The sequence below is a fragment of the Pinus tabuliformis genome, chromosome 2_2 (genome assembly GCF_031772625.1).
Source record: "Pinus tabuliformis cultivar Carrire ecotype Pingquan chromosome 2_2, CPIR1, whole genome shotgun sequence".
Classification (NCBI taxonomy): domain Eukaryota; kingdom Viridiplantae; phylum Streptophyta; class Pinopsida; order Pinales; family Pinaceae; genus Pinus; species Pinus tabuliformis.
Window position 1 is genome coordinate 764,735,653 of NC_142300.1, and position 72,089 is coordinate 764,807,741.

The 72,089-nt window shown below is 38.1% G+C and overlaps 1 protein-coding gene and 1 pseudogene across 1 annotated transcript; one reads left to right on the plus strand and one right to left on the minus strand.

Moving 5' to 3' along the window:
* The first annotated feature begins 21,548 nt into the window (after positions 1-21,548).
* LOC149194934 (cinnamoyl-CoA reductase-like SNL6) lies at positions 21,549-24,159 on the plus strand. The gene is made up of 6 exons (XM_089407848.1): positions 21,549-21,699; positions 21,971-22,122; positions 22,217-22,408; positions 23,370-23,523; positions 23,668-23,860; positions 24,057-24,159. The coding sequence occupies exons 1-6, from the start codon at positions 21,549-21,551 to the stop codon at positions 24,157-24,159; spliced, it is 945 nt and encodes a 314-aa protein (XP_089263974.1).
* Positions 24,160-27,963: 3,804 nt separating this feature from the next.
* LOC149194935 (putative pentatricopeptide repeat-containing protein At1g68930 pseudogene) lies at positions 27,964-29,199 on the minus strand (annotated as a pseudogene).
* Between the last annotated feature and the right edge of the window lie 42,890 nt (positions 29,200-72,089).

Consider the following 72,089-nt stretch of genomic DNA (forward strand, 5'->3'; position numbering starts at 1 on the left):
ACATTCTAGGGAATTTCTTAACTGGGTTGCCAATGATGGTTGAACTACTTTCCATGGTTCCTATGGTATTTTGAAGATGGCATCTTTTACGGCTTGCAGTGCGTCGTTAACAGTATCCGACCATTGGTTTTCAAATGCGAATGTGAACAAAAATCCCTCGCGCAAGACATCCCATTCGTCCGTACCATGTCGGAGTTCCGTCTCAGTATACCAATTCATGGGTATGACATCAAGGATATGGTAGAATAAGTGTACCCATTTAGGCTGAGGTTCTTCTCCATAGGCCTTGGTCCATTTCGCAAGGTGCGTGTGCAGGTCATCACGTCCATCGTATTTATCTGCTATCCATAGTTGTGGTTTCCCAAATCGTAGGCGCATCATCCTCCTACAGCCGGACCAGTTTTAAAAATTTCCTTGATGTGTTCCCCATCAGTGTGCAGGTGTCGTGTGCAGTGCCCACTTCAATGCATCGATCTGTTGTTGTTCCGGTACTACGCTTTCGAACCTACTCAAGAATTCATCCACCACTTCCAATCCATCATATGTTGGCAGATTTTTGGCCTGGGTTGTTATGCAATGCAGTGATCTAATCATCATGTTGCAATTCAGCATTATCACTTCGTTCAACCAATTGTGCCAGCATTCATCTTCTTCATTTGAATCCGAGGTGTAGGAACTTGCATGCTCCCACGAGATCCTTCCATCTGCAGTAAGATTCACCCAATCGTGATCTCGTGCAGTTATCTTGTAGAAACAATCTAGCTCATCGTTGCTTCCAGGATCGTGCACAGGTTCGGTGTAGCACGCTCCTTCGGCTGGGTCTAGTGGAACTTCTACGCGTAGGGACTTTTTCTCAAATATCATCTTCCACTTCTTCAGGTTGATGACTCCATTCATATCAATGGCCCAATCTATTTCTAGCAAGGCGGGATAAGGATTGTTTTCATCCATAATCTTTATTACTTCAAAGTCTGTCTGTGTGCTCGCGCCTTTGATATCAACTGTTACCCCTTGCAACCTCCCCATGGGCAAAATATTATGTTGGTTCACCATTCGTAATTGAATAGGAGACCACTGTAATGCAGTCCTTCCCATGCATTCCCATGTTTGCTTTGGTAACACATTCGTATCTGAACCCAAGTCTAGGATTACCTAATCCATTTCGTAATCAACAATCTACGTTGTGAATCTCATGTCCCTCTCAGTGTGCAATGCATGCTTTCCCAGTTTCCAAACTACGCACGGTTCTCCTTACCCTGCACACCTAGTGATCAACTCCTGTAGTCCCTTAACTACCTTATTGTCGAGCAGAAGCTTCATGCATGTCTCTAAAAAGGTAGTAAGCATAGAAGGATCCATTCCTAGCTTTGGTTGATCCTTATTACTTGAAGTGGAGGCCTCCGTGAAGCTCTTCATAGCTTCCATGAACGTCTCCTTTACGCGTTCCAAATCAAACTCAGGTTCCTTTGTAGGAGCCTTACGAACCCCAGTATATTCATCATGCTGCTTCCCCTTAAACTCCCCTGTGGTCGCACCACTTATGAGTACCATGTTCACATTTGGGTCTTCTTCACGCAACTAAGACCTCATCATTTGGATATTCTGAGTTGGAGGAGGCTGGAGTACCCCTTTCTTTCGCATCTGTGCGATCAACATAGGACAATCTACAATTTCATGATCAAACTGAGCACAATACGAACAAGGTATTCTCATTGGGTCGGTACAATTGCGAGTGTAGTGCCTTGGTCCTCTGTAATTGTAACAAATTAATTGTCTGCGGACCCTTCCTGGCCCCATTCTTCCTCATCCTTGACCTCGCCCCTAAAATCTAGCCATGCTATCCCTACCGCTAGGTCGAGGGCTCGCGTTTCTGTCTGTATTTGATAGGCTGTGGTCCGATCCATCATCAACTCGTAGTTGCGACAAGTATGTTTGTCGTGGCCTACTGACCTAGAAAAATTACAAAACAACTAATGGGGAGTCTGTGTATACTTCTACAACAAATGACAATTATCTGTCATGTGCTTTCCTCCTATCTGAAAGATCGCGCACCATAGCGTGGGTGTCACACTCAGCCCTGCCTGTGCCTCTAGTCTCAGTGGCATTAGCCCCCCTCTTTCTAAGTAGTTTGCAAATACTAGACAGTGGTCCTTGTCATGGCCCTCGCCCTTGCATTTTATGCACCATAATTCCTCACGCGCTTCTAGCTGTGGTGCCCTATCCTGCTTCAAGCTCTGCATTTCCAAGTAGAGATTCTGTAGTTGTGCATGGATTTGTTGAACTCCCAGCTCCAGATCTTGTATCAGTTTCTCATGCAACCTCATCGCCTCCAACGCTTTGGCCTAGGTAGAAAGTTTCTGTTGTGACAGCGTCGTTCTCAGGTGCAGCATCAGAGATGCTATAAACCAGGCGCAATGTTGTGCATTCGTGGGCATCATATTAGCCTTGTGGATTATACTCTTCAGTTGCTGATCCAGATCCCAAGGGGTCTCGCCTGGAAGCATCGCGATCTCTTTAAATCCAATGATTGGTTGTGTCTCTAATTTTGGTCGGTTAAATTCTTTGTTCAATGCATTCTAAATCTCTGCTATTCCTGCATTTGGGTGATCATTAGAGTTCTTGATATACCAATGTAGCCTTCTTAATGTTGTCATCTGTGACCCCTTGCACTTCCCACACTGCTCTTACCACAAACCAGAATTGGTCTAGATCCTCATTCCCTACTCCTCTGAATACGAGTAGCTTGGTCACGCTCGCCATGTTGAACTGTGGGTATGGTGGAGGTGGAGTGGGTGGAGATGGAGGTTAAGGAGGTGAAGCTGGTGGTGGCGTGGGTGGAGGTGGTAACTGCGGAATGCACTGCCTTATCAAATTGACTGCACTTCTTGAAGAGACCTGAGCGAGTTCTTCCTTGCTCTCTCGCGAAGGTGAAATTAAGGGACTCTTTCCTAATTCCCTGCTACCTTTGTATATCTTTCAGCTCTGCGTCATTCCAAACATTAATGTATTTGCATAACCCGGTTTTCACATAACAATATCTTAATCCATGTATTTAACAGATTTAATGCACTTACCTCATGGTTCCTTGAGAAAATGTCGTTCTGCTTCTTTGTAGCTCACAGTTGTGTCTACCGCAAACTCATTGATAAATTCCCCTATTATCCGGTCGAGCCAGTGGTCCACAGCTCGCGTGATCTTATCTTCTGATGCCTCTAGTGTGCGCACTAATTTCGGACTCCACACTATCGGTTGGTCGAGCTTACACCTTCCCTAGCTGTCGGCTAACCTCATAATCCACTCATACAGTTCAGAAGGAAAGGATGCAAAGAAGATCTCCTGGATTTCTGTATACACGTAGTGATCTAGCTACCTTTTCTTAGATACCTACGAAGTTCTGTTTTCTTGTGTTACAAACTCGTGAATCTTCTTGTCCAAGCAATCTTCAATTTCCTTCCTTGTTTGGTTCCAGTGGCATGACATAAAAAATTCCTTAGGCAGATCTCGGTCCCGGCAATGGAACCATTTGGCTATGTGTTATAGACATATTTGGGTACATCAACGCCAAACTTATATGTCGATGTATTAGGGTTCATTTTACCCCTAAAAGAGTCGTTTCATACCCTAAAACGAACATAGTCATCTGAATAAATCATTCCCCAAAAGTTCCATCTGAGAAACCATCCAGAAATTGCCTAAATTGAACCTACTGACTGCTCCACTGGCAAGGTGCGATGCATACTGACTGCTCCACTGCCAGGGTGCGATGCATACTGACTGCTCCACTACTAGGGTGCGATTCATACTGTTTAGGCCTTCTATAGGGTGCGATGGGCGAGGATGCACAAATGTCTGGGACAGTTTGCTAAGTGGATGCCCATGCAATCTTCTAGAAACTTCCCTGTGCCACTTGCCTCTCTGAATTTGCCCAAGGATGAATAAGGGATATTAAACCTTCAGTTATCCCTTCTCTTGTGGAACCAATTGTAACAAGTGGAATGACACTAATGAAACCCCATGGATGACTCACACCCTTGCACAAATCTATAAATGGATTCGTCATCTAAGAGATCTAGATGTTGAAATGTTGTGAATTGCAAGTAAGTGCTGATAGTTTGTAATTAAGGAAAGAACATTGTATTGTTGGAGTGATCTTTTTATTTCATGAGGTGAAGAAGGATTGAAGCCGGGAGGATGATGCTAGATCAAACTCTGGGTTGTAATTCTCCATTCTATTAATAAAGTTCTTCAAGTTTTCTTCCATATGATTATGCAATTGTGAATGTGATCATTTGTGAATGTTATCATTTGTTCATTATATATCTGATTCTGTAATGCTTATGTTGTAATAGATCACGATGCTTTGACGGTTCTTTGTTGCTGTACTTGTGCAAGTACTCTCCAAGCATGCTAAGTACAGGGAGGAGTTGCGGGTTCTGTCAAAGGGGAGAGAGATCAAGCAAGGGATCAAGCGGAAGTTCTAGGTTGGTTCCATTATCTTTCTCTTATCTATTACACATAGAAGAAATCGTTGAATTGCTTTAAACTATTGTTTCTAGGGTAGCCACAAAACCTAGAGGGCTAGCATTCTTTAGAAATACTAGTTTTCATACCCTAAAAGGAACATAGTCATCTGAATACATCATTCCACAAAAGTTCCATCTGAGAAACCATCTAGAAATTGCCTAAATTGAGCCATACTGACTACTCCACTGGCAAAGTGCGATGAATACTGATTGCTCCACTGCTAGGGTGTGATGGATACTGTTTATGCCTTCTATAGGTGTCACACGGAATCTGTCAAGGGTGCGGACACGACTGACCTTCCTAGAAGTCTAAGACATTCTAATGACAAACAAGACAAAATGGAGTGATCTTTCTCTAAATACACCTTTTACAACATGAAAACTACAAGTGTTTAGGCTTACCTTATTCCAAAACGCTGTTGTTGAAGTCCGTTCTTGACGATCCGGATGAGCTCCTCCTTCAAGTCAATTCCTGCAACCACAAACAATCAAACAATTACCAAGCACTTGCATTTCATATAATAAAACATATATTCAACATGCAGACCAAGGAACACATGAAATAACTCATTAACACAAGCTATTGAGAAAAATAAACCAGTTTGTATTAATAACGAAACAAAGAAACTCTTACAACCTGGCCTTGGTGTTGTGCAAGTTCCTCCCAGGGTCCATCAAGGGTTTTCCTCTACTTTGACAAAGCTCACCCTCTCCCAAGTAGAATCAAGTGAAGACAATCTCTCCTCACAAAGGCTCTAATGGAAGACCTAAATCCTGCAGCATTTACCCAAAGAAAATGTATAGCTCCAACCTCTCCTCCTTTTGGCTCAATGCCTTTATTTATAGTGCTGTAAAGAGGTTATTCAGGTCCACTATCAATGGGATCATCCCCCTCTATGGGTGGGATAGCTCCCTTATTGATGGGATAAGTTTCCCCTTAATAGAGATACATGAACCAACTGGAGGCGCATCCATTTCATCAAACCGACCTCTAGAATGTTCTAGAAGTAACCACAAGTAACTTTTTCAAGATAAAACTCGCGCATTTTGCCTTTTACAGAGGGACGCACCTGTCCCTTAACATACAGAGCGTCCATGGACGCAGATTTTGTGAACATAGTCAGCGTCCCCGCAGGTAAGGCTAGAGAGAACCTGCGACCCCAGAGATAAACATAGTTTTTACAAGACTTTCTCTCTTCTTTGAGTTTGAGATGGATAACAGAGGCATGAGACTTGCCTAAGAGGGTAGCATGACTGTTGATTTGAGCCATACTAACTGTAAGTAGTCAAGGTGACATTTTTTAGTGTAACAGATTGCCCCCTAAAGTGCGAAGCCTGGAATAGAATAGGGTTTTGTAATTCTAGGAAGGGTGAAGCGCTTTATCATTTCAAGGATTGCCTTGTGGATGGCCTGGTTGGAACCTGCAACTTTCATCTGCAAAATACTTGTCATCCATTTGACCATCCCTGAGTCAGTCCTTACAGCAACATTTCTTCAACTTGAACAATGATTTCGTGTTGCGGGCTTGCCTGCAACGGGTCGCTTTCTATCGACATCGACACATCATCTAGAAAGATGACTTAGGAATCGACAGTACCTTGAAGTCTGCATGCATCAATGGCAGGTTTCTCGCCTTTGACGTCAGTTTACATCATTGACTTTCGATCAGAGGATTCCGTGAAGTGTTCGACATCAAAACATCTATTCACATTTCACGGGTTGTGCTTGGTACTTTGAGAACCATTGACATTACTGGTGGTTTCTCTCACGCTTGTTAACAGTTTACATCATTGACTGGTAATCAAGTGGTTTCTACCATGTTTGACATCGAATCATTTAATCACATGGCTAGAATCGTACCAATTCGGGAAGTAGAAGTGAAGACCCTGGATCTAGTTTCTACCATCCAGGCTGCGAGGAGTTTTGTATTCATTGTCTATGTAGACTTATCATAAACAGATGGCTGCGTCCATACTGTATCTACAAAAGTCTATAAAAATGATGTGATCTTTCTCTAAATACACCTTTTACAACATGAAAACTACAAGTGTTTAGGCTTACCTTATTCCAAAACGCTGTTGTTGAAGTCCGTTCTTGACGATCCGGATGAGCTCCTCCTTCAAGTCAATTCCTGCAACCACAAACAATCAAACAATTACCAAGCACTTGCATTTCATATAATAAAACATATATTCAACATGCAGACCAAGGAACACATGAAATAACTCATTAACACAAGCTATTGAGAAAAATAAACCAGTTTGTATTAATAACGAAACAAAGAAACTCTTACAACCTGGCCTTGGTGTTGTGCAAGTTCCTCCCAGGGTCCATCAAGGGTTTTCCTCTACTTTGACAAAGCTCACCCTCTCCCAAGTAGAATCAAGTGAAGACAATCTCTCCTCACAAAGGCTCTAATGGAAGACCTAAATCCTGCAGCATTTACCCAAAGAAAATGTATAGCTCCAACCTCTCCTCCTTTTGGCTCAATGCCTTTATTTATAGTGCTGTAAAGAGGTTATTCAGGTCCACTATCAATGGGATCATCCCCCTCTATGGGTGGGATAGCTCCCTTATTGATGGGATAAGTTCCCCCTTAATAGAGATACATGAACCAACTGGAGGCGCATCCATTTCATCAAACCGACCTCTAGAATGTTCTAGAAGTAACCACAAGTAACTTTTTCAAGATAAAACTCGCGCATTTTGCCTTTTACAGAGGGACGCACCTGTCCCTTAACATACAGAGCGTCCATGGACGCAGATTTTGTGAACATAGTCAGCGTCCCCGCAGGTAAGGCTAGAGAGAACCTGCGACCCCAGAGATAAACATAGTTTTTACAAGACTTTCTCTCTTCTTTGAGTTTGAGATGGATAACAGAGGCATGAGACTTGCCTAAGAGGGTAGCATGACTGTTGATTTGAGCCATACTAACTGTAAGTAGTCAAGGTGACATTTTTTAGTGTAACAATAGGGTGTGATGGGCGAGGATGGACAAATGTCCAAGACAATTTGCTAAGTGGATGCTCATGCAATCTTCTAGAAACTTCTCCTGTGCCATTTGCCTCTCTGAATTCTCCCAGAGATGAATAAGGGATCTTAAACCTTTAGTTATCCCTTCTCTTGTGGAACCAATTGTAACAAGTGGAATTACACTAATCAAACCCCATGGATGACTCACACCCTTGCACACATCTATAAATGGATCCCTCATCTAAGAGATCTAGAGGCTGAAATGTTGTGAATTGCAAGTAAGTGTTGATAATTTGTAATTGAGGAAAGAGCATTGTATTGTTGGAGTGATCTTGCTATTTCATGAGGTGAAGAAGGATTTAATCTGGGAGGATGATGTTGGATCAGACAACTGGGTTGTAATTATCCCTTCTATTAATAAAGTCTTCAAGCTTTCTTCCATATGATTGTGCAATTGTGAATGTTATCATTTGTTCATTACATATCTGATTATGTAATGTTTATGTTGTAATAGATCATGATGTTTTGATGGTTCTTTTTTGTTGTACTTGTGCAGGTACTATCCAAGCATGTTAAGTACGGGGAGGAGTTGCGGGTTCTGTCAAAGGGGAGAGAGATCAAGAAAGGGATCAAGCGGAAGTTCCAAGTTGGTTCCATTATCCTTCTCTTATCTGTTACATATAGAAGAAATTGTTGAATTGCTTTAAATTGTTTCTAGGGTAGCTTCCAAACCTAGAGGGCTAGCATTCTTTAGGAATACTAGTTTTCCCAGAAACACTATGTGGGGCCTGACCCAAGTTCATTAGTGAGTTTAGCCAAGAAAATCCTGATACTACTGGCCCTTTCGGCAATAGTTCATGGAGCGCCAACTGAGGTCTCACCCGAAGTAGTATGGGAGGGTGTTGGAATAGGTTTTCGCACCTTAGGGATGTCTTGATGATGGTTTTGGAGGTTCGCGATCTTATCCTACGTGTCACGCTGGTCTGCACGGCTTTCTGTTCTCCGCAACCCATGTGCACCTTCACGAATACTGTATTATTCCGATCCGATCCTTACTGTGCTATTATATTAGTGCTTAAGTTAACTTGTGCAGACTCAATATTCTTATTACTTGTCTAACTTTCAGATTAGCGTGTGTACTTAAAATAATATAAATACATAAAGAATAAATAGAACATAGAAATACAAATCTACAAGCCAATGCACAATATTCTAAATCAATCTTATGTTTATTAATACTCAAGGTCAGTTACAGAGCCGACTCCATCCTGCGCACTCAGCTACAGGGATACATGCACTCAGCTACAGACCATCTACCTACTAGTATGACCCAATACACTTCAGATTCACTTCTATCTTCTAACCATGCCTTCACATCTATCTGATACTTAAAACTTGAAAACTCCCTTTACACTTAAAGCCTCGCTCTATTTATACAATCCGATGGTCCGCGGACCATGGGTAGGCCGACACACTTTACATTAAGTTATATTATCTTAGGGAGGACATCCCTAGACTCTTGCACTCTGCGCCTGCATTTCGCAGGGTCTTTACATTACACTTTGATCAAAATTCGGGCTTCAAGCCTCAAAAACATATTATGGGGGGGTTTGTTTCCCAACAGTTTTTTTGCACAATTTGATATGAAGGACCTAGGGGCTACAGATATATCTTAGAAATGGAGGAGATAAATGTTTTTTTTATTTGGTGGAGAAGTATGTTGGACAAGCAAGTGAAAAATTATGATTTCTCTGGTCCAATATAGAGGTAGAGTATATGGTAGCTACTCATCCATGTAAATAGGCCGTTTTTCTTATGAAAATATGTTCATAAGTATGGAAAAGACAAAGAGATATTGCATTCAATGTGGTAGTAACAACACAATTTTACTAGATATGAAACCAATATTCCATGTGAATGCTAAGGATATAGATATTTAGTACCATTTCATTAGGGACATGGTAGAGAATAGAAAGCTAATAGAATAGAAAATTGACAATTTGAAAAATGTTGTAGATGTATTAATAAAATTGGTGAGAATGGGAAAATTCAAGTAATGTTATGAGTCTATGGGCTTTACTATGGTTTCTCACAATTAGCCTATGATTTGGAGCATTCTCCCTTATACCTCTATAAGGTATATGAAAAGTGGGAGAAATTTGGGATATTTGTCTCATATGCCACTTGAAAAACTATATTGTAACAAGGAACAAATGCAAATCTCTAGCACATATGGAATTTTATCTAGAATAAATGACTAATTAGTTGTTAGTGGTTTCTAGTATGCGGAATTGGAAAATAGTAAATGGTATATCAGTTTTTTTTTTATATATATTTATTGACTGTGAGGGTTGGGAAAAATAGAGTATGTTTTTTAAATCATTGTTATCTTCCTCAATTTAATCAATATTTATGCTACTAATAAACACTATTGTTGAGAGCACAAAGGCTCTATGATGTATTGTAACAATTTCCTTGTTGATAATACATTGTGTGTTTGTGTGTGTGTGTTTTTTTTTAAATGGCCAATTAGTTGTTAGCAGTTTCTAGTATGTGGAATTGGAAAATACTAAATGGTATATGCGTTTTTGTTATATATATTTATTGTCTGCGAGGGTTGGGAAAAACAGAGTATGTTTTTAAATCATTGTTATCTTACTCAAATTTATCAATATTTATGCCACTACTAAACACTATTGTTGAGAGCACAAAGGCTCTAGGATGTATTGTAATAATTTCCTTGTTGATAATACATTGTGTGTGTGTGTTTTGTTTTAAATGAATGGAATTTTTTAGTTTTTTCTTTGTTTTTTTTATTATTACAATTGTGTTTATTTATTTGTTTTGAAATTTTTCTCTAATTGATTATCATGAGAAACATTTTTCACATATTTGTTTTCTTTCAAAAATGAAGTTTATGAAAATATATCCAAAAAGATCACCTACGCTTGTTAGGATATTCCGACACATAGGATATAGTTAAGTTCAACTTGGTCTAGCATAGAGTTAGGTTAGAGTTAGGTAAAGTGTGTTTCTTTACCGTTGTACATTTTGTAACTTACAATCCGACGGTCACGATATGTAGTGATCCGACGGTTCACTCTCACCTCGGTATTACCGACACTTGATCCGTGGCTTGACACCCGATTGGTCCATGAGTTCTATTTAAAGCGCATGGAGGGTCATTGTTCGGGTAATCCGTGCATGAGAGAAGCTTATGTAAATTTTCATTCTTTGATTAATAAATTGCCTGTAGTACCCACGTTGGGATAGGCCGTGGACTGTTTCCCTCCTTGCACTCTGAGGGTTTTAACCACGTCAAAAATACTGGTGTATTGATTTGAGATCTGGTTGTGAGCGGTGTCCTTTTGGTATTCTTTCTGTGGAACTTACCCTGTAAATTCCTACATGGTATCGGAGCTATTTGAGGGCCGCGTCCGTTGGTGATCCAAATCTGAAGCCGGTAGAACTGCATGCGGCTGTCGTTTCCTAGATCTGTTGTTTCTGACTGCTTTCGGGCCGAGAGGACTGCTCTGTTGCGTTCGGAGCATCTGTTCCAGTGAGGAACCCCTTTCGTTTCATGCGAAAAGGTTTCTGGTAGCCCTAGCTGCGTCATTTTTCAGATCGGGAGGTATAGAGTGTTTTTTTTGCAGTTTACTGTTAATTTCTCTCTGCTTATTTCGGTCTCAGTTTATTTAGCCTTTTTTTTAACCGGATCTATACCTTTCATTTCTGCGTATGCTCTTTGCCCTGCGACTCTGTGCGATCTGGGCAAATCAGAAACAGAAAGGAAGGATTTTTCTCATGCGTATGCTCTTTTCCCTGCACCTTAGTGTGATCTCGGAAAATTAGAAACATTGAGAAAAATATTTAGTTTTTCGACTAAAGCTAACCTTGAGATTTTTTTTTTAAATTTCTAGTTTTTTGGCTAAAGCTAACTTCGAGCCGCAAGGTTCGTTTTTCTTTGCATATTCGTGTTGGGTTTTGTGTTTTGTGTTTTGTAGGGAAAAAGAGCTTTCTCAAGGCAAGCACGCAAACCGAGGCCCCCCCCCCTCTCTCTCTCTCTCTCTCTCTCTCTCTCTCTCTCAATTTTTTTGTATAGATCAATTGGTTCAAAGCTATTTTTAGAGAGTAGAGGTCTTGGGTTCAAGTCTCCATTTTGTGGGGGCGGATTTTTTCATTCCCGCACATTCGCGCACTTTGCCGGCAACGTCAACAATTTTTTTTTCAAAAAGCCATAACTTCTTCATCCGGAAGCCTTTTTCAGAGCCGTTTTTTTTAAAACTGCCTATTTTTTCGAGATCTATCCGTTGGAACACTTACTTTCAGCATCTTCAGCTTCAGTTTTTTAAAAAAATGGAAAGTCCATGCCAAGTCATTCTTGACAGCACTAACTACTTCCAATGGGTAGAATACATGGAAGATTTACTTAGAAGTAAAGGTCTCTTCAGAATAGCCACAAACCAAGAGAAGAAACCAAAAGATGAAGACAAGGCGGCAAAATGGGAAAATAGACAAGATCAAGCACGTGGTTTGATAGGGATGTCTATTTCTCCTGATCTTAGATTCCACATTGCAGGACTTGAGACTCCTCATGAAGCATTAGAAAAACTTGCTAAAGTTTTTGGGATTAAAAATGAAATTAGAGCCCATCAACTTGAAAATGAGCTGCTTACTTTGGATCCTAATAATTTTTCTTGCATTGAAGATTTCTTGTCCAAATTCAAGACCCTTAGATATCTCTTGGAAGGTGTTAAAGTTAAGAAAGATGATGGTAACCTTATTTATTCCATCCTTACTAAGTTAGGACCAGCCTACTCTGTATTTGTTTCCACTTTCCATTCTACAAGGGAAGCTTTCATTTGTCAAGGACAAGACTACAAGGCCCCTTCCTTTGACTCCTTTTGTGATTCCTTAATAAGAGAACAAGAAAAACTCTTACACCTTGGTCTTCTTAATCTTGGAAACTCTTCCACGAAAGCGTTAGCCGCCCAGCAGCAACCAAATTCAAAGAATCCTAAGAAGTCATATCCTCAAAGAATGGTCCTAAACCATCTCAGCCTCAAAATGAAAGATCATTTCAGCAAAATGATAAGACCAATAAAAACAAATGGAAGAAGACTGATAGACATTGTAACTTTTGTAATCGAGATGGCCACTTAGAATCTAAATGCTTTAAGAAGATGGAAGCCTTGGAAGCCGCAATGAAGAAACATAACATCCATCTGGAGCCTACTTCAACTTCAACTTCCGGAACGGCACTTTCTGCATGTCATCGTCAATCATCTCAGTCTGGTTATGCATTAAATGTATCTTCTTCTTCTTCTCATTCTCATGAGTGGCTCATTGATTCTGGAGCCTCTTGTCACATGGCCAAAAACCAAGCCATGTTTTCTTCTTTAAATGATTGTAACACCAAAAATATATATATTGGTGATGATAGATCTCTTAATGTTGTAGGGACTGGAACTGTTCATCTAGACAATGGTCAGTTCAATGATGTATTATGTGTTCCAAACTTATCCTGCAACCTTCTATCTGTCTATCAGATAACTCATTCAGGTGAAGGTAAAATTGTTGAATTTTCACCTCATGATGTTGTAATCAAGGATCTAAAAATCCTAAACAGATTCTAGCTACTGGTCTTGCTGATGATTCCAAAAGGTTGTATAAGTTTCACAACTTTGGGTCATCCCATCTTCCCTCAGTATTTGTTGCTCATAATGATGAAGTGAGCAAACTTTGGCATGAGCGGTTTGGTCACTTAAACTATCGCTCCCTTCAGCATCTATGTAAAGAAAATATGGTGACAGGTCTTCCTATGGTATCTTGCAAAGATGGTGTTTGTTCCGGATGTGTACTCGGAAAACATCATCGGGACAGTTTTGACAAACGTGCCTCTTGGCACGCCTCAGCCCCTTTACAGCTTGTGCACAGTGATTTATGTGGTCCTCTTCCTGTTGCTTCATTCTCTGGCTGCAAGTACTTCTTAACTTTCATTGATGATTTCTCCAGACGCACTTGGGTATACTTCTTAAAACTCAAGAGCGAAGTATTTACACTTTTTTGGCCTTCAAAGCATTTGTTGAAAAACAATCTGGACATCAAATTCTTAAGCTAAGAACTGATAATGGTGGAGAATATGTTAAAAACACATTCATCAACTTTTGCACCGAAAATGGAATTCAAATGCAACATACTGTTCCATACACTCCACAACAAAATGGTGTAGCTGAAAGGAAAAATCGCACCTTAAAGGAAATGGCTAATTGTATGCTGCAATCTAAAGGACTCAGTCTTAGTTTTTGGGCCGAAGCAATTAATTGTGCAAATTATATAATCAATCGCACTCCTACTAAGGTTCTAGAGAATATCACTCCAGAAGAAGCTTGGAGTTCCATTAAACCAGATGTAAGTCACTTTCGTGTGTTTGGAAGTGAAGCATGGGCCCATATTCCAGATGAAAAGCATAAAGCTTTAGAACCTAAGAGTGAGAAATGTACTTTTGTTGGATATTCTGAAGATGTAAAAGGTTATAGACTTATTCCATTTAAGTCCAAAAATGTTATCATTAGAAGAGATGTAAAATTTGATGAAAATAAATCGGCCTGCGAGCCTAGTCCGGCGGATGTGCCACCTCTTCCTATCTCTTCTATCTTTGAAAACATTTCTTCTTCTGATGATGAAAGCGAGGATGATAATCCTCCCCCACCTTCTCAGGATCCTCAACTTCCAAGATGGGTCCGTGCTACTCGGGATGCAGCAGGTGATCTTGCCGGTGATCCTACAGATCAGCGACGTACACGTTCTCAGTTTGAAAGAGCCTCTTCTTTACTGGCTCAAGCTCCAGTAAATCATGATCCTGACACTTTTGCAGAAGCTTCAGGCCATCCACATTGGGAAGCAGCTATGAATGAAGAATATCATTCATTGATGACAAATGATACATGGGATCTTGTTCCTCTACCAAAGGGACGCAAACTTGTTAGATGCAAATGGGTTTACAGAACCAAGTATGGACCAGATGGGAAAGTTGATAAACATAAAGCTCGTCTAGTTGCTAAGGGCTTTTCACAGGTTGAAGGCATTGACTACACTGAAACCTTCTCTCCAGTTGCCAAAATGAACTCTATCCGCCTTGTTCTTTCCCTTGCTGCCTCTTTAAAATGGGAAGTCCATCAAATGGATGTTAAATCTGCCTTCTTGCATGGGGACTTGCAGGAAGAAATCTATATGGAACAACCCATTGGCTTCATACAAACAGACTCCAGCCTCGTTTGTCGACTTAAGAAATCCCTTTATGGCCTCAAGCAAGCTCCTCGGGCTTGGTATGCCAAAATGGATAGCTTTCTTTTAGAATCTGGCTTTTCTAGGTGTCATTCTGACAATACTGTCTACACCAAGAAAGTGGGCAACTCTCTTATCATCCTTGTTCTTTATGTTGATGATCTTATTCTTACTGGTAGTGATCCCAACCTTATAAACCATGTGAAGTCCAGCCTTAAAAAGAAATTTGAAATGACAGACTTAGGACACTTACACTATTTTCTCGGTCTTCAAGTCTTGCAATCCCAAGAGGGTATTTTCCTTTCCCAGTCCAAGTATGCTTGTGATATTCTTCGTCATTTTCACATGGAAGACTGTAAGCCAGCCCCTTCTCCCTTTCAGTCTGGAGTCAAACTTTCAGTCTCTTGTACTTCTCCTGAAGTTGATGCTACCTTATACCGTCAACTTGTCGGAAAACTCTTGTATTTAACCCATACTCGTCCTGATCTTTCCTTTGCTGTTGGCCTTGTTGCTCGTTTTATGCAAAACCCCCGTGAAAGTCATTGGAAAGCAGCTAAAAGAATACTTCGTTATGTTCGAGGTACAGTACAGTTTGGGATTCATTACAGTGCCAAAGCAGCTCCTCTGTTAGTTGGTTTCACTGATTCTGATTGGGCTGGTGACCTTGATGATCGGAAGTCTACTGCCGGTTATGTCTTCACTCTTGGTTCAGGACCTATTACATGGGCTTGTAAGAAACAGGCTGCCATTTCTCTTTCGTCAGCAGAAGCAGAGTATCGTGGTGCCGTGGAAGCTAGTAAGGAAGCCTTGTGGCTTCGTCAGATCCTATCAGAGTTTGGCTTTGAGCAGCAGCATCCAACCACACTTTGGTGTGATAATCAAAGTGCCATTCAGCTATGCAAAGATCCAGTCCAGCATCAGCGCAGCAAACACATTGAACTACACATGCACTTCATCAGAAAGCTCATTCATGACCATGTTCTTGAAGTGCAATATTGTCCAACAGATGATCAGGTTGCAGACATCTTCACAAAGGCTCTCACAGAGGCGAAGTTCACTAAACTTCGATATATGCTTGGAGTTCAGGAAGTTGTCACTAAGGGGGGATAGGCTCTAGTGCCTCCTTCCTTCTCCTATTGTGTCATATTTGTAAATCCTTCAATCCTATCCCAAGTTGTTCTTAAGGGGGGATGTTAGGATATTCCGACACATAGGATATAGTTAAGTTCAACTTGGTCTAGCATAGAGTTAGGTTAGAGTTAGGTAAAGTGTGTTTCTTTACCGTTGTACATTTTGTAACTTACAATCCGACGGTCACGATATGTAGTGATCCGACGGTTCACTCTCACCTCGGTATTACCGACACTTGATCCGTGGCTTGACACCCGATTGGTCCATGAGTTCTATTTAAAGCGCATGGAGGGTCATTGTTCGGGTAATCCGTGCATGAGAGAAGCTTATGTAAATTTTCATTCTTTGATTAATAAATTTCCTGTAGTACCCACGTTGGGACAGGCCGTGGACTGTTTCCCTCCTTGCACTCTGAGGGTTTTAACCACGTCAAAAATACTGGTGTATTGATTTGAGATCTGGTTGTGAGCGGTGTCCTTTTGGTATTCTTTCTGTGGAACTTACCCTGTAAATTCCTACAAATGTCATGTTTGAAAACATAGACTTGGAGGAACAGACTTCACACAAGCATCTTAGAGTCAATGATCTATAACATTGAGAAAATGATAAAGAAAGAGTGAAGATATGGACTTAAAATCTGAACTTTGGATAAGAAGAAACTCTTCTTTGACACTTTCATAGCTACAGGGAAAATTTTAGGGGCTAATATTAGTAAGTGGGTTAATTTTCCATGCATTTTTAAGGAAAAAAGTTCATGAATTTCCATTTTTTCTTAAAAATATTCACCCAAATTTTACAACATAAAAACATGTTACCTTAAAAAACATCAAAATTTTATAGAGACAATATAAAATTATTAGAAATTGAATATTTTTACGAAAGTACACCCAATTATTTTACAGTTTTCATATTAGAGAGTAGCAATATTTGCCAAGGTTTCTAAACATTAAGATAAATTTTTATCCTTAAAATTTTCCCCACATAGCTTCTATTATCTTACATGGTTGTGAAGTTTAGAGTTACAATATCTCTAGAGAATCATGGAGACAGATAGAGAAAATTCAAAGATGTTTTATGACTTATAATCTCAAAACTAAAAATAAGACCATCCTAATAGAAGTGAGTCATTCTACATTGAGAGCACGACGTAAGTACTTAATGTACAAGAGCAAGATAAGCAACACAAAAGAAAAGACACTTCCTAAGATTACTTCAAACTTGAGTCAAAGTAACTATGGATGTGGAGTTGGCATAAAGATCCCAAGTCTTGGTTAAATTATTAGGGAATAAAGGAAGGACTCATTGTACATAAAAAAAATAATATTAAAAATCTAGTAGATTAAAATGTAAAGAGAAATTGTGGTGTTGTAAAGAATTAAAGGTTAAAGGAGAATTAAGATGGAGGTGGTCAACACTACACTAGAAGATCAAAATTATCTCTCAATTTGCACTGAGTAAAAAAGAAAAGCAACATTGCTCAAATAAGAACTAACTCTCGTAGCTCTATAATAAAACAAAAAGAAATTTTGTCATTTTAATAGTAATAAAAACTTTTAAAACTAAAAAATAATAGTAATCATCTCCAAACACCTTCAAATTACAATTTCAAAAAATTACTTTGATATAAAATTTTGATATATTAATTGAAAAACTTTTCCAACCCAAATAGAATTAAGAAACAAATCAATTATTACCTACTATTTTAAACATCTAATGAATCAAATTTCATTTCATTTTAATTATATTCTTAGACTTTTCTAACGCAAATAGAATTAAAAACCAAATCAATTATTACCTACTAGTTTAAATATCTAATGAATCAAATTTCATTTCATTTTCGATTTATTTTTAGTATTATATTAAAAAATAAAATACTACCTAATATTATTTTAATTTTTCTTGGAAATTATTGTAAAGTTATTAGTAATACAACACCCATAGCTCAATGTGCACAAGCAAGGATAGAATCTGAGTAATCCACTACCCATGGTTCAGTTTGCCCGAGCAGAGATAGAATATGAATAAATCCACTATCCATGCTTCATCCTGCCCAAGTAAGAATGAAATTTGAGAGGTAATAAACTAGCATTTTCACCTTGTGTTGCAAAGGAAACGTCGTAAGGCATAGAGTGGGGAAGAATAGCATAGAGTGGGGAAGAATAGGGACATGTGAATGGACATTGTTGAAAGCAAGGGTGGATGATAATGAGTTACAATTGCAATAGTTAGTTATGTGTATTCTAAAAATGGATATTTTGTAAATAATAATAGTTTGTGGAAGAATAGAGAAATGTGAATGGAGATTGTTGAAAGAAAGGGTGGATGATAATGAGTTAGAGTTGAAAGTATTAGTTATGTGTATTTTGAATATGGATATTTTGTAAATAATAGTAGTGTGTGGAAAAATAGCAACATGTGAATGGACATTGTTGAAGGCTAGGGTGGATGATAATGAGTTATACTTGAAATGATTAGTTATGTGATACGACATTGTGAACAACATCATGGTATTCGTTCCATATTTGAAAATGCATGAAACATTGTTGGACCCATCATGATAATAATAAAAATTCCAGCATGATTTTGAAAAAATTTAGCTAAATTTTTTGAAATTGTGGATTATAGTTGTCACGTTTTATAATTTTGAGTGTCTTAATTTTGCACAGGAAATGATAGAAATTACCACATGATTTTGAAAAAATCCAGCTAATTTTTTTGAAAATGTCAATTACAACGGTCAAGCTTCAGTGTTTTGGGTACCCAGGAATTCATGACGGATGCTAAATCCATTTCCGCCATCCAAAAACAATTTAAACACTCCCACAGTCAAATTTCGAAATTTTCCATCCAGACAAAACGAATGCGTACACGCATAGAGGATTATTATGGAAGATTCCTTCTTCAGGGAATCGTAATATAAGCCATGAGGATATTAAATGTCCTTAAATACTAAAGCACAAAACTTGGGAGCTTCAAGACCCAGGAATGGAATTTGGTATTTGGTAACATTTTACAAGGGAAACAGGATTGAACATGAAAGTTTCAAACGAATGCGTACACGCATAGAGGATTATTATGGAAGATTCCTTCCTCCGGGAATGGTAACATAAGCCATGAGGATATTTAATGTCCTTAAAAACTACAGCACAGAACTTGGGAGCTTCAAGACCCAGGAATGGAATTTGGTAACATTTTTAAATGGACTTTCCAATACAAACTGACGGGAATCACCCACAAGCTTTCAAGTTCATGGCCCCTAAATTTTTGCATTCTTGATAATGTTTTCTCACTGTTTCAATGTCAATTTCATGATGCTTCCAAAAAAAATTATAAAACAATTTTAAAAGTTTTAATTTCTATCTATAAAATAGCTACTCCATCGTGAAGCACAAAGATTATTGCTACTCCATCACGAAGAGTAGAGAACTTGCGATCTTTGAGACGCAGGAATGGAATTTGGTAACATTTTAAATCGAGTTTCCAATACAAGCTTTCTCAATCTGACAGAATCACCTACAAGCTTTCAAGTTCGTGGGCCCTAAATTTTTGCATTCTTGATGATGTTTTCTCACTGTTTCAATTTCAATTTCTTGATGCTTCCAAAAAACTATAAAACAGTTTTAAAGTGTTAGTTTTTATTTATAAATTAGCTACTTCATCATGGAGAGTACACATTTGTTAGGTATTATTTGGCATTTCACATCATGTTGTATTATGAGTCATTGTGTAAGTAAAGCAACATTGTGAATCTCGTGTGAGGAGGACCAAGGTATATTTAGTAGTCACAATTGATTGAGGAATGAGGCACATTGAAGAGTCATAGATAAGAGAGATGCATTGAAGATCATTTTGGTAGTACATGATTAGAAACTGTGTGAGACATTTTGCCACCATTTTGTCATCTCAACATATTTGTTACTTTCTGAAACTAGCATTTCCCAGGTATGCTTGTCCACTAAAGTTTGTTATGTGTTTCACTGTAGTGTTGTAAGTTACACTGCATGGTTTCTTAAATTCTACTGTGGTTTTACTAATTCCCTATATGGTCTGCTAAAGCCAAAATATTATAGCTTATGACATGACGTGGGAAGTTTACTTTCCAAGCTTTAGATATAGAAAACAATAGCTGAGTTTTGTTACTTGTTAACTGTTGAATAGTTGGGTATACTAACATGTGAAGTTTACTTTCCACGCTTTAGTTATAGAAAACAGTAGCTGAGTTTTGTTACTTGTAACTTGTTGAATAGTTGAGTATACTAACATAGTAAAGTCTGATATACTATAGTATATACCATATTTCATTTCCAACGGATAGGAGGCATTTGATTGAAATAAAATTTAAATACTAAAATCTGAAGCATTCCTAGGAGACAAAATAGTTCAGAAATAGGCCACATTTTGATTGAAATAAATAGTAGAATATATGCATTTATAAGAAACATAACATTCCAATATTGGAATTATATTTTAGTAAGTTTTGAATTTAACCAAATATACATGGATTATATTCATCTATCATTAATGTATCTGAACATTGGTAAGTAATACCTTCAAACAACGTATGAATGTAATCTGAACATTGGTAAGTAATACCTTCAAACAGAGTATGAATGTAATCTGAACATTGGTAAGTAATACCTTCAAACATATTTTGAATTTAATCTGAACATTGGTAAGTAATACCTTCAAACATTTTATAAATTGAAATATGATATATATCAATGCACTACTCACTATAAGATGTATTGTGATTTAGAATATTTTTACATAACTATTTAATTTATAGCATTGCCACTCCCAACCTGACGTTTCTTGTAAATTTGGAAGGAACTTCACTGTTCTAAACCCTCATATCCACATTCCCAATGTTTCAGCATTCTAGATGCTTGTGCAATGTAGCTATTATTTTATAACAACAATATTTCAAAGTACCATTTGGCACTACCAAGAGTGTCTAAGAGTACAAAAATAAAAAGGCCATCACATTCCCCTTGCAAGAATGTCTAAGGAGTACAAAAATTAAAAAGCTATCACAGCCCATACAGTGCACAAAATATTAAGCAAACGTATGACAAATTTAGATGAATATATTACTGTAAGTGCTAGTATATGGTTGGGCACATCATCATTTAGAAAGAAAAAACAAACGACACAACAAAAAGAGTCAACATCCGTCTTAGTTCCCAAGGTTGAAGTTCAACAAATTAGATGGGAGTACTCTACCCAGGCGGAGGAATTGCCTGGTTTCCGTCGCCGCTCGGAAAAACCTCTGGCTTCGGCCGCCGACAATTCCTTCGCCCTTCGCAACCCTCCGCGGCCTCCGCCTAGCTCTGCGACCCTGCGCATTAATGTCGACGACTGATAGGTTCCTGACAGACATTCCGATTTCCATCATGTCTTGCTGCCGGGAAGTTAATTCACCATGGAATTTGAATTCGGAAATAACCCGCGGGCTACTCCCTCACCAATTCCTCCGCCTGGGTAGACTACTCCCTTCCATTCAACTTCACACAGAAGCCAATCCCATGAATCTAGTGAACGCTCCTGCCATGGTCGACCACGCATACTCTTTTACTTATGTCTCTCTCTTACAGGCCTGCATTCAAAAAAATGATTTGTGGAGAGAGAAGCCATGCTAGTGTTTACCTCTAGTCTGAACCCCTCTGAGGGTAATGACAAGGTCTTCTGTGTCATGGATGCGTCCAGTTATGTTGGCTTGTGGATTGTTCAGGGCCTTCTGCAACGAGGCTATTTAGTGCACGCCACTGTGCAGAGAGACGCTGGTATGTTTATTTATCGAAAAGAGAACAAGATTTAGTAGTTTCTTGATAAATTTCACGTTAAGATGAATCTATGAATTTAATATTTTAACCCAAGTTTGATGCATTACCTTCTTTTTCAAACCCCTAAGAATAAATATAGGAAAATTGCGCCATCCCATCCCTATTTTGAATTCCCAGTCACCTTGAAATTGAGATGAAGGTTTTCACATTTCTTTTTGATTGAACTTATAGTATGCTAGCATTCTTCATTAATGATTTTAAATGGTGGCAGGCGAAGTTGAGTCTCTCAGAAAATTGCATGGGGATCGATTGTATATCTTCTATGCAGACGTCTTGGATTATCACAACATTACTGATGCGCTCAAGGGCTATTCTGGTTTGTTCTATAGCTTTGAACACCCTCAGAGTGGTGCAAGTTATGATGTAAGTTAGTGAACCTTTGAATTAAATATGTGGGCATTTTGGTATATGTATTGGAATGGTTGAATATTGATAGGTGTGGACTTGTGTAATACAGGAAGTGATGGCAGAACTTGAAGTACAAGCAGCTCACAATGCACTGGAAGCATGTGCTCAGACCTTGACCATTGAGAAAGTTGTGTTCACTTCTTCTGTGGCTACAACAATTTGGAGAGAAGATGGAGACTACAAGGTTAATGCCCTTGATGAGAGGCATTGGAGTGATGAAAATCTTTGCATGAAATTGAAGGTCTGTATATATAATTTTTAAATGACAAAATGTTAAGTTTAGTATACAATCTAAGTAAAGTGGACTGATTTATCACCTTTTCCTTTTAACTTGTTAACGCTATCTAACTGAATGTTATGTTCGATAGCGTTGGTCTGATTAGTTGCTTAATCTAGTAAGTAACTTACAAGTTTGCATCTAAAGCTGCTTTGATCAGATTAGTTAATCTAATAAATAACTTCAACGTTTGCATCTATAGTTTTTCAAGGCCAGCTACAATAGTAGTTTTCCAAGGTGATGGAATCCATGACAGTAGTATATTTAATATGAGATAAACATGACATTTGTAACAATTGTATCTGGGTGGGGAAAAGCATAATTTCTCCTTCCAATCTAAAGAAATAAATCCAATTGACTCTTTCATATTTTAGTTTGTCCACCATTATTTTACTGAGCTATACAATGCATCTTGCTTCAACGTTCTCTCAGTCCATGAATCCATATCTAATTAGATTTTTGGTTTTTGAAATTGCTCAAATGATAATACATGCTACATATTCATATTGCTTCTTTCAATCCATGAATCCATATCCAATTAGCTTTTGGCTTTTTAAAATTTCGCAAATGATAATACATGCTACATATTGTAGATAACCCTCCAATAATCCATATCCAATTGATCTTTTTCCTCTTAAGATTGCTGAAGTGATACCACATCATAGACAACAGAGTGCATATATCTTCTCTATATGCAACAATCCACATCCAATTCATTTTTGTCTTTGAAGTTGCCCAGGTTATAAATTCATCAAATAATGAGAAAGTCTAGATATGTAACCTTTGTCTAAATCTTTGGTGCATACTGAATCAGGGCTAAAATGGCTTTGTGGAGTTCAAAGTTGTACAGTTTAATAACAGTATTCCGAACCTTGCAATGATCTGTGGTATTATGTTCTAATTACACAATATTTCTTGTTCACAGTTGTGGTACGCATTAGCCAAGACACTACCAGAGAAGGCTGCATGGGTGATGGCCATGGATAGGGGGTTGAATATGGTGACAATCAACTCATCTCTGATTGTGGGACCTGGTATCACATACAAAAGCTCAGGATCTACCATTGCATATCTTAAAGGTGAGGGTGAGAGATCTGCATATCAAATAGACTCTGCTCTAAAACATACAAATATGGTATAGTAATCCCTTGGAGAGGATCTAATCTATGGAAGTGAAAAATATTAGCTAGTTTATTTACAGTGGCTAGTCTTTGTGATTGCAGGGGCTGCACAAATGTACGAGAAGGGCACTTTAGCTAGTGTAGACATAAGGTTTCTAGTGGATGCACATATATGTGCTTATGAAGATCCATCTGCCTATGGGAGATATATATGTTTCAATCAAATAGTCAGTAATGCAGAAGATGCTGTCAATTTAGCACAGAGTTTGCAACACCTGATACCGTTCCCTGATAGGTACAGAGCAATTAATTATTCCTCAGATATTAAAATCAATGAAGATTATGTATCTTCAAGATTTAAATTGGGTTGCTTACCTAATGATATTTTATCTTAGCTATTATGTCACAATAATATTAATCATACATAGATACTATCCAAAGATAGTCATGAATTTATTATTTATTTGATTTTTTTCATAATTTGGTAACAGATTTGAAGACTCGACGGTTTGCCAACAGTGTCTGAGTAATAAGAAGTTGACTGGATTAATGGTTGGATATGGAAACCATTCGACCCTAAGTAGTGAACTGTAAGAGAAGGGGGGAGATTTTCCCCATGTTATAGCTTAACAACAGCCATCAATGAGAGGCAAAAGAAAACTTGGGGAGTTTACATGTTCAAACTATATCCATTTGTGTACATAATGTAATGTAATTTTCACTTCAAGGTTTGTTGGATGGTTTATAATAAGTCTATTTCCTTCACTACGAGCACCAGCCTTCATTTGATAGTTGGAAATAGCCTTAAGTCGATTTCCATAACGACCAGCATTGAAGTTTAAGGATGTGACTAAGGCTCTCTACCATATGCATTTTTTTTTTGGTTAATTTCTGAAGTAAAATCAAATTCATGATTTCTTGCAAGGAAAAGTGAAAGCAAGCTTTGTTGATGGGCCGTTTTGTGTGTGAATAAAAAGTGGATACCTCATGCTCTGGAATTGTTTTATTATTATGAAAGTTCCTCCTGTTTGTTTTACCATTATGGGAAGTTACACTTTTTAAGCATCAACTATGTTATGAATGGAATGGGAAGTTACACTTTTTCTGTTTTATGGACTATGTAATGTTCGCTTATATGTGGCAATTTTGTTACAGAAGGGCTATTTTTTTGTCTATCTCTATATTTTCTTATAAATTGAGAGCATCTTTATATATTGGGATGGTAAATTCTTCAATTACAAGATAAAAAATAGAATAATGCTCTGCCTTGGAAGATCGAACTTTTATTTTTTATTTTTTATTATTCAAAGTATGGAATGGATTCAGTTTTTGGAGCTAATGGAAGGTAAATTTCCATTTCTTTTTCTAATATATTTGGGTTTTGGTTCATTAATATATTTTATAACATGAAAGAAAAGCTTCTTAATTAAATAAAAAACGAACTATATATATCTTATGAATATTTTTTGTTGGGATTAAACAAACTCTACAAAATTTCTCACTTTTCTTTTATAATTTTAAGGTTATTAATTTTTATTTTATACTTGTCAATATTTAAATAATTTATTATTATTAAAAATATATTTTTAAATACATAAATAAATTCACTTTTTTAAAAACTAATTGAGTCTACTTGCTTTCTGTAAGTAGTTTTTACTTTCAAATATTTCTCCATAAATTTGAACTATATTAAATTTACATAAAGTAACTAATTCACATTTCACATCTCAACAATATAAGAAAATATTACTTTGTTAATTTTTTTTTATAGGATTGATTAATTTTTTCACATATATCTTGAAAATAAACTAAGGGAAAGATAAGCACTATTTTTTATTTTTTAGAAGGGTCCCCATTTATTTAGTTTTATTTCTAAAACTAAATAAAAAGGGGGGTTGTTACTAGCCACAACAGGGCCATAACTCTTACTTCTTCCCTTCATAAATTCGAATCATTACAATCAAGTGAAATATCAAGTGAAATCTCTTAATACTCGATGACTAATTTAATCTTTAACTCTTTCCTAACTTGACCATCGTGTGGACATCGTTAACCTTAATTACATGTGAAAACCCGTAAGACAAGATGTATTTCTTAGGATTCTAAATAGGGTGCAAGTGATGATGGTGAATGTGGTACAAGGGAAATGATGTTTCAAGAGCTAGAGATTATTTTTCTTTTTCTCTTTTTATATGCTTAGTTCTTTCTTTCCTTCACCTGGGTTTCATAGCAAGGCAACATGTCTCATGTGCATGATGTGACTTTAGTTGCTTATACCTCGAGCATTTTTTTAGCTCTTTGATTTTTATTTAGACATTCTTATACCTAATAATTTTCCTTTTTATTTTGAACCTTGCTACAATACATATGATAACTCAAGCATGGAAGGAGAAGTGATGATAATGCATGAAAATGTTGATGAAGTGATGGGGTGTGCAAAATGAGTAGGGAAAATGATGTAAAACACCTACCTTCATTTCTAGCAGTTCAACTTGATTCATAAGGTGATACAATATCTAGAGGTAAATTATGAACAAACCATGGTACAACATGGTAAAAGACAAGAATTTAAAGTTTTATGAGCCAGTATAGAATATACCAATGATTACCATATATCACAACCCACATCCAAAAAGCAACATCATCATGTGTGAGAGGACGAACATAGAGTGCATCATAGTTTGGTATAATCTCTCTCTCCCAAACACCTGAAATCACAAGGGTCAGCTAAGTATGCTAAAAAAATCTCTGGCAAATTTCCATGGAAATTCCATAGATCTCATTTATGGAATCGCTGGTTCTGATACAAAACACAAGTGAATTGATTCTCTAGCTACCCCGACAAGTCAAAGGATAACAGGAACAAAGCAATAAAGAAAAAAAGATGACTAGGAGAACTTGGGAGTCAGACATGGAAAAAAATATTAGCAGGACGATACTTGGGAGTCAGACATGGACAACAATATTAGTAGGATGATAAACATCATTAATGATATTTCAAGATTTTCCAATTATATTCAACAATGCAACCAATCATTGAATCTGGTTATTGCTGAAATGGCAATTTATTTGAAAGTTACATTTCATTCCTCACTCATCCAAATAGGGAGACTTCTAAGTCCACCAAACAAAATGTTAGAAAGACAGGACTATTGCGAAGATGTAATATCAAGGTCACTCCTTTTCTTGTCATTCTAATCTCATCAAAGACACTAACTTTCGAGGGCTCTCTAAACTGTTCAGAATAAACAATTTATTCTAGTATAATCAGCAATGTATTTGGTTTAGCTCGTAATGCTAAATGTATCATTGAGATGGATCTGAAACTCCCCAGCTTGCATGCTGGGCCAGTAAATGTATTCATGTAACTTTTCCACTTCCATGATTACCATGGATAATCTTTTAAAGACCAAGGGGAGAAAACGAGTGCTAGGAAACTTCTCCAAGGTTTAACATATGTTGATTGCAGGATTGATAAATTTCTTGTTGTAGTTACCCTAGAGGAGATTCAAAGCACACTCGTAGCAAGCACCATGTGATTAGATATTTTTGGATCTATATTTATTCCTTTGCCACGACAAGGAATAGACATTTTGTCCCTCATAAGTCGGCCACCTCAGAAGTTGCATGATACAGTTAGGGCATGTAATCTCAATGACAAGTCTGAGGAAAATTAAATAAAAGAATGGTATCTGAGCCTAGTAGCAATTTAACAAGGTATCCGTGACTCAACCTCTTGCAGAGTGAATGAGAAGGCTGTTGACTAAAGTTGAATTATTTGACAGTTATGATAACAATTTCATTGGTTTAATTAAAACACGTTGAGTGAAAATGCTTGCTCCTTGTCTTAAGAATGAAGCTTATCTTTATGTTTTGAAAAATGCAAGGTGGGTAGAGGGAATTCATATCTCTAGTTTTGCATACCACTTGGGCTTTTGATTGAGGGAAGTATGGAAGTCGTTTGCTATATAAATTAAAGTCTGCTCCTCATTTTTGCATACAGCCTTGAAAACTAGATCAGAAAATACCCTGTTCACTTCATCTCTGAAAACAATATCTATAACCTCTTTGGTCATGTATGTCACCTCTCACCCAGAAGGAAGGCATGCACCTGTTTGTTGACCTCAATCCAACTGCATCCAGGAGTTATTTTAAATCCTCTGACTTTCATTATTTTTCTAACCTTTTCAAAGTCACGCATCTACCAGCCATAGCATATATGTTTGAGAGAAGCACATAAGGTGCAACATCTCTCACATCCAACTCAAAAAGGTGTTTTGCCACGGATTCTCCTAACTCTATATTGTTATGTATTCTGCAGGCTCCAAGCAAATGCATCCAAACAGATGCATCAGGTTTGATTGGCATTTTATTGATAAATCCTTCTGCTTCATCTAGCTACCCAGCATGACTAATCAGGTCAACCATCCAGCAGCAGTGCTCCATCGCAGGTATGATGTGATAATAGCCCCTCATGCAATTGAAGTATTGAAGGCCCTCATAGACTAGGCCTACATGACAGCAGGCAGACAAAACACAAACCATTGTGATATGGTTTGGTTTTACATCACAAGCTTTCATTTTTTCAAAGAGTGTGATGGCCTCACTTACATAGCCATGCATGGCATATCCTGCAATCATGGTCGTCCAACAGACAACATCTCGATGTCGCATCATGTCAAACAGGTGGCATGCATTGTCTAAGCTACCACATTTTGCATACATGTCTAATAGGGCAGTGACCACAATGACATCCAGCTGAAAGCCATTTCTAATTATTTGTTCATGGATTTCTACACCTTGCTCCAAAGCTGCCCAGTTGCCACATGCAGAAAGAACACTGGCAAAGATTTTTGTAGTCGGCTTCACACCCGCCAGTTGCATATCTTTGAAAATCTTCAGGGATTTTTCTCCCGAACCATTCTGTGCATAACCTGCAATCATTACTGTCCAAGATACCTCATCTCGTAATGGAATTTTATCAAATAATCTGTGTCCCTCCTCTATACTCCCGCAACTTATATACATGTCTATCAGGGCACTCTCCACAAAGATATCAGACTGCAATCCACTACTAATTATTTCCTTGTGGATCTCCATACCATGATCCAATGCTGCCAACTTTTCACATGCTGAGAGAACACCAGCAAATGTTTTTGCTATCGCCTTCACATCAGCCCATTGCATTTGCTGGAAAAGCTTCAGGGATTCCTTGGCACGCCCATTCTGGGAATACCCTGCAATCATCACCATCCAGGATATGATGTCTCGGAGATTCATTTGGTCAAATACTTCACGTACCTTGTCCATTTTCCCACATTTTGTATACATGTCTAGTAGGGAATTGCCCACAGATACCTTAGACTAGAATCCCCTTCTATTTATTTCTTCATGTACCTCCATAACCTGTTCTAGAGCTCCCAAATTGGCACATGCTAGGAGAATACATTGGAATGTCTTCGAGTTTGGCTTCACACCTGCCAATTGCATTTCTCGGAAAAGCTTGAGGGCCTCCTCATCCCAACCGTTCCGCGTAACAATTGCAATCCTGACTGCCAACGACACGGTATCTTGTTTACGCATTTTGGCAAACAAATGGCGTGCATCTTCTACACTCCCACATCTTGCATACATATTTACAAAGGCACTTTCAGGTCGAAATCACTACTCATGAAAAGTACTCCTCGATCATAATAGTCGGGCGGTTCTTTCGAGCATTGTTTTATACCTTTTCAGGCTCGAGAGACACAACTTTACGAAAAAGGACACACTTGGAGTTTTATTTTTTGCTGTCTTTTCAAACTCTCTAAACATGAAAAGACGTCGAGTTCTTCCTCTGTCAGACTCGTTAAAACTTGATGACATTAGAGTCCGTCGAGATGACGCTTTACAAGCATATGCTATCCCCGTCAAGCTTGTTAATAAAAATAACTGGGGTACTCGCCAAAAATGGTGGGGGAAAATGGAACCATAATTATTGTTGTGTCAACAATATGTCGCTCTTGAACATGGCACTTGTCTGCTTTCATGTCTGGGGGGGACATATCATCTCATTTTTCACTTGCCTCCGTGGAATTGGGTGATCCTGTTTGACCTCTCATTTGCTCATTGCCTCGTCACCATGACCTTTGATCCATTGATGTCAAATACTGCCAAGTCCACTGTCGTGCCGCCGATATGTTCAAGAGAAGTTGACCTCTGCAGAATAACAACCTCCCTATGATAGCTCGCATAATTCTGATTCACCACAACATTCTTCCTCTGTCTCGTGTCAATGATGTGGGAAACACTATGGCCCAGCTTTGATCAAGGTCACTTCCTGTCGACTTCAGCTCATTATCCAGGAAGCTGATCTAGAGACTCCCTTTCGGTGCCTTGGAGCTTGCATGCCTCAATGGCAGGTTCTTCGTGTTCGACGTGAGGATTTCATCATTGGCCTCCGATTGAATGATTCTACTGGTGTTCGACGCCAGCTCACTGATTCGCACGCCGTATATTGTACCTATAGTACCTTGAGGGCCATTGTCATTATTGGTGGTACCTCTCACGTCTGTTAATAGTTTTCATTATTGACTGGTAATCAGACGATGTTCATGCATGTTCGACCTCAACTCATGTATTCGCATGCTTGAACTTGTACTTTTGTTCAGGTCGAGATGGAGCGCAACACCCTGGATTTTGTCTGCTGGAATCCAGGCTGTAATTTTGTGGATTATTGTGATTATTACATGACTCATTCACTGGATGGCTGCGACCATCCCTGAGTCTGTTCATCGATCCTCACTGGATGGCTGCGCCCATACCTTGGATCTAGATTATTATGTACTCTGTTATGGATGGCTGTGCCCATACCACATATATCATGTACTTGAGATATCAGTTGTACCTCTCTATGCAGATTCTCTGGCGGCAGCATTTTCAGTTGCATGTGTTCTTGTAAAGAATTTCACCCCTCCCTCTCTCGGGCCTCATGCTTTAGGGGGCATCTGTTACACAGTAATTTGTCACCATTTGTCACCGTCCCTGTTACCCCTCTCCCGCACTTTGGAGGACTCATTCCGGGACCTGTGAGAAGTGACATAACTTGAAAACACTTGCATTATGTTCCCCTAAGTATGGACTTCATATGCCCTAAAGACATCTCCTACAGAATATCCTTAAAAATTTCTCTTTTTCCATTAGCGTGGATCCACAGTGTATTACTCGCGCCAATGGGGGAAATCCTCCAAAGAGGGCGCGCCAGTTGGCGCTCTGTCTCAGAGCTATACCCGCGCCAACCGAGTTTGGGAAAGCTTTTTAACAAACGCACGCGCGAAAGTTTTTTCCTTTCGACTCATGAAGCTTTTTAAGGATAATGCCAATCCCATGGATGTCGTGATTAATCTTATCTCCCTTTCCTCTATCCATAATAGCTTTTTGAGGATAAACCCAATCCCATAGATGGTGTGATTGATCTTATCTCCTTCTCCTCCATCTATAAAAGCTTGTTCTGTTGCCTTTGACAAGCTAGTTCGAGCATAGGGAGAATTATACTTTCAGAAGTCTAAGAGATTGTTGTAAGAGTCTTCTTTGCATTCATAATCAAAGAGAGAGAGGCTTGTTCCCAATCCCGACAAGCTTTGCAAGGCATATGTAGCTGATCACCCAGCCAAAGGAGGATTTGACGTCAGAACTATGGTTGTATTCTTGTTTGTTGTTTATCAATAATAGATGACTATCATTATGGTTCCACTATCGTTGTTCATTGTAATGATGTTTGAGTTATATCTTTTCTTACCGATATATAATTGCATCTATTGGATTTTATGCTTGTATCTGTGTTGTTCTTTGCATGTGCAGGTGTCCATTCACGGAGATCGTGGGGATCGTGACCGGCCGGAGCAAAGGAACGGGAGCGGCGACTCTTCTACAAATACTAGCGTTGGAATCCAAGTAGGTTCTCATCATTGACCTTTAATTTGCAATTAGGAACTTGCATGATAGCATTGTTTGATTGCTGCTAGACCCAGTCTGCGCTAGTAGGGATCGCCTTTGTCCACAGAGGATTTTTTAAGGAGATTGACATAGGAAAATGAACTATGCTCCGCCCGAACTTCATTAGAATGAACAGGAAGTCGGAGGATAGTTTTGATCTTGTGGCTACCTCGTTAAAAAATGAAACAAGGGTTATGAGGATAGTTCTTTTACTACGTCAACCTCATTAAAAATTGAAACAACTCCCTTTTTCAAATCGAGTCTTTTGATTAAGATTTAGTAAAATACAAGTCGAGTCTTTCCTAGATCTCGAGAGTGAACCTTCATTCCATCCACTTTGTTGAATGCAATGAAGCTTGGGGGGCATGTACCTCAATTTGCGTAATTATGTTGGGGGCATGCAAACTGATAACAAGCATTGTTTTTTGTTTCAAGCTTGTGTAAACATGAAATCGAATCTAAGCAGAGTTCTCCATGGTTCAAGCTTGTGTAAAAATGAACCCATACCCGATTTACATCTCGTGATTGCCTTTTATCTGCTAAATTCTGCTAGATGAGCCTTGGTTGCTTCATTCCATCGCCACCATCTCTTTGGCTGATCATATGCTCTCACTTGGTTGTTTATCCTTTCCTGAAGAACCGCAGCGATGAGTGGTTTTATTAGCCAGCCTCTTGACCATTACATGTTTTGAGCAGTTCCACCATTACCGGAACCAGTTGCTACCCTTCATACCACTCGTTCCTCTTGGACGAGTCTACTTTCAGCTCTTTTTTGACTCGTAAAATATGAAAAGATTTCCGAGTATTTTTTCCTTTCTGACTCATTAAAGAGAATAAAAATGGAGGTCTACTTTCAGCTCTTTTCCGACCGTTTAAAGACGAAAAGATTGTCGAGTTATTCCTCTTCACTCGCTAAACGTGAATAAGAGGTGGTCATCTTTAAACTCTTTTCTGACCGTGTAAAAAACGAAAAGATTTTCGGGCCCTTGTCGTTTCAGGCTCGTTAACGGTTACGAAACGACGTGATTTCGATTGCTTTTTTACTTTTTTCAGGTCGAAGTCACTAACTATGAAAAGTACTCCTCGATTGTAATGGTCAGGCGATTCTTTCGATCATTTTTTATACTTTTTCGAGCTCGAGAGACACAACTTTATGAAAAAGGACACCCTTGGAGTTTTCTTTTCTGTTGTCTTTTCAAACTCTCTAAACATGAAAAGATGCCGAGTTCTTCCTCTGTGAGACTCGTTAAAACCTGATGACATTGGATTCCGTCGAAATGATGCCTCACAAGCATATGCTATCCCCATCAAGCTTGTTAATAAAAATAACTGGGGTACTCGCCAGAAATGGTGGGGGAAAATGGAAACATAATTATTGTCATGTCGGCAGTATGTCGCTCTTGAACATGGCACTTTATTTGCATTCATGTCTGGGTGGGGACATATCATCTCGTTTTTCAATTGCCTCTGTGGGTTTGGGTGATCCTGTTTGACCTCTCATCTGCTCATTGCCTCGTCACCATGACATTTGATCCATTGTTGTCAAATACTGCCAAGTCCACTATCGTGCCGCCAATATGTTCAAGAGAAGTTGACCTCTGCAGAATAACAACCTCCCTCTGATAGCTCGCATAATTCTGATTCACCACAACATTCTTCCTCTGTCTCGTTTCGATGATGTGGGAAACACTATGGCCCACCTTTGATCAAGGTCACTTCCTGTCGACTTCAGCTCATTATCCAGGAAGCTGATTTAGAGACTCCCTTCCGGTGCCTTGGAGCCTGCATGCCTCAATGGCAGGTTCTTCATGTTCAACGTGAGGTTTTCATCATTGGCCTCTGATCGAATGATTCTACGGGTGTTCGACGCCAGCTCACTGATTCGCACGCCGTAGATTGTACCTATAGTACCTTGAGGGCCATTGTCATTATCGGTGGTACCTCTCGCGTCTGTTAATAGTTTTCATTATTGACTAGTAATCATACGATGTTCATGCATGTTCGAATTCAACTCATGTATTCACATGCTTGAATTTGTACTTTTGTTCGGGTCGAGATGGAGTGCAAGACCCTGGATTTTGTTTCCTGGAATCCAGGTTGCGATTTTGTGGATTATTGTGATTATTACATGACTCATTCACTGGATGGCTGCAACCATGCCTGAGTCTATTCATCGATCCTCACCAGATGGTTGTTCCCATACCTTGGATGTAGATTATTATGTACTCTATTATGGATGGCTGCGCCCATACCACATATATCATGTACTTGAGATATCAGTTGTACCTCTCTATGCAGATTCTCTGGCGGCAACATTTTCAGTTACATGTGTTCTTGTAAAGAATTTCACCCCTCTCTCTCAGGCCTCATGCTTTAGGGGGCATCTGTTACACAATAATTTGTCACCATTTGTCACCGTCCCTGTTACCCCTCTCCCGCACTTTGGAGGACTCATTTCGGGACCTGTGAGAAGTGACATAACTTGAAAACACTTGCATTATGTTCCCCTAAGTATGGACTTCATATGCCCTGAAGACATCTCCTGCAGAATATCCTTAAAAAGTTCCCTTTTTCCATTAGCGCGGATCCACAGTGTATTACTCGCGCCAATGGGGGAAATCCTCCAAAGAGGGCATGCCAGTTGGCGCTCTGTCTCAAAGCTATACTCGCGCCAATCGAGATTGGGAAAGTTTTTCAACAAATGCACGCGCGAAGGTTTTTTCCTTTCGACTCATGAAGCTTTTTAAGGATAATGCCAATCCCATGGATGTCGCGATTAATCTTATCTCCCTTTCCTCTATCCATGATAGCTTTTTGAGGATAAACCCAATCCCATAGATGGTGTGATTGATCTTATCTCCTTCTCCTCCATCTATAAAAGCTTGTTCTGTTGCCTTTGACAAGCTAGTTCGAGCATATGGAGAATTATACTTTCAGAAGTCTAAGAGATTGCCATAAGAGTCTTCTTTGCATTCATAATCAAAGAGAGAGAGGCTTGTTCCCAATCTTGACAAGCTTTGCAAGGCATATGTAGCTGATCACCCAACCAAAGGAGGATTTGACGTCAGAACTATGGTTGTATTCTTCTTTGTTGTTTATCAATAATAGATGACTATCATTATGGTTCCACTGTCATTGTTTCTTGTAATGATGTTTGAGTTATATCTTTTCTGACCGATATATAATTGCATCTATTGGATTTTATGCTTGTATTTGTGTTGTTCTTTGCATGTGCAGGTGTCCATTCATGGAGATCGTGGGGATCATGACCGGCCGGAGCAAAGGAATGGGAGCGGCGACTCTTCTACAAATACTAGTGTTGGAATCCAAGTAGGTTCTCATCATTGTCCTTTAATTTGCAATTAGGAACTTGCATGATAGCATTGTTTGATTGTTGCTAGACCTGGTCTGGGCTAGTAGGTATCGCCTCTGTCCGTAGAGGGGATTTACCTCGCCAACATACATCACTCTGCAATCCACTTCTTTTGATCTCTTCATGAATGTCCAGTCCTTCTCTAATGCCTGCAGAGTTGGCATAAGCAGGGAGTACGCTGGTGAATGTGAACTTATTGGGTTGGACGCCTTCTCGCCGCATGGGGAAGAACAACCCTAAAGCCTCGTGGGCTACCCTCTACCCGGCATAACCCGCGATCATCACAGTACATGAACATACATCACGTTTTGGTATTTGGTCAAAAGCTCTACGAGCATCCGCCAGGCTCCCACATCTGACATATACCATTTCAGTTTCATGAACCGTTTCAGTTTTGGATCAACGATCAAACTTTGTTCAATCGTCAAACACCACAAATCCACGGTGAATAAAAGGACACGGTGACAGTTGGGGCAATTCATTTCAAAGGGAAACGCCTTACGACATAACTCATTTACAATCTGAACCTCAACTCTCAAATGCAATTAAAAAACTCTTAGATACAATTAAAAAATTCCTTCAACAAGTTAAGGTGCACAAAATGCTCGCTAATTTATAACAGAAAGGGCTGTTGTGGATACTGGTTCAACTCAGCCAACTGAATTGACAGATAGGGCTGGCTCTGGACCTGGAGTTTCTAAATCTCCTCTTGCATCCTCTTACTACTGGCTGAAGTAGTGGTCCGGGCCCCCGGGGCTTGAGTTGTGAAATTCCTACCCTGGGCCCAAGAGACTTGCCTGCAGCCTCAAAGTTTTGTGCGGATCCCTAGAGTTCTTCAAATAGCTTGCAAGCCTGGTCAATAACGACACCCACACAACCCTATCATGCGTGCGCATAATCATCTTCCCCAGATGCGTGTGCCAACCCATCTAAAAGCATATCCATGACATCCAAATAAAATTGATACAAATGCCATAGTCTAACTAGCGGAAGGAATTGCATGGAACCTTATAGAATTTCTGGTCATATTTAGAGAAAATTCGGCAGAGATTTTTGTAAATCCAAGTTATAGTTGTTAAATTTCAAAATTTTAGGTGTCCTAGACTTTTTCGATGGTGCTGAATCCATTTCCACCATTAAAAATACAATTCAAACACTGCCTCTACAAGATTTTTTGAAATTTTTTTGCCCAGATTCCAGCCACTTTTGGCCGTCCAGGCAATTCCTCCACCACCTAGGTAAAGGACTCGGATACAAATTCGAAGATAAAAAACAAATGCCAAACACGTTGAAAGGTGTATAAAGGCCACGTAGTTGTAGTCGAATGATGCCGAGTTTGACAATGTTTAAAACCGTGGTAGTCTCACTCAATGCTTAGGCATCACAATAGGAGTTTGACCATGCTTAACTTTCCCTAGTTTTCATTCTCATTACTTTTAATTCGGTGGGAATTTATAAAAATTATAGGTTTGAGTTGTTTGAGTTGGTTAAATATATTTATGTTGTTAAAAGTTACGTTATATTATTTTTTTTTAAATATTCAATTCATATATATTTTAATTTAGGATTTATCACGTGTTAGGAGGGTCAAATCTCTTTTTGTTTTAAAAGAGATTTGCATTTCAAGATATTTGATCTTTCTAAAAGTTAAGATGAATCTAAGTTGTTTTTTTAGTTTATTTTTTATTTATTTCCATGAAATTTGATTGAGTCAAAATGTTGAACAAAACATTATGTTACAACATTTCTACAATATTGGGTTGGAGAGTGTTGGGTACAACAACATTTTTAAACATTCTTTCTAATAATTTGTTATTTATTTCTTTTAAATTATCAACCATATTTTTTTATTGATTTTATTCTAAATTTGCTAGAAATTTATTAAAATTATAAATTTTAGTTGTATAATTTATACAATCTAAGTATCTTAGAATTAAAGTATGAAATTTATTTATGCATTTAAAAAAGTATTTTAAAGAACTAAATATCAAAGATGAAGACTCAACACAAAACATTGAAGATTGTATTCCTAGACATTGAAATTTGGATACAAAATGAGCTAGAGATTCGACAGTGAGTATGTTAACTATCAACTAGTCTCGTCGAGTATTAATTATGAACCACCTAGAATTTGTACTACATCGGTTATTGAGTAGTTGTCATGATTAATATTTCAACACCTCCTCTTAATCATGACCTACACGTCAACTTGCATGTTGGTGTAAGTTTCAGCTAGACTTACAACATAATTTGTATTTTCTACAATACACAACTTACTTCTACAAATTTCAAATTTAGCCTTTCCAAGAGGCTTGGTGAATATGTCAGCCACATTTTTATCTATATTATAATATGTTAAGTCAATTTTTTTATTATACTTTTTCTCTTACAAAATGATGCTGCGTTTTTATATGCTTTGATCTTGGATGATATACAAGATTGTTTGCCAATTTGATAGTGTTTTGATTGTCTCATTTGAGAACTGTAGGTAATTGTTGTGTTTCTCCAACATCTTCAAGTATCCTTCTAAGTCATATTACATTACAAGTAGCACTGTTTAATGCCTTATACTCAGCTTCAGTGAATGACAAGGAAATAGTTGGTTGTTTCTTGTTGCTTCATGATATTGTTCATGAACCAATACTAAACACATATCCAGTAGTATATTTCTTGTCATGTGGATTTCCAACCCAGTCAGAATTGGAATAAATTTCCAACTCAACATCAAATTCATTAGTATACATTATACCAAAATTAAGTGTTCCTTTTAGAATATTGAAGCACATTCTTTGTTGCTTTCGAGTGACTTTCACAAGGCGTAGCCATGAATTGACCAAGTATGCTAACATAATATGATCTATATGGCCTGGTGGTGGTGAGATAGTTCGAAGTTCCCACAAGTTGATGCTACATGGTTCCATTCACCTCTTTAGTTCCATCATCATAGTACAACTTAACATTCCATTATAAGGGAGTAGATATTGCCTTGCATTCAATCATGTTGAACCTTTTGAGGATTTCCCTCGTATATTTTCTTTGTGTGATTAGTATCATACGAGATTCCCTCCAAACTTCAAAACCTAAAAAATAATGTAATTCACTAAGATCCTTCATTTAAAATACTTGTGACAACTGAATTTTAATTTATTCAATCAAATTGGGTGCATTTCTTGTTATGATAAGATCATCAACATATACATATATCAAAACAACATTCCCATCTTCAACTTTTTTGATGTACAAGTTAGGATCATTTTTGCTTCTCATAAAACTTTTCTAAGAGAAGAAAGAATCAATTTTCGCATACCAAGATCTTTGTGCTTGTTTCAAACCATATGAAGATTTCTTTAACTTGAAGACTAGATGCTCATGTCCATGTTTTACAAACCCTTCAAAAATTAACCAAATAAACTTCTTCTGTTAACTCACCATTCAAAAATTAAATTTTACATCCAACTGATGCATTTTCCAAATATGTTTTGTAGGTAATGCAATTATGATTCTAATTGTGTTTAACTTAGCTACAGGGGCAAAAGTATCTTCATAATCAATTCCCTCTTTTTGTAAATAAACTTTTGCAACCAATCTAGCATTAGACTTATCAATACTTCAATCAGAATTAAATTTGGATTTATACAACAATTTGCATCCTATGGGAACTTTATTTTAAGGCAATTATGTTAATTCACATGTGTCATTCTTCATTATAGAGTTATATTCATCATTCATTTCACCTTTCCATTCTTTATATTCTTTAGCTTCTTCATAGATCGAAGGTTATACAACATTCATTACAAGATACATTAATGCATAATATTTATACCTTATAGGTACCTGAATTTGATGTGATGACCTTCATGAAGTTTTACAGCTTTCATCTTTCTTTCTGGTTTGTGGAGTCCCTTCACCTCTTCTTTGAGTGTCATGACTACTTGATGCTTCTTTCTCTTGAACATATCTTTGTTTTTGTGCTTGTTCTTTTTCGTATTCAACACTCTATTTTGATATAATCATCAGTATCATACTATACACCAAGATTGTTCATTTTATCCCCTTCATTTTCATTCTCATGAAACACCACATCCTTACCTGCAAGCAATCTATGAGAACCGGGATAAAACAACTTGTATGCTTTTTGATGATCACAATAACCAACAAATATGCACTTGATTGACTTTGCATCAAGTTTTCTTTTTTGATATTTTGGAATATGAGAAAATGCCTTACAAGCAAAAACCCTTAAATGACTGACTTTTGGTTTATACCCATAAAATGCTTCAAAAGGTATTTCAAGCTCTAATATTTTGGTTGGACTCCTATTTTTCAAATAAAAAATACTGTTAATGGCTTCAACCAAAAATCATCGGAAACATTTTTACTTTGAAGCATATTGTGTGCACATTGTACTAACTTTTTCTTTTTCCTCTTAGCAACTCCATTTTACTGAGGTGTATTTGGAACTGTAAATCATTTTAAAATCCCATTTGTTTTACAATTTTGATTTAATTCTCTTGATTTATATTCTCTCTCTTGATTAGATCTGATAATTTTGATACACTTGTCAGTTTGTTTCTCCACCATATTTTTCAACTCTTTAAAGTATTCAAAAATATCACTCTTATTTCTTATGAAATATACCCATGTATGCATAGATCTATAATCAACAAAAATAAGAAAATATCATGCTCCACTAAGAGATCTAGTTTTCTTAGGTCCGTATACATAAGTATGGATTAATTCAAATATTTCCCTCTGTCTTTTCTCTTCATTTACATGAAATTCCTCCCTATGTTGCTTGCCAAGTACACATGCTTCACATTCAACATGATCATTCTCTATAACAGGAAGACCTTCAATCATTGTCTTTGTTAGGTCCCTATACTACTAGGGTAACCCCTTATTGTTATTAGTACAACCCCTTTATTATATTGTTATGTCCATGTAGTCCCCATATTGTTATTATTCTGCCCCATAGAAGCCCACTATTGTTATTATTGTGCCCTTAAATTATTATTTTTATGTCGGATCTCATTATATTATGACCCCTTAGACGCCCATATATATAAAGGAGGTCTTGTCATTTGTAGCATCTACGAATTGTTCATTTGTGTAATGTAAAGGAGGTTTCCCCCTCGAAGAAGCTTATTTCTAAAGTGTTCATCTATATTTTCTATCTTTTTGTAAGCTAGTTTCATAACATTTGCTATCAGAGCTTTGGATTCTAGGGTTTCACTACTCCGAACAGGTCATCGTGGAATTTTTGCTATAACTCTTTTTCTACAATGTTTCAGAAGCGAAAAAAAACCCCATTTGAGAATAAATCATGCCAAATCTCGGGTCAAAATTTCAGAGCTTGTCTCACTATATTTTAGAAGATATGATTTGAAGAATTAGGGTTTTTGCAAGCTCCAGAATTTCATTTAAAATAGGTCATCATGGAATTTTCACTACGAAGTTTCAGAAACTAAAAAAAAAAACCAGTTTGTGAAGAAGTCAGGATGAATCTTGGGTCCAAATTCAAATTTTGGCTCGCTATATTTTTGGACATATGATCTGAGGAAATTAGGGTTTGTGCAGACTCTCGAATTACATCCTAAGCAAGGACCTTGGGAAAATTGTCATAACTTTCTCTTTGAGCATCAAATTTAAATTTCGTAAGAAGTTACAGAAAGACAACAGACTGTAGTTTCCTGTATATAGTTTTCAGATTTGAAGGTCAAAACAGTGACACGTGACACTTCATACAAGTTCGCTCTTCTGAAAAGGTATATAATCAGGTCATCTTGGGAGATTGTGCATAACTCTTTCTTGGAGAATCCAATTTCGACTAGACTGGTGGCATTGGAAAGAGGACGCAGAGGGCTACTGCAAGTCACGATTTCAGAATTGGAAGATCTGAAATTACAAATTTACAGCCGTTTCAAGATCAAGCTCCTAAAATCAAGAAAAGGCGATATGAGGAAGTTTGATGGCAAGGATCTGGTAAATTGGATACTACAAATGGAGAAATATTTTGATCTACATGGTGTACCACTATTACAAAATGTACGTATTACATCTTCATATTTAGAACCAGATTAATTTTTATGGTATAAAGGGCTTTATTCTTGTAAACCACTTGTTACGTGGTCAATTTTCACAGAGGAAATGATAGCACATTATGAGGATACAAGGAGAAACACCTTCTTTACCAATTTATAAATCTCAGACAAAAGTGTTCAATGGCAGAGCACATTGAGGACTTTCAAAAATTTAATATAAGGGTAAATGATATTCCAGAGAAGCAAAAGATTGATTTCTTCATAGGCACTTTAAAGGATAACATTCAACATGAGGTTCGTCTCTGGGAACTTGATTCATTGGAGAAGGCATTCAGGTGTTCAAGAAAAATTAAAAGCGAAATTATGGAAACAAGGAATCCCACCACTCATGACTATAATTATGGAAGTGTTTTTTATCCTAGCCTTCCACAACATACAAGGTTTACACCACAACTATTGGAAGAAAACAGAGAAAAAGAGCTGTGTTACAATTGTGATAGCAAATGCACTAAAGGTCATAAATGTGCTGAGAAGAAATGATTTTACACACACTATGAAGAGGAGGAAGAAAAGGATTAATAAACATCAAAATAAGATGATATACACTAGGAATCAACTCGAGAGAAAGAAGAAATGAACCTAACCATATCTTGTAAAGAATTACCACTCCTCAAACTCTCAAGATAGAAGGACATATCAGGAAGAAAAAGGTTTAAGAAGTAAAAGATCACATCGAGAAAGAAGAAACAAATCCTAGCATATCTTGTAATGCATTGGCTAGAATTAACACTCCTCAAACTATCAAGATAGAAGGACATATCAAGAAGAAAAACATTCAAGAAGTGAAATGTCACATCGAGCATCAAGAAATGAATTCGACCATATCTTGTAATGCATTGGAAAAAATTACTACTCAAACTCGCAAGATAGAAGGACATATCAAGAAGAAAAAGGTTCAAGAAGTGAAAGATCACATCGAGAAAGAAGAAATGAATCCGACCATATCTTGTAATGCATTGGCCAGAATTACCACTCCTCAAACTATCAAGATAGGAGGACATATCAAGAAGAAAAATGTTCAAGAAGAGAAAGATCACATCAAGCATCAAGAAATGAATCCAACCATATATTGTAATGCATTGGAAGAAATTATGACTCCTCAAACTCTCAAGATAAAAGGACATATCAAGAAGAAAAAGATTCAAGTAGTGAAATATCACATCGAGCATCAACAACAAGTTCTCTAACATTTAAAGGATAACGCCACTTTGGTGCAGAATCGAATGAAACAACAGGCAGATCAACATTGTAGTGAAAGAAGTTTTGATGTAGGAAATTGGGTATTTTTACGGCTACATCTCAAGCAAACTATTTATGAGAAGTAAATGTTGGTAATACTACATGCACTTAAGAAATGGTGACCTTACCTAACGGGAAGACACTTCAAGGTAAAAATGGATCATGATAGCCTTAAATACCTTTTAGAACAAATATTATCTTTAGAAGAATAGAAAAAATGGGTCACAAACATGTTGGGCTATGACTTTGAAATCATCTACAAAAAAGGGAAGAAAAATGTTGTTAGATATGCACTCTCAAGAGAGGATGAGGATGTGGAAGAGTTTTTTTGTGTTATTTCTATTATCCAACCATATTGGATAAGCGAAGGAAGGGATGAATGGAAGAAGGATGAAGAAGTGTGGCCACTCATTCAAAAGTTGTAGAAGATCCCAGTTCAAACAATATTGCCAGGACTTGACGAGGAAGGAAAAATCATATTAGAGCCTGGAGTAGTCACAAAAACAAGAACCCGATAGCTACAAATTCAATCAATTTCAGAGTATCTCATCAAGTGGAAGAACTTACCCGTTGAAGATTCCACAGAAGGATACGAATTTTATATAGAAGCATCAAGAACTACTCAAGTGTTGAGGACAACACTTTTTGAAGTAGAGGGGAATGTTAGGTCCCTATAATACTAGGGTAATGGGTGTTATTAGTACAACCCCCTTATTATATTGTTGTGTCCATGTAGTCCCCATATTGTTATTATTGTGCCCCATAGAAGCCCACTATTGTTATTATTGTTCCCTTACATTATTATTGTTACGTCGGCTTTGATTATACTATGACACCTTAGACTCTTATATATATAAAGGAGGTCTTTTCATTTGTAGCTTCTAAGAATTGTTCATTTGTGTAATGTAAAGGAGGTTTCCCCCTTGAAGAGGCTTATTTCTAAGGCGTTCATCTATATTTTTTATCTTTTTGTGAGTTGGTTTCATAACAGTCTTCCTTTGAAGTATAGTTAAATCATTGTCATTTAAATGCCCATAAGTTTAACACAATAACTCTACTATTGAAATTGTTGTATATTCCATTTCTTAATGACCTATCCTAGTGACATCCATCTTATAAAACCCTCCAACTATGGTACCTGTGGCAATAACCTTGTTGTGATCTTGAATATGTTTCACAACACATTGTTATTTAATAAATTCCACCTTCAAATCTTTGTCAACAATAGTAGAAATATAAATTAAATTCTTTTTGATACCAGGAACATACATCATATTATGGATTTGTTTCTGTTGTCCATCAGAAAATTCACACCTATTACTCCATAACCTTTAACTTCAAATGATATGTCATCTCATAGATAAACATATGTTCCATCAATGTTCTCATAATATTCATCAAACCAATCCTTATTACAAGCCATATGAAGTGATGCACCTGAATCAATGAACCAAGCATTCACATCATTAGTTTTCGCAAATAATGGAGCATTAGAAACCAACAATCTAATATTTTTAAAACCATAACTAATTGAGTTATCTTTGTCCACAAAATTTTCATGATGCTTTATGTTTCTTTGTCTAGACTCATTATATTTTATTTTATAGCAACCTGTATAGTGAAGTCCAAGTTTGACACAATTATAATTCAATCATAATTTCTCTTATCATGAGTTGGAAATTTAGATTGTGCCATACCTCTTTGTTTCAATTGAAACTTGGCTTATTTGTTATTGTCCGATGGCTTGCCTATGTATGGCTGTTTACCATTGGCTATCAATGTCAAACCTAAAACACTGGAGAGCAAATTAAATATCTTCTTCCTCTTATCCTCTTGTAGAAGAATTCATGTCAATTCATCAAATGTAGGGGGCTTCTTTCTAGTTGAAATACTTGAAACAAAAATTTTATAATCTTGCACTAAGACATTTAATGTGACTGTGAACAAGTCAGGACTCGACACCTTTTCACCAATGTCTCCTAACTTATCACTTAGCTCTTTGACACGAGAAATGAAATTTCTTATACTTTCATTCGCCTCCATTTTAATTGAAAAAACCTTGGTCTTTAAGAACAAAATCATGTTGGTATTAGATGCTTCATACAAGATTTTAAGAAGATCCCATGTTTCTTTGGATCTTTTATAGTCCCTAATATGAGGAATGATGTTGTCATTAACGAACATTCATAGCAACACCTTTGTTTTTGTTTCCCATTTTTCCTAATCTAGAATGGTTGTAGCAATTGTAGCTTTTGGCTCTTCCCCACTCACTATGGGCCATAAATTCTCTTTCTAAAACTATTAATACCTTAAGTTTGTAAATAGAATAATTTACTGCATCAAATTTTGTGAACTCATTCAAATAAGTTTCAATAAAAAAGTTGACATTTTTCTAGAAAAATATATTCAATCTTCAAAAAACAACTGAAAACCAAAATTTTAATAAAAATAAAAACTCCCTTCACCATTTCACAAAAGCTCCTTTTCAAAATAAATACCTTAAATCCTTACCTCTCCTTTGATCTCAAGTTTACACCACACACAATTTCTTTTCCACAAACTCAAAATCTATACTATAATCATTGTCAATAAAATATATTTTCCATCATCTCAAACTTGATACCATAATCACCAATCACCATAAATAAAATCTCATTATAATAAACTTCATGCCACAAAAAACTTTATACCAAAATTTACATTACTTTTAAAAGCTTCTTGCCACAAAAAAACCTTATACCACAAGTTACATTACTTTTAAAAGCAATGAAGAGTGGACTATTGAAGGAAACCCAGTTGATGTCAAAAAATTTAAATTGTAAGCCTAGCTAAGGCTTACATCGGCGTGCATATCTTAGTTTACATTTGTGCGGTTGTAATTAAGGGAGAATGTTGGAGAATCTAATTCCAACCACCTCATAAATGTCCATCCAGGTGTCATAGTTAGTTGGATTTCAGTCCAGTTCAGTTGAGTTCCATTTCAGTCATTTATTGGTGATGTCTCTTATGTAATATATTTAACTAGTATTGAGTAAAGAGAATTTGGACTGCGCTCCACATCTTTCATTCTTCAATAGGAGTAGTGTTGCAAATGAATATATATATATATATATATATATATATATATATATATATATATATATGGGGAAAGGGAATTAAATAATAAATTGAGACGTTTGATCTCATGTTGAGGTTGTGTTGTCCTTGCATTCCCCAAATTAAGTAAGAGAGCTAGAATAAATCAATGTTTTAAAACTAGGTCGATCTCACTTAGACTTGACCTGGTTCACTAAGCCATACCCTTGCCTCGACCGATAAGTCAATTATCCCGTTCAGGAGTCGGTTTGTTACCGAACCGACCGAGCTGGTCACTGATTTGGCCAGTTTGGTAACAAACCATTCATACCATCCGAGCTCGACTTAATCCATCCGTCTTAGTGCCGGGAAAAAAAGGCGGGTTTGGCGGACTTGAAATCAATTTTTTGTTGTTGTTTAAACTATTTCCTAACCCTCTGCCCCTCTCTCGTGGTTATGAATGTGACCTAATCCCCTCATATTTCCTCACAACTATCTCATTACATTTTTGAGAGCATTTGTGAGGAGTTTTAGTAGTTGGAATTGATTTTTGGAGCAACATTGAGCAGGTCTAACTCTGATTCAGAGTTTGAGCCATAAGATGTTGCGTTGTCTAACAATATTGACTAGCAATCACTACATAGTATTCGGTATTAATGACTTGTACTCCTCCAATTGTATTGTTTTGTTGTAAAGGCCATTTAGAGCCTCCTTGATTATGTGCTTTTGTTCTGATCTCTAGATATTACATGTATTGGACAGTGCACCATGTGCCATTTTGATATAATAGATATATTCATGGGCATACTTTGATTATATGTTGTCTTCTCTCTATTATTCTAATGCTTTGAGTTTGGAAACATCAATGAAAATATTTAAAAATATGTTTTTTCATAATAATAATAAAAAAATTAATATACTTTTTATAAAGACCAAGTCATTGGAATGAACTAGTCTCACCAAGTCATTGGAATGAACTAATCAGAGTCTATACCAAGTAGGAGTTGACCCTCAACGGGTTGGAGTCTGAATCCTAATTTTAAAACTATGAACAAAATAATTATGTAATAAACATAATATCATAATCTTGAAAAACTTCAACAAATTGTTTATATCTCTGCAAATCTCAACATAATATCAATCAAACTTGAGAAATAGTTGATTCTTATTTTTATTTCAAAAAAAAATATGTTACTTTCTCATAAAATATATATTTTTAAATAAATTTGTTATCTCAATAAATTATTCATATTTCTTTAAATTGAATATTAAAAATTCCCATAATTAAATTATTATATATATATATATATATATATTCTCCCTAATAAACGTTAAAGAGTTAATTTTTTTATTATCGAACCAACGCGGAATTTGAATTTAAATTCAAATTCCAACTTGATAATAATTAGGAATGCCACCCTATGAACGGGTTCACATGCTCATTGAATATGTGCGCTAATCTGACAAGAAACACACCTACAACATTAGACATCAATTTACTTCTCGAGAATTCCGCACCTACAACATTAGAGATCAATTTAGTTCTCGAAAATTCCAATCAGTGGATTTAATTGACCCTAATCTAAAACGAATTGCATAAAGATGTAGAGTGAATTTGACAAATTTTGATTTGATGTGTTCCATGCTTAGAAGATTGTTATAAGGATTTGATTGTAGTTTTGTAAATTAATAGATCGATATCGTTTCTATTCTGTTAATTCCATCTTTTATCTGTAATTGTAATCGTTCTTCTATTCATAGAACATTTCGTAATCTCTCATTAAAATCTAATCAATCGATAGCAACGCCTTTAACCCTTATTTTCCATTTTAATTTTGCTCCATTATTCTTTATTATTATATTCTCCATTATTGTGTTGCCACCTTTTTCAAGAGAAAAAACAAACGCTGATTTTATTTATGTTGCCACTTTCTTTTCACCAATTTGAAAGCGTTTTCGAAAAATATACACCATGTGCGAGGTACCTTGTCCTTTCCCAGCTCATATGAAATTGAATTGATACGCACAACGCACAAATTGCGCAAATCCCAACTCATACTAAATTGAACCACGATCATAAGTCTACAGATGCAGATGGACGCAATCAGAGATGGAATTTGAGAGGCAAATTTCTCCTGGCCGTTTGATTTGTTAGTCAAAATATTTTCTGCTTGTTAATATTTTTTTTGTAAAAATGATCTTAGATAGGTATTAGAGTGATAGAAACTGTCCAATTTAAATAATATTTCAGATTTGAAATAATAGAGTGGTAGAAACTGTTAAATTTAATTAGTGTTTTAGATTTGAAATTTTTATCAATAAATATAATAAAAAATATTTAAAATATTTATTTCAAATTTTTGAAATTTAAATTATATATATTTCGAATTATTCTAAGTTGTAACCATTTCTACAGTAAACCATTAAAAATTACCATATCAAATTTTTGAAAAACACAAAAAACCTAGAATGATTAGACATACAGAACGTTGTAAAAAAAGAGTCAAAATATCACATTAAATTTTAAAACGTAGATTCAAATCAAATAATTTAATTTCTGAGGAGATTGAAGCAAATCGATCAGCGAATCCGAATGTTCGATAAGTTACTTTTACAGTAGCGGAAACATTTTCCCTTGGCAAAAATAAATTCACATTGAAAAAAATCTCAAGAAACTATGCAAAGACTCGTACAGGCAGGCAACAACGATAATTTTGGAATGATCGAGTTATCGAGTTATTGTACATAAAACAGATCTGGGCAGCTCAGCTGTAGTTGTTCAGCGAACAAGGGATTCGTATGGTAGATTGATGCTTCCACGCTTACAGCCCCTAGATTTTCTTGGTGAAACTGCTCTCCCAACTGCCTTGAGGAGAGCATTCTGCAGGAGAGCCATTCTACCTTTTTTCTTTTTTGGGCAATCTGGAATTGGAGAAATAGGTATATTTTCTAGAATTTTTCTGATGATTTTTATATGGTCGTTATAGAATAATCACAAATCTATCCATTTACTCCACATGAACCCCTTGCTCTAATATCCGACCTCACAAGCAACTCAATGAGCAGCTCATATATCCTATGGGGTTTTGGATCACAGAGGAATTTCTGTGGTTGTGGATTTTGGATTGCCATGTCTACTGAATTGTCATATAGGGTCCATTGGAATGGCGGCTGCGGCACCAACACCAAGGTGGAAGCTAGGGCCCTATGAAGACTCTTATGGTTCAACAATTATCTTGATAATCCCCACCTACATTTATATTGAGATTCTAAGGTCATCATTGACCACTTCATGGGAAAAGCAGTAATAAACAATCCCATGTTATGTTACAGGGCTGGCTGGAAAGGATTGATCTATTCTGGGATCATCTCAGTGACTCCACTATTCAACATAATTGGAAAGAACAAAACAAGGAAGCAGATAAATTATCCAAAAAGAATGGCAAGTTTTAAATGGCAAAGGATCCTTGGAGATTACGTGGTATCATAATATTTTGATAGAGGGGATTTAACTTTTCCAGGATAATTCTCTCCATTCTCTGTCTATCTTTTTTTGTATTTTTGTATATATGTTTTTTTGCTTCAGCTCATCATATGACCGGCTATGCGTTTAGGCACATACTGTTTGATATTACCTGATCTGATTGTATGTTTTTCACATTCGGATCCTGGTTTTGATTCAGATCTTTTGATCACCGGTTCTGGGCACTGGGCCTCTGCTATCTATATTGTTTTGTATGATCTAATATATGAGTATAAGATGCATATATATGCTCCCATCCATCCCTGGAATGATGATATAATGTGAACTACTTCACGTACATTCTATACTTTGTTAATAATATCCTGTTTTTTTCTTTCTGGAAAAAATAAGTACGTGACCCGATTCACCTTGGTTCTGAGGATTTGATTCACAATAATCCGTACCCAACTAGAATTCTCGAATTCTCAGCCGCACAAACCGAACCGTCGTATTAATTTTTTTGGCCACTACGGCCGAACTTGGTAACTATGGTTTCAGGTCGATGCTGGCTTAACGCTTATGATCTACTTGGCTTCTGCCCGCTGCTCGTCTAATTTTGATGGGCGGTCGGAGGCGGTAGCTTATCATACATGGTGGAGTCGTCCCGGGTTTTCTTGATCTTCTTCGTTTGGGCGTCTCCTGGATTTTAGAAACGATCGAGACGCATCCCATTCATTGAAAGGGACTTATCCTTACGTCGACTGTTATTTACTCTGTTATGTTCCATCATGGATTTCTCAACGTGGATGATGCCTCTGGTTTTGAAAAACTGTAAAAAAATTATGGAAACTTTATTTTTATTAAAATAAATTAATTACTATAGCATAGGGAGTTATTAAAATTAGAGAGTTAGTTAATTGTGTGTTGAGTCAAGTCTAGTTAAGTGATTAATGAATTTAGTGTGTGGTTGCATGTCAAGTTATTTTAGGCGAGTCATTAATTGGAAACATAATCATCAAGTCATTAATTGGAAACATAATCATCAAGTTTTTTGTGTCATCAATAGAATGTGATAGATGAATTTAGTGTGTGGTTGCATGTCAAGTTATTTTAGACTAGTCATTATAGTTGGAAATATTTAAATATCACTCGGGTTTATTGTAATCATCAAATTTTTTATGTGATCAATAGAAAAATTGCAACTGGTATGTTTTGTGTGAGAAATTTGTGTTTTGGCTTTTTTTTTTGTATCTTTCCAACAAATTTATATCAGAACAATAATCACAAAATCAATGGAATAGAATTAGTTAAGAAAAAAACGAAGTAAAAAAATCCGTAATTTCGTCGAATTGCAAAATTGTTCAATAACTAGTGAACAATAAAATTGTTGAATAATTTTATTTTTTTTATCCCTCTCTTAACCCGTCCATCGAAAGAAACTTTGTGTTCAACGTGGTAAATACAACTGTTTTTTTTTCTTAAACGCTGAGAAAAAATGTAAATTAAAAGTCACGTGGAGCCTCGTGCTGCTTAAGGTCAAAGGTGCTGCGGATCACTTTTTGTCATTACCTGATTTCAAAAAAGTCACGTCGGTATGGCTCAAAGTAAAAAGTTTCATAAAGTTATTTTGGGTGAGTCTTTTTTCAGGTTCTTATTGATATATATAAAGTTTTATATAGAAAGGAAAAAATTAAAATCTTTTTTCTTATATATGAGAGATTATTTAAGGTTTCTTTATATAAAATAAACATTTTGGATTTTATTGAAAAAGTTTTTATTTTTTAAAAGGAGTTTAGTAAAGCTTATAAAAAAAGAAATTTAGAGTTTTATAAGAGAATTTCTTGAAGAAAAATGGATTTTTCAAATTTCTCATCATTTATAGAGAAGGATTATGATGTGTGGGCCATTAAGATGATGACCACCTTGCACGTTCATGATGTTTGGGATTATGTCCAGTTTGGGTTTTCATAACCTAAAAATGAAGAAGAAGAACTAGCCTTCACTAATGCAAAGAGGGAACTATGGAAGACAGACAAAAATAAGAATACAAAAGCGTTGCAGCTTATCCAGCAGGACGTGGACCAAGCAGTGTTCCAGCAGATTATGATCACGTCTTCAGTAAAGACAACATGGGAGACCTTGGCGACAAGCTATAAAGGTATGACTAAAGTCAATAGTGTTAAGTTCCAAAATACTATGAGATATTTTGAAAGTATGCAGATGAAAAAGACAAAGGACATCGATTGTTTCATGAATTGGGTCATGACTGTTGTAAATGAGTTAAAAATTTATGGTGACAAAATTAAAGATCAAACAATGGTTGAGAAGGTCTTAAGATCTTTGTCTACCAAATTTGAGGTTGTGGTAGTAACCACAAAAGAAGCCAAAGATGTGACATCACTGACAGTTGATGAGTTAATGGGATCACTTCTATCACATGAGGCAAGGATAGTCAGAAATAGAGATTTCACTTTAGAAACGGCTTTCAAGAGTCAGGTTTCTATTTCAAGAGACAAAGGTCGAGGCAAAAGTAGACTGAGAGATAGAGGACGAGGCATAAGAGATGGTGGTTAGAGAGATGGTCGCGAAGAGCATGAACATGAAAGTGGAAGCACCAGCATAAACTTCAAAAACAATCAAAGAGTTGAAAAATGAAAGCTAAGATGTTATTATTGCAATAAATTTGGTCACTATGCCTGTGATTGCTGGAAGATGATAGTTGATCAAGGAAACCAAAGAGCTAATGTCACTACGGAGAGTACTAACTCCTTGTTCCTAGCTTTCCATACCATGCATGAACCTTCTAACAATGTGTGGCTATTAGATAGTGGTGGCAATAACCACATGATAGGCAACAAGAATTTGGTTGCAAATTTGGATCAACCTGTGAAGACAAAGGTAAAGTTAGGGACTGAAAAGACTGTGGATGTAGATGGGAAAGGAGTGGTCAACATTCTGACAAACCAGGGGGAGCCGAAGACAATCTCAGAGGTATATTATTTCCCTGGTCTCAAACATAATTTGATAAGTGTTGGTCAATTGACACATAAAAGATACAAGTTTATCTTTTAATGACAAGAATGTGTTATATATGACAAGCCCCCAAGAAAGTAGCTAATAGAAAAGGTGCAGATGACGAGGAACAAATTGTTTCCTCTAGTTATGAATTAGAGTGATCAGGTCAGTTATTTCATAGTTTCATGTTCTAATGATTATTGGTTATGGCACTTTCAGTTTGGACACTTGTACTTTTCTTGTTTAATATTGTTGTAGCAAAAAGAAATGGTCAGAGGATTACCTCCAATCAAAGAACCTGCTAGTACTTGTGAGTGTTGTATCTTGGGAAAAAAATATCGTGAAAGTTTTCCAAAGGGAGTTGCATATAGAGCAAAACAACCTCTTGAGCTAGTGCATACAGACTTGTGTGGACCTATGAGGACACAATCGATTGGTAGAAGTTGTTACTTCCTCACTTTCATTAATGACTATAGCAGAAAGACTTGGGTTTACTTCTTGAAGAAGTATGAAACTTTTGCAAAGTTCAAAGAATTCAAAGCCTTAGCATAGAAGCAAAGTGATAGACAAATCAAGGTATTGATGTCAGATCGTGATGGAGAATATGACTCAAAGGCATTCCATGATTACTAAAAACAACATGGAATCAGAAGACAATTTACAACCAAGTACACATCACAGCAAAATGGTGTAGCGGAGAGAAAGAATAGGACATTTATGAACATGGCAAAAAGCATGTTGAAAGGAAGAAACTTGTGATCTAATAATGAGATCTAAGAGAATTAATAAGGTATTACAGACTCATGTTCATGGATATGCCTATGTTACTTTGTGCAATGGATCGATAAGATTGTGAAATACATAGACAATGAAGCAGTAAAAAGAAACATAATAGATAACACATATGAACACAGCAAGTTTAATAAGGAGTTCACCCCACACTCCTGGGCTACATCTCCTGGTCCAGCCTTCAGTGGTGACCTCTCTATTATGTCTTCAAAGTAGAGTTTTACAACAGTTTGCTCAATTTGAGCCTCACACAACAAATACAAAACAATAAGGATTTACTTGGATCTCCCAAGTCTCTTATGAGTACAAAGACTCTCCTCACTGAACTCTCTATTTCTGTTGCTCTGTCTCAACACTACTGCTTGCCTTTGTTTCTGTCTTCCGTGGGTTTAAAGCTAATATCTACTGCCTGTTCATTTTCCCTTCTCGACTTTCTGTTTCTCGGCCTCTGTCTGCTCAAATCCCTCTTCTAGCGTTAAACAATCATTGCATAACACCTTCATAGGAGGTGGCCACCTATTCTGCAACGGATGAGTGCATCGGGCCTTCAAAATCCTTGAAATGGTTAAAACAGAGAAATGCATTCAAAACTGTGAAAATCTGCCAAAAACATTGTTCACCCGGTCTTCAAATATTATGAATTCGCTTTAAAACTCCTATCGGGTCCACCCTTGTAGCGATATCACATCTCCACCGTTGATTTGGGAGATCTAGATCCAACGGTCGTGGTTCATTTTGGGCGGCGCTTTCGTACAGGGGTTAATCGCTCGATGAGGGTGGTTTTCTCTCCCTTCACCCTGGACATGTGGCAGCCAATGTATGGGCTCGAGCGGAGTCTGGCCCAAACAGCTTTCTGCCTTTGGCCCGCCCGAAATCCCACTTGTTTCGTGGATTTCCCTTTGTATTAAAAATGCGTTAAAACATTGAAAAACCCGCTTTATTGGACTTGGAATAGTATTCAACAGCATTAATAAACCCCTTTCGGGTTTGGCTCATCGCATCGACGCTTGATTCTTTATATTTCGTTTGTTTAATGAAAATTGCAAATACAAAGGAAATTGACGTTTCCTAGATTTCAAAATATATCAAACTTCATTTATAATTGTTATCAAGTTTGACCATCGCATCGCATATATGTATATGTATATAACCTCGCTCCATTGTAATTACCGATAGCGATTTTACGATATCATGGGGTCTTCGCCGATAGCCTCCCTTTGCCACCACCGATTAAGATTTGCTGATCGGATGTGGACCGTTGATTGGCCAAATCCAAAGGCTACTGTGCATTCACTATTCAAGCCTCCAATACTCTATTTTTCACTGTTTTCTTGTGTTTTTCGCCTCCCAATAGTGTTTTATGTTGTTTTGTGAAGGTTTTCGCATGTGATACTTTTCATCTTTTGAATGATTTTGAAGACTTAGAGAGTATTCTAGGATCCATTTGGATCACGCCTTCCCACTGAAAAAGGCTTTTGGACCACCAAAAGTTGTTTTTAAGCATCTATCAAGTGAGGATACAGCTTCCTCACTTGTCCAATCTCTATCCATCTTGCACTGCTTGGTTTTGAACCTTTGAGTCCTATCGCGAGGTACTCAACATCCCCTCTGCGCATAGTCCTCACCTTCCTATCCAGAACCGTATCTTCCTGCAACTCATTTAGATATTCAAGCAATAGATCATCAATAGAAGGCAACTGACTTTGATCTTCGGGATCTTCAACCAAAGAAGGTTCAAATAGTCTCAAGTTCTCTCCATTGACTACTGAATAGATGTGCATGTAAGTTGGTAAATCAAGGCGAAAAGCATTCTCACCAATTTTCTCAAGAATCTTGAAAGGCCCATACTTTATTGGCTTCAGCTTCTTTCCTTCACCTGGCATTCTATCTTTGCTGATGTACAGGCAGACTTGATCACCAACTTGGAAGCTATGCTCAATTCAACGCTTATCGTGCCTTGCATTGTACTTGGCTTGGCTCTTTTCTAGCTGTTCCTACATTGCCTGGTGAATCTCTTGTATATGTTCAATGAACTTAGTTGCTTTGTCCACATCATTATGTCCATCAACTGTTATGTCTTTACTAAAGACAAAATCCAAGGGAGACCTTGGTGTAAAACCAAAGCAAGTCTTAAAAGGAGATCTTTGTGTAGAAGAATGTTTAGCATGGTTGTAAGCATGTTTCAAATAACATAAATGTTCATCCCAAAGCTTGGGATGCTTGCTGCAATAACCCTTGAGCAACTGGATGACTGTCCTGTTGACCACCTCAGTTTGGCCATCTGTTTGTGGATGAAAGGTTGTGCTATTCTTCAATCTGGTGTCCATCAATTCCCACAGACTCGACCAAAACTTCCCAACAAATTGGGAATCTCGATTAGATACTATGGAAGTGGGTAACCCAAAATGAACCCAGACATGCTGAAAGAACAACTTCGTTGTTTGTTCAGTTGTAATCTATTTTCTACAAGGTATTAAAATACACATTTTGTTGAACCTATCCATAATAACATATAAATAGTCATGACCTTCTCTAGATTTTGACAGTACCCTAACAAAGTCCACGGAAACACTTTCCCAAGGATGAGAAGGAACTGGAAGTGGAGTGTACAAGCCTAGTTTTCTATTGTCAGGCTTGCTTTTAGCACACATGGTACACCCTTTAATATATCTAGAAATAGTTTCATGCATTCTTGGCCAATAACAAAATCTTTGCAGCTGTGCAACTGTTTTACTTACACCAAAATGACTTGATATTAGAGAAGTGTGTGTTTCTCGGATTATTTTAACTCTTTCAGTTTGAGGAATGCATAACTTTCCCAAATGATACAAGAGTTGGTCCTTAACATGATAATCCAATTCTTCTACTTGTTTGCCATGACTTAAAGTTGTATATACATCTTTAAAATCTATTTCTTGGTCATATTGTTCAATGTAGCTTTCATGCAATACTGAATTATGCTTAAGTATAGTAGATGCATTTCTAATTGGTCTAGATAACATATCTACAACTTTATTGTGTATGCATTTCTTATATCTGATGACTAGATGAAACTGTTGTAGAAATCCCATCCACCTATAGTGTCTTGATTACTATAATTTAGTTTGTGAGTGCAAATATTGAAGGGGTTGATGATTAGTATGTATAACGGTTTCTTTGCCAAATAGGTAATGTTTCCACTTTTTCACACTCTGTACTAATGCATAAAATTCTTTATCATATTTGGGATAATTAACTACTGCATACTTAAATGTCTCAGAATGATAACATATGGGTTTACCATGTCGCATCAACATTGCTCCCATGGAATAGTCACTGGCCTCTGTTTCGATCTCAAATGGTCTTTGAAGATCTAGCAATGCTAGTACTGGTGTTGTACTAATTTTTTCCTTCAAGGTGTCGAAGGCTTTCTGTTGTTTTCCTCTCCACTGAAACACCTTGTTTAATTCTATCAAAGCATGTAAGGGAGCTGCAATTAAGGAAAAGTTGGCAATAAACTTTCTCCAATATTGTGATGCTCCTAGGAAGCTTCTAACTTCTATAGCAGATTTGGGTTTATGCTAGTTCACAATCACTTCAACCTTAGATGGATCTATCTTCAATTCACCACTCCCTACAATATGACCCAAATAATTCTAAGATGTTTTGCCAAATTCACATTTTGATAATTTAACATAAAGATTTTCTTTTTTCAAAACATATAGAGTTTTCTTTACATGCTTCAAATGTTATTCCCATGTTTTACTGAAAACAAGATTGTCATCTAAATATACAATTACAAAATCATCAATAAAAGGCCCGAGTACATCATTCATTACTCTCATGAAAGTGGAAAGAGCATTAGTTAAGCCAAAAGGCATAACCAGCCATTCATACAGCCCTTGCTTTGTTTTGAAAGCAGTCTTCCATGCATCTTGTTCTGTTACTCTAACTTGATGGTAGCCACTACGCAAGTCTAACTTGGAAAAGTAAACAACTTCTTTCAGCTGATCTAATAGATCATCTATGCGAGGAAGAGGATAATGATTCTTGATCGTCATTCTTTTCAGTGCTCTATAATCAATGCACATCCTCCACGAACCATCTTTCTTTCTCACCAACACGATTGGAGATCCGCATGGTGATGTGCTTGGTCTTATGAACCCTTTTTCGAGCAGCTCCTGTACCTGCTTCTTGATTTCTGCATTCTCTAAAGCGGATAACCTGTACATTCCGATGTTAGGCAATGGAGCATCTTGCTGCAAATGAATATCATGTACAATTTCCCTTTTGGGTGGCAGACCTTTAGGTTCTTGAAATAAGATATCATATTCTGAAACAACTTTTTCTAAATCAGCTTTTTATTTAGGATCACAAGCTTCAAATACATTGGTTTTATCAAGGGTCTTTTCCTTTACAACCATTAGTAAAAATTGCTTGCATGAGTTTACAATTCTTTTCATCTGCCCTGAGTTAATGAGAGTGTAGTTATTTTTGAGTTGATGAGCTCTTACAATATATTCTATTCCATCTTTTTTGAGTTGATACTTATTTTCGGCGCTATAGAAAATGGCTTTTCTATCATACAAGTAAGGACTTCCTAAAACAATACCACATATATCCAAGGGAACTATGTCTAACTCAACCTCATCTACAAATGTTGACCCAAATGCAAACCTAAGTTTACATTGTTTAGTCACTTGTAGCTTTGCTTTATCACATACCCAACCTAATGGATATGGCTTCTTGTGAGGTGTGGTTAGTAGTCCCAACTTCTTTACAATTGCTTCAGAAATCAAGTTTACTTTTGAACCACTATCAAATAAAGTATCAATCTTTTGATGCTTGGAAATAATTCTAATATGGAAAAGTTCACGTCTTTTCCTCTCATTTTCTTCATTATCAATATTTTGTGCAGAATTACCAGTAGATGCTTCAGAATTTTTACCTTTTATACCTGTAGCTGTGACTATTATTTCATCACCTGAGTCTGACCCCAAATCTTTATGAATAGCAGCAGCAGTCTTCTTCTTTTTGCCATCGTAATTCTTGGGTTTCAGCTCCGGATGTAAAGATCAGCAGTGTTCATCATCGTGTCCACCCTTCTTGCAGTGAGTGCATGAAGGTTTGTCTTTCTGTACAACATTTTCCTTCCTCTCTTTCCATTTCTGCTTCCTCTTTTCCTTATTCTTGCTTGCAGTGGGTTTTGATGATCCCCCAATCTCTGGTTTCACATTCTTGCCTCTAGCCTCTAAATGTGTAGCCTGAACAGATACCTCATCTATGCTAGTAGGGTTAAACATGAGAATGGTGTGCCTCAAATAGCTGTGTAGACCACCTATATACTTCAGCAACGTTTCAGGTGAGTCTAAAGAAATGCCTAAAATTAAAGCTCTTTTTCTAAATTCCTAGGTATAACTTTGTACACTTTGCCCCTTTAATTGGCGAAGATTTTTCCAACTCATCATGGCTTGCTGCATATAAGCTAGTGGATAGAACTGTTTTTTAATGGTAGAAACAAATTCACTCCAGGTGGAAAGGATTTTACCATGTTTCTTATTTTACCATGTTCCTTCAAATCAGCTTGGGTCTTGCCTTCCCACCATACTAGGGTAGTTCCTCCAAGGCAAAGGCTGGCTAGCTGAATCTTTCTCTTTTCTGAATCAATGTTCTGCACTCTACAATACACATCAATATATCTAATCCAGTTATCTAGATTTTCTGCATTTAATTCTCCATCATATATTGGCAAATCAAATTTACATCTAATTTAATCAAAGGGCTAGAAGGAGGTGTTGATAGAGAAGGCTCTTTTCCTTTCCCTTTTCATTCAAAATGGCCATCTAGAAGATGTTCCTCTGTTCCTTTGTCTTTTTTGGAGGTTGAAGAATCTTCACTTCGACCTTTCTTAAATTCTCGATACATCTCTTCTACCATGGCTCTCATGGTCATGAAACTGTCCATGAACTGAGAGTTTGATTCCAAGGGACTTTCTTCTGCCATTTTCCTCCTAGGATAGACTCTTCCTATTTCTGGGTTAGTCTCAACCAATTCTCCTTCTCCTAATTTGAGCTTTGACCTAGTTATCATTCACCAATCCAGCACAAGCTTGTCTAACCTTAGCAACCTAAAGCTCTGATACCACTTGATCTGATAATGAGATCTAAGACAATTAATAAGGTATTACAGACTCATGTGCATGGATATGCCTATGTTACTTTGTGCAATGGATCGATAAGATTGCGAGATACATGGACAATGAAGCAGTAAAAAGAAACATAATAGATAACACATATAAACACAACAAGTTTAATAAGGAGTTCACCCAACACTCCTGGGCTACATCTCTTGGTCCAGCCTTCAGTGGTGACCTCTCTTTTATGTCTTCAAAGCAGAGTTTTAAAACAGTGATCTCAATTTGAGCCTCACACAACAGATACAAAACAATAAGGCTTTAATTGGATCCCCCAAGTCTCTTCTAAGTACACAGACTCTCCTCACTGAACTCTTTGTCTCTGTTGCTCTGTCTCAGTACTACTACACTACTGCTTGCCTTTGCTTCCGTCTTCTGTGGCTTTAAAGCCAATCTCTGTTGCCTGTTCATTTTCCCTTCTCGGCTTTTTGTCTCTCAGTCTCTGTCCGCTTGAATCCCTCTTCTAGCGTTAAACAATCACTGCATAACGCCTTCAGGGGAGGTGGCCACCTATTTTGCAATGGATGAGTGCATCGAGCCTTCGAAATCCTTGAAATGACCATTTTTCTTTAACACAGAGAAATGCATTCAAAACAGTGAGAATCCACCAAAAACATTGTTCACCCAGACTTCAAATATTATGAATTCGCTTTAAAACTCCTATCGGGTCCGTCCTTGTAGCGATATCACATCTCCACCGTTGATCTGGGAGATCTAGATCCAAGGGTCGTGGTTCATTTCGGGCGGCCCTTTCGTACGAGGGTTAAGCCCCTGATGAGGTTATTTTTCTCTCCCTAAGTCCTGGACACGTGGCAGCCAATGTTTGCCCAAGCCAAACTGTTTTCCACCTTTGGCCCGCCCGAAATCCCACTTGTTTCGTGGATTTCCCTTTGTATTAAAAATGAGTTAAAACATTGAAAACCCTGCTTGATTGGACTTGAAATAGTATTCAACAGCATTAATAAACCCCTTCTGGGTCCGGCTCATCGCATCGACGCTTGATTCTTTATATTTCGTTTATTTAACGAAAATCGAAAATACAAAGGAAATTGATGTTTCTCGGATTTCAAAATATATCAAACTTCGTTTATAATTGTTATTGGGTCTGGCCATCGCATCGCATATATGTATATGTATATAACCCCGCTCCATTGTAATTGCTGATAGCGATTTTGCGATGCAACGTGGGCCATCGATCTGCGCGCTTGATCGACGGTCCTCGTTGACCTTGCTCATCGCAGTCGCATATATCATGGGGTCTCCGCCAATATCCTCCCTTTGCCACCAACGATTGTGATTTGCTGATCAGATCTGGACCTTTGATCGGCCAGATCCAATGGCTACTGTGCATTCACTATTCAAGCCTCCGATACTCTATTTTTCATTGTTTTCGTGTGTTTTTCACCCGATAGTGTTTTCTGCTGTTTTGTGAAGGTTTTCCCATCCTATAATTTTGATCTTTTGAATGGTTTTGAAGACTTAGAGAGTATTCTAGGATCCATTTGGATCAACTTGTCTAATGAGTATTGGGCAGAAGTAGTTGCATGTGTTTTTTATGTGATAAACAAATCTCCTACAAAAAGTGTGATGAATAAAGTACCAAAATATGCATGGTCAGGTATGTCTTGCAGTGTATCTCATCTCAAAGTATTTAGATGTGTAGCTTATGCACATATGCCTAAATAGCTAAGAGACAAATTGGATGATACAAGTGAAAAATGCATCTTTACTAGTTAGAGTGAGAAATCAAAGATTACAAATTGTATAACCATGTCACCAAGAAGACCATAATTAACAGAGATGTTGTGTTCAAAGAACAAGAGTCATGGAATGGGATTGTACACAAAATAGTTGATGCACAAGTTCCACTGATGGAAGAAGATGATGTAGTAGAAAAGAAGCAACATGAATCACATATGAAGACACCAAATAGAGACACACCAAAAAGGACTCCAATATTTTCATAGCAGTATAGATTTTCAAGCAGATCAACAGATCGAGATTCTCCCAGCAATCAACTAGGTGATGAATCAAGCAATTGTAAGAGAAAGATGAGAAGTCTGAGAGATATTTATGATGATTTGGATGTTAATTAAAATTTTCCATTTTTTTTATTCCAACCTTCTTGGTTTGAAGAAGCAATTAAAGATGAAAAAATTGGGTGCAAGACATGGATGAAGAAATCAAGCTATTGAAAAGAATGATACATGGGATTTGGTTGATTTTCCAAAGGACAAAAATCTCATCTGTGTGAAATGGGTGTACAAGACAAAGTTGAATGAGTAAAATTGATAGATTTAAAGAAAGAATTGTAGCAAAAGGATTCTCGCAGCAACCAAGAATATATCTTAGAGAAATGTTTTCTCCTGTAGCTAGATTGGATATTGTCAGAGCATTTCTAACCACAACAGCTCATAAAAAGTGGAAAGTATATCATATAGATGTGAAATCAACTTTCTTGAATGCAATTCTAGAAGAAGAAATTTATGTGCAGCAACCTCTAGCATATGAAGTTGAAGGTAAAGAAGATAAAGTTTACAAGTTGAAAAAAACGTTCTATGGACTCAAGCAAGCACCTAGAGCTTGGTATAACAGAATTGGCAACTACATGATCAAGAATGGATTTTGTAGAAGTAACATTGAGCCTACCTTATACATAAAGGTAAATGAGAATGGAAAAATTTTGATCGTTTGCTTATATGTTGATGACATTATTTATACAGGTAACTTTGAATTGGATGAATTTAAGGCAACCATGATGAAAGAATTTGAGATGAGAGATCTTTGTTTCATGAAATCTTTTCTTGGCATAGAAGTTGAGAAATTTGAAAAATGAATTTTTATTTTTCTAAATAAATATTATCTCCAACTATATATGGGATGGAAGAACAAAGACCTGGAGTGATAGAGGTGGAGACATAGAGGGTCTGAAAAGGGAGAGATGGAGATAAAGTGAGGGGGAGAGAAGAGGAGGAGTGAAGAAAGAGAGAAGGAGAGGAGAGAGGGATGGAGAGAAGGGTAAGAGAGAGAGGGAGACACAAAGATGGAGAGATGGAGAGGAAGAGAGATTGGATGAGAAAGAGAGGGAGAGACATATGGAGTTGGAGGAAAAGATAGGGAGGGAAGAAAAAATACATAGAGAGAAAAGTGGAGAGATAGAGAGGGAGTGACAAGGGAGAGATGGAGAGAGAGAGCTTATGTTTGGGGTGAGATAGAAAGATAAATATGGAGAGATTGAGAGAAGGATGAGATAGAATTAGAGAGGGAGGGAGATAGTGACAAATTTGGAGGACATGAGAGAGAGAGAGAGGCAAAGACAAATATGAGCGGGGGAGACAAAGGAAGGTGGGAGAGAAAGGGAGAGAGATGAAGGAAGCGAGAGAGGACTTGAGGGAGGGAGATGGAGGCGAGAGAGAGGGAGATAAGAAGAAAGACATAGAGAGACAATGGTGGAGAGATATATATATATATATATAAGGAGTGACAAGGGACATGGAGAGAGAGGGAGAGAGAAGAGTTGGAGGGAAGAGAGATGGAAGGGGAGACAGAGGGAGACAAGGGGAAGAGAGGGATGGAGAGAAGAGGAATAGAGAAAGAGAGTGATCAGGAAGGAGAAGAAGGGAGATATAGATATATATGGAGAAACAATTCGTATGTTTATGGGGTGATATAGAGATACAAAAGAGAGTCGGAGGGAGATAGAGATATAGATGGACGGGGGAGAGATAGAAGAAGAGAGAGATAGAGAGACGAAAGAAGGGAGAGATAGAAGAAGAGAGAGATAGAGAGACGGAAGAAGGGAGAGATAGATAGATATAAAGAGAGAGAATGTGTTTATGGGGGGTGATATAGAGAGACAAAGAAGGAGAGACGGAGGGAGATATAGATATATATGGAGGGGGGGGAAGGGAAGAAGATTGCTTGCACTAGATGAATTGGTTTCAATGTAGATGTTGATTTCTCATCCTATTTCTTTTTTTCTTTGGGCAAAGACTAATTCTATTAGAAGGAAAGAAGAATAAAATTACAAAGAGGCAGAAGCCTCAGCCGAGAGCAACTGGGTGCCTTCAGGACACCAAAACTGTCCCAAAATTGGGAAAACCAGTTATAGAGAACAAAAAACCTTACATAGGAGTGAGAATACATCGACAGAACCAAAATTACAGAAATGCTGTACACACCAGCAAAAGAAACCACAGATTGCCAATCCACAAAAAATTTAACCAGAACCATCAGACCAAGAAAAGCCGAACCTAACTAGCATGCAGTGAAACAAAACACTTTGAGAAGTCGTGAGGGGGTCTAGGTGGCATCACATGGGGATGTCAAAGTCCAGAGGCTCCTCAACGACAGGGCAAGCATTACCATACCAGATTTCACCATCCCGCGCCATGTCACCAGCTCCGCTGCCTCCTGGAGTAACCATCGTAGGGAGGGTGCCGCTTGAGCTACCCACAATGTCCACCGCAATAGTGGCACCATGAGAACTGCCACCAGGTGGCCGCATGTCGTCTGGAATGTCACCCTCCTCATGCTGACCACCACACTCATCCGCCTTACCTTCTTCAGCCAGGTTCTGCACCGAGCCATGCTTGCCTGCAATTCTATGAGCGCCCTAAGAGAGCTCTGCCGAGATACGCGCAGGAGCATGAGGCTGGGCCTCTTCTTCAGAGAAAATGATGGTGATATTCGCCGTGATAATGGGCCTGTTCAGGTTACTCTGAAACTTAAAATGAGTCGACTGGAAAGCATTATGCGGGAAGGGTCTGCGAGACAGACTGGATGGGGGAGAATTGGCACGAGATGAAGGTGGAGAAGCAGGGAGGGGAGGCTACTCAACGGACTGAGGAGCTTGAGAACGCACACGGCCACCACGACTCCCACCATGGTGGCTTCTCATACGGTGCCGAACCATGGCAAGGCTGCGTAGGGGATGCTCAGAGAAATGGGATTCTTTGACGGGAGGATGAGAGAGCACAGAGGGAGCCTGATCAGGCTTCAGCGAGCAAGGCTAGGGAGGGGAAGAAGGAGACCCAATTTCACATTCTAGAGCCAACAGGAGTGAACAACGGGTGCCAAAAACCATTCTGCTGCAAGGGATTCCGGCAAAGGGCGGACAAAGGCTAGAGGACGGGGTGCGAACATTGGAGTTGAGGGCTGAATGCACCATGCTTAAACCAGTAGCGGCCTTGTCTCGGCCAGAGTGTGCATTTAATTCAATCTGCAGGCAGACCTGCTCTCGCCTAAGGTGAGCCATCAAGTGCCGAGTCGTGACATTGAAATAAGCATAGGCCAGCAGCTGGCAGGGCCGAGCGCCACCATTCCCAATTGACACCATTAATGAACTCGATAGTCACCCGCATCCAGGTGCGCTTCTCCGTCCTATTTCATTTCATTCTTCACACTGTTTTGGTATTCCATGAGTTGAATTTCAGAGGCTAGTCTGGAAATTGAGCCTGTGTGAAGATCCAAACCACAATCAACACCAATATTAGCTAGTAGGTCAGCCACTTTATTCCCTTCTCTGCGGATGTGCTTGAGAGTGATCGCCCTATGAGAAGAGAGCAATGTTTCAATGAGTTCAAGCCGCTTCGCCATTCTCCAACTGTTGCTCACTTTGCTAGAAGGAGTACCATGAAAAATTTTGATGACCATATTTATTATGATCTGAGAGTCACCTTCTATTATGAGTGGAAAGAATCCCTTGTTTTGAGCTAGCACAAGACCCTGCCAAAGACCTTCCATTTCGGCCAAGTTGTTGGTATCCCATCCTTTTGATCCTAAGAAGGTTAGAAGAGGAGTGCCCTTAAAATCTCTGAATATCCCTCCAAAGCCTGAATTACCTGGATTACCTTTCGAGGCTCCATCAAAGTTTAACTTGAACATATGCTTGGGAGGAGGGAGCCACTTTTCAGGCGAATTGCCCCTTGGATGAGTCGATCCTTTGGATATTGGTTCTTGATTCCACTGAAGGTTCCAATTATTCCATATATTTTGTTCATGGGGGAGAGAGGGAAAGTCCTCCTCATACCAGGTATGGAGAAGTAAGGTTTCCTTGATGTTTTGGCAGATAATTTTCCAAAGATTCTCCAGGGCGCAGACTGATCTTTGAAGATTCTCCGATTTCTCTCCTTCCAGATAGTCCACATGAGGAAACCTGGAATTTGCTTCCATAAGAAGTTTAATATTTTGCATTGATATGGGTTCCTGTCCCAGTTGCGAACAGTGGCTATGATGTCTCCATGTATTCTTCCTTCCTTTTGGCATCGAAAACTGACTTTTTCCCAAAGCTTGCGTGCTAGATGACAAGAGTGCATAAGATGCTTTATGGATTCCTCTTCTTGTCTACAATTGGGGCACAATGAGGGCCCATGATAGTTCCTTTTCCTGAGATTGTCCCATGTGAGGACTTTGTTGTGACATAAAAGCCAGAGAAAGGTTGAGATTTTCGGCCAGATGGTAGGTTCCCAGACTTTGCTCCAGAGAGGGTCTTTGACCATATGTTCCTTGATAATGATATTATAAGCCTCCTTGGAAGTGAAGGTACCTTTCTCTTCATAGCCCCATCTAAGGATATCCCTTTCGTCTGAGTGCTGTATTTTCCTTTTCATTAATTCTGTATCAAGAACTTGTTGAACTTGTTCTGTACCATGTCTTAAGATTTGATCTGCCTTAATCCATTTCCTGTATCCTTGAGTTGTAGAGGGATTCCAAAAAGTTTTAACCTTGTCATAGGTCTGTAAATCCTGCTCCGGAAGTTGCATGGGAGAGAATAGGTCCTTTAGCTTGGGCTGCTGCTGCCAGGAATCTTCCCAAAATCTAGCTGTGTTGCCATCCTTAATTTCCCAAAAACTATGCTGCTGAATTAGGCTTCTGTGTTGCTTGGCTAAATTCCAAATTAGGGAGCCCATGCTAACATCAGACATTCGTATTAGTTCTTCTGTTGGGCGATTGCTAGTATATTTTGTTGTCCATAAAGTGGCCCAGGGGGAGTTTGGCACAGTAAGCCATTTCCACCAGATTCGAGCACCCATGACCTCGTTACTATGATGGGGATCCCTCAATCCAGTTCCACCTGCGCATTTTGGAAGGAAAACTGTGTCCCATTTGACAAGAGCCCATTTGCGTATTTGACCTGTATTGCCCCATAAGAAGGAACGCTAGAGATGCTTAATTTCTTTGAGAACCCATTTGGGAGCCGCAAGGATCGAGAATAGGTACAGTGGCAAAGATTGAAGAACAACTTTTATAAGAACTAACCGACTCGCCATATTGAGGGCCCTGTGAGTCCAGGAGGAAAGGCGAGCTTCTAGCTTTTCTAGGAGGATCTTCCATGAAGAATGCTTCAAGGCTGAGGCCGTCATGGGAGCTCCTAAATATTTGGAAGGGAGGACAGCAATAGGGAATTCAAGAATGCAAGCAATGGCTGCTTGGGTAGCGACCGGGGTATGAAAAAAGAAGATTTGGGATTTGGCTTTATTGATAGAAGCTCCGGAGGCAATCGAGAAATCCGTCAGTAACATTTTGATCTGACGAGCTTCCTGGACAGAAGGATGACCAAAAAGCATGTTTTCATCCACAAATTGCTGGTGAGTAAAGGCTGGGGAGTGATGAAAAGACAGACCTCTTAGGAGCTGTGATTGCTGAGCTTTTTTAATGCTCTGACCCAAGCCTTCTGCCATGATAACGAAAAGGAAGGGGGAGAGAGGGTCTCCCTGTCTAATTCCCCAAGAAGGATGAAAGGGGGAGGAGGGAATACCATTGATCAGTACAGAAAAGAAGGCAGAGGATATAAGGCTCATGACCCACCTTACCCAGGGAGGAGCAAAACCAAAAGCAAGAAGAGTTTTTTTTATATATTGCCAGCTTAAGCTATCAAATGCTTTTGAAAGATCTATTTTAAGGAGCATACCTGGCTTTTTTTCATGCTTCAGGGAATGAATAATTTCGTGAGTTAGGATGATGCCATCTGTAATCTTCCTTCCTTCGACATATCCAGATTGCTCAGGCGAAATTATGAGAGGGAGGAGCAATTTGAGCCTAGAGGCAATGATTTTGGAGATAATCTTGTAGATTAAGTTGCACAGGGCAATAGGCCGAAACTTGTCAAGGGTATTTGGTTGGGCTTCCTTGGGAATAAGGGCAATGAATGTAGCATTCATTCCTGGAAGCATCCATCTCAAGGTTCTCGATTCCTCAACTACCTGCCAAACTTCCATTTTTATCAGCTCCCAGAAATTGTGGAAAAAATTGGAGGTGAATCCGTCCGGGCCAGGCGCCTTCCCGTCTTTCAGTTGATGAACTGCCGTTTCCACCTCCTGTAAGTCGACAGGCCTGAGAAGGAGTTGGTTATGCTCCTCTGTTATAACTTTTGGAATATTCCTTGTAATTTTTTCTATGGCGTGCGATCTGTCTATTTGTGGCTCATGATGAGCTTGCTTGAAATAGCTTAGAAGTTCACTTTCAATTTCTTCATGTGTTTCCTTCTTTTCCCCTGCTCATTTTGAATATGAGTGATGTTGTTAATCATTCTACGTTGGATGGTGGTTCTGTGAAAAAATTTAGTGTTTTTTTCTCCGTCCCTAAGCCATCTTATTCTTGATTTTTGCCTCCATAGCGTTTCTTCCTGTTTTTCCCTCTCTAAGATTTGCGATTCAATAAGCTTTTCCTGTTCTGACAGGTCCTCTGATCGGCCTTCTATTATAATCCTCTGCTGCAGTCGCTTCATATCCTGATCGAGGGCACTCTGAGCCTGGAAAATATTGCCAAAAGAAGTACGATTCCATTGCTTAATCTTACCTTTGAGGTGCTTAAGCTTCTGCTGAAATTGAAACATTTTTGTGCCATTTGGAGGAGAAAAATTGTTCCATTATGAGTTGATTAAGTTATTGAAATCTGGATGAGACATCCAGAAAGCTTCGAATCGAAATGGTCTTCGGATTGTGTTACCAGGATGGGTCCATTGTAGAGAGATTGGCCAGTGATCTGACCTTGAGAGTGGCAAGATAGAAGCAGTTAGGTCTCCACCTAAATGTATAGCATTGTCTGAAAGCAGGAATCTGTCTAGACGAGAGGCAATCTGATGCGGCCCTGCTCTTTTGTTGTTCCAGGTAAAAATTCCATTGTTAAATGGCATGTCAATAAGCCAGTTGTTCTGAATAAAATCTTTTAAGTGGATCCCTTCCTTATCCTCTCTGTTCCTGCCTCCCCTTTTTTCTTCCATCCTGGTTATCATGTTGAAATCGCCCCCAGTGATCCACAGTGGATGCAGCCTGTCAGTGTTGATTGCTGAGAGGGAATTCAGGATTTCTATCTTGTGCATGGCCTCCTGGGGAAAATACACATTGGTTAGATGCCTGTGTATGTTGGTCCCTATGATGTGAAAAGTTGCTTGAATAAAATTCTTGTTAGCATGGATGTTATTGAGCACAATGGAATGAGCATCCCATATGACTACTAAGCCTCCAGACGCCCCAGAGGCATCCACTACAGCTGTGAGACCTCCTGGCCAGGCTTTTGCTGCAATTCTTTCCAACGCGATTGAATTGCATTTGGTTTCTTGCAAGAATAGGATTTGTGGTTTTTCTTGCATTATCATGTTTTTGAGTAATCTACCTTTCCCTGGGCCATTGAGCCCTCTAATATTCCATGATATTAACTTCATTGAGAGGTGTTGTGGAGGGAGTTGAAGTATTTAGTAAGCTTGGAGTACCTGCCTGACTCCACTAGCATTTCTCCTATTCGAATTGTTCGCTGGAGATCTGTTTTCCTTCCACGTTTTTTGTTATCTTTGGTAATAAGTCTCCCATCCCACAGGCTACCAGTCTGAATACCTAGTGATTTTTGCCTTTGTTCCCTTGAGAGAATCACCTCCAGATTCTCTAGTTGTTGAGCTGGAATCTTGTCATAAGTTTTTGCTTTACATGCCTGCTCTAGGCCTAGAATGTCTAGCTGCCCAATGTCTATACTTTCTGGTTCCTCTTCCATGTTCTAGGATTCATTTAGTTCTACAGTTGTCTCTCTTGATATTCTGGAATCAGATTGTATGTTGTCTACCTCCATTCCTTGAAAATTCCATGTTGGGGCCTTATGCGTGGCAGAGGGAAAAGGGTCTTGGGGCAGAGGATCTTCCTGGAGTGACTTGGAGTCTTCATGAACAGGTTGCTTGTCCTTCTTTGCCTCCCGCTCTTGGGAAGCGGGATCTTCAGGGTTAAGATCATTTTGTCGGGCTAATGCTTCAAAGCTATTGCTCGTGGAAGGCTTGGAAGAGCTGGCTTGAGGCTTCTTAGGATTTGAAGCTGGTTTCTTGTGGCTTTTCCTGCAACTGGCTACTTTGGTGAAGCCATCTGATTTAGGCTTATCAGGTACAGATGGGGATGAGGATTTTTGATTTAAAGGATAGTCCCTAAATAAGTGACCGAGGGCATGACATCTTCTGCATCTAAACGACACATGTTCATAGTCAATTAACTGAACCCATTCAACATCGTCATGGGAAATACTTACCGCATCTGGAAGTGCCTTGCTAAGGTGTATGTAGACACAGATTCGTGCGTAAGAGGTGTATCTACGGAGTTTTGTTTCCTCTGCAACTTTGATAAATTCTCCCAGAACATTTCCAATTTCTTGAAGAGATTCTTCTTCCCAGTATTCCATGGGAAGAGAGTAGAGTCGTATCTAGACTAGAGCCCAGCTGAGGTCCTCTTTGTCAGGGTTGAAGCGTTCTACCCAGCCCCTGAGATACAGGCCGGCAACATTGAAGAAATACGGCCCTCCATCCAAAACCCTATTCCGGTCCTCTAAGCAGTTAAAAATGGCTGTAAAGAACCCCTTAGGACCCAGCTGCAGGGTGATGTGTCCTTTTGGGTTCCATTTAGCTGCAATCCAACCCCGCAATGCTCTCTCAGTCGGCCAAAGTCCTATGAACTTGCCTATCAGTGCATGGTCCCTCATAAACTGTATCTGAGCATTGATTATGTGACTTCGGATGTTCGGTTGCCACTGGCTTGCATGTGGTCGAGGTGACTTTGGGTTGTTCTTTGTCATCCTTTTTAGCTTGTTGAGAATCCAGATCCGTGCTATCCTCAGTTTGATCCGCTGGTTTGTCGGCTTCCTCATTCCTTTGCCACTCTTCATTTTCCTGTGGGGGAGGCGCTGCATCCTCCCCCTGGGGGGGTTCATGATGATCGAATCTACTCTGTTGGATTGGAATGATCGTATTGCTAATGTTACTGGTAGGTTTGCAAAGGTTTGAAACGAACTGCCATTGCAGGGGATGCAGAAACCCTAGAACACTGTATGCAGAGCTGTTATAGACATTTTTGTGCCTTACAGCTCTAAGCATGAAATGTCCATAAACCAAGGGATCCTAAGTCCCTAAAAGTGTTGTTCCTACCCCTAGAGGAACAAGGTCAACCAATTACAGCTTCTCCCAGAAGTTCTCCACCAGAAACTGCTCAGAATCAGTCAAATCAGGATCATTTCAGCTGCTCCACTAGCTAGCTGTGTTGCATAGCACCCCAGTACACTAGCTAGGTGCGTTGCAACACACCTAAATTCACTACCAGGGTGCACTGAGCGGGAAATGACAAATGGCAGTGTCATTTCGCGAGGTGGACAGACAATGGAAGCTTCCAGAATCTTCCCCAATGACACTTGCCTCACTGAGTTCGACCAGAGATGAGTAAGAGGCTCTCAGTCTCCAAGTGGAAGCAAGAACTGACAGAGAGAGGCCACAAGTCAAATCATAAGCTGACTCATCCTCTTTGCATACATCGATATATGGATCCCTCATCCCAGAGATCCAGAGGCTGGAATTTTATACTTTGCAGAGAATTGTTGTTGGTTTTGAGATAGAGATCAGTGCATTGGGTGATTTATGCTTTGTTGGAGGTGAAGAGGGGATTCCTTTGCTGGGGGGTTGATGCTGGATCAGGAATCATCGGTTGTAACTCCTCCTGGACCTTCTTGTTATATCAATAAAACTATTTGAGTTTCTCCTACATGCTTGTGTATCAATGATGTTTTGTTATATTTGCATGTTTAGCTTAAATCTGATCCTAAGCTATTTATGAATGTAAATCCATGTCTTTGTGTAGTTTTCCTCTTCTGTGATCTTGCAGGAACTTGGTGAAGCTGGGCAAGTGAAGGAGCAGGTAGCTGGAAGCTGTCAAAGAGGAGAGAGACTGGATCAAAGGACTAGCGCAAGACACAGGTTAGTTCATCCTATTCCTCTTCATTTACAGTTCATAAAGAAGAATATGAAAGTAGTTTTCCTTGTTTGTTGCTAAGGCACTGTCACACCTTAGTGGGATAGGGGCGTTCTGAGTAGACACTTTTCCCAACAACAAAATGGCGACTCCACTGGGGATCGTGTCTAGTTAGTTTGTTTGTGTTTCTCTTGTTGTTTGTTTCATAAACACAGAAGTAGCGATCGAACTGCATTTGCCATTACCAAATGCAAAGTAGCTGCTACTTCAATCCACTCACTGGATTTGTTTATGATTTGAACAGCTGATCCACAAATGATCTGATTACCCTTTGTGATAGCTCTTAGACCTCCTTTAAATCCACCGTCTGATTGTGCATTACTGATTGCTTTTACTCGGCCAAAAACCATAGATTAAACTGCAAACCGTGACCCAGAACCCGGATAGAAGTCTCGTTTCTGCCCCAGCGCAGGCTCTATGAAGAGATTCTGCATTTCAACGCAGTTCCCGAGAGGGTTACCTGCGCTGCAATTCAGTTTCTCTGTGTAACAGGTGCGCTGATCAGCCTTGCCCTATGCAGCTGAGGTTCTTTGCTTCATTTTTCAGTTTTGTCTCTGATTTTTGCAGCCTGTAATCAGTGTGTGTCTGTTTAAAAACCCCTTTTCTTTGCCTTAATTCCGCCTCCTTTGTACAAAAAGACTGTAGATGTTCTTTGTGTGTTTGTTACATCATTTACAGTTTTCCATTGAAAAAGTAGAATAGTCATACTGTCATCCTTTGATTTAGATCTGTCGTAAGTCTCGATTTTGATCTTAGGAGAAACTTTATTTGCTATTGACAGTTGATTATGCTTTTACTTTTGCTTTTGGTTTGAATTTGTCACTTTCTAGTGTCGAAACGAGTATTTATTTCAAAATCATAAAGTGTCGTAATCTTCTCTACCTTTTGATTTCGAAAAGAAGCTTGTTTGTGTTTGTCACTTGAAAGCAAATTCAGATTTGTACATCAACTTTCTTTTTAGGCATCAATATTAAGAAAGTGAAAACAAATACATGCATATGTGCATTTGCATATTGATAGTCTGCTTGGCTTGATTTAGGAAAAGTGCATTTAC

What these genes read in the sequence shown, in the direction of transcription:
- LOC149194934 (XM_089407848.1), top strand. Translation starts at nt 21,549, where the DNA reads ATGCTAGTGTTTACCTCTAGTCTGAACCCCTCTGAGGGTAATGACAAG. An exon ending in AGAGTGGTGCAAGTTATGAT is followed by an intron (nt 22,123 to 22,216) that starts GTAAGTTAGTGA and finishes TGTGTAATACAG; the next exon opens with GAAGTGATGGCAGAACTTGA. An exon ending in CTGATACCGTTCCCTGATAG is followed by an intron (nt 23,861 to 24,056) that starts GTACAGAGCAAT and finishes ATTTGGTAACAG; the next exon opens with ATTTGAAGACTCGACGGTTT.